This window comes from Protopterus annectens, chromosome 14.part0 (assembly GCF_019279795.1).
Source record: "Protopterus annectens isolate FY-2018-M chromosome 14.part0, PAN1.0, whole genome shotgun sequence".
Classification (NCBI taxonomy): Eukaryota; Metazoa; Chordata; order Ceratodontiformes; family Protopteridae; genus Protopterus; species Protopterus annectens.
In genome coordinates this window covers 228588046-228660134 of record NC_056748.1, presented here as the reverse complement: position 1 = coordinate 228660134, position 72089 = coordinate 228588046, and positions in this window count along the sequence as shown.

Here is a 72089-nt window from a genome sequence, read left to right as displayed (position 1 = left end):
CTGCCCTTGCTTGTGTAATGGTTGGAGGTCCAATCATCCTAGCAGTTTTTGGGTAGTCCCACCAGGGACTACCCTGTGATTGTTTGTAAAGTAGACTTTGCAGATTGACAATGTTACTCCCACTGGTAGTATCCTGTGTGTGTGTGTGTGTGTGTGTGTGTGTGTGTGTGTGTGTGTGTGTGTGTGTGTGTGTGTGTGAGCAGCAGTGCTTTGCTCACTCCTGCCCAGCTTGATATGACATACGCTGACAACACTAAATAATACTGGAGTTGCTGTTGATTCCCTTCACATTCCTTTTGTATGCTTTATTGTTATGACGTTCATTCTTCATATATATATATATATATATATATATATATATATATATATATATATATATATATATATATATATATATCTACATACACATGCACATACATCTACATACTTATATACATTTCCTATGCTGGGCACTGCTTACACCTGTGCAAGTGCACTTAGATTTGCTGACTGGTACTTATATATGTGTACTACCACTTATTTGTGCTTACACCTACTTACTAGTGCTTATTCATTTTAACACTACCACTTTGATTGAATGGCATTAGTTAAACATTTCATGCGGTACTCCAGTTCACATTTACATGTTATTATGTAGATTATATAGCAAAACGACATTCCACATGGAAAATGATATGTGCTATAGTTAGATTCGAACTGTGAATGCCTGTTCATTAGGCAGATGCCCTGACCACTACACTATAGACGTTAACATTGATTCTGCATGTTCTTCTCTATTTGAATGATTTTGATGTGTAAGCTACGCTAAGCAGGGGGCAGCGACACGCAAATACTCTGCGCTTTGCTTACACTTTCGATACTGAAGCGATACAAATGTAAAATAGGGACACAGGGAATCTAATTGTGAAAGTTCTAGGGATGGGGCTCAGCATTCCACTACGTGCTTGTCTGTTTACTACTTTGATTTTATTTCAGTGTTCGTGGACACTCTTGTATGCTTAGCATACATTTCAGTATCCACGGACACTGAATTAATTGCTTACTATTAGAGGTGGGCTCTAATAGTAAGCATAGTAGGTTGTGCAACTGTGGGGGCATGTTTACGCCTTTGTAGAGCACTTAAACACACCCCCTACACTCACACACGTTTCCTGTGCACGTCGAGGATGCGGCAGCGCGCCCTCATAAATATTCATAAGGCGCTGCTGCACCATCTGTAATGGGGATGCTCGGCACAAGGCTAAAACCATCCTTGTGCCGAGCTTCATGAATCCCGGGGAAAGTCTTAAAATATTATGTCATAATTTTGACATTAAAAACTCTTAAAACCACTACTGTGTTTGCTTATGTGAGCACCATCTCACGACTGTTACTTTTCAGTAGTGTTGTCCATAAAATTGCAAAGTAGGAATTTCCTCAGAGCACCTAGATTGTTGTTGCTGCTATTATTTTACCCTAAAGAGTGATTTTTGCACTTGCTTTGCAAAATTACCATTCATAATTATTGAATTTACTTCTGCTGCCTGCATTTATTATATGCATATATTAAACATAAAACTACTGAGAAATCTTAAATGTTGTGACACCAAATTTACTTCAGCAAACACTGCCTCATACTTCTGGCATTTGTTCATTGTTTTGCTTCCAAGTCAACAATGCAGCCAGTTTTTCGCATTACCATATCCATGTTAAAATGCATTATTTTCAACCAGAAACATTTCTTACCCACACCTAAAATGATCTTGTATGAGTCGAGTAGGATTCAAGTATTAATGTAAATGATGAACTTCTGAATCAGGTCACTTCTTTTTTGGCGGAATCTCCATTTCCCAAAGTGCAGCAATTACAGTTCCTCTTATGTGATAAATAGGATTTGAAGTCCTGCATGCGGGGTGGGGTTGGGGGGTTGGCTTTGCCCTGCATAAAAAGTTTTCAGATTTCATTTTGAATGCAGTTTTTCAATTCTGGCATGTACAGAATGACATTTTGAACTGAACAATTCCTAATTACTCACCCAGAGACAAATCTTTTCCCATACTAAGTATGACAGGGTTTTTTTTTTGCCTGCATTTGTCCTGCTATTGTACTGAAGCTTTTCTTTTTTGTATAAAATCATGACCCTGCATTTTGTGTAAAATCATGACAATGCATTCACTTTGGAAGACAAAATACCTCATTAATTTTGCAGTATTCAATATTTTCAGTATTTATGGCACAAAGCATATAATGAAATGACTGCGGCAGTTGATTTACAATGCTGTCAAACCCTTAACGTGTTCTCAGCTTGGCAAGTACAGGGCAAAAAGAACATTGAAAAAATGCAATGACGTAACCAGCTCACAGATTAAATGGTTGATTTTTTTGTCTGCAATGTAACTTGACAAGGCTGACACTATCTGGCCAGGAGTTTGAGATAAAATGTGCATAGTCTAGACCACTAATGGGGGGTGGGGGCAGGATGACTACCATTTGATAAAGTAGTAACTTTAGTTCTGATTTTATGCAGTGGCTTGAATAACTTGTGTAGCCTGCTTTAATGTCATTCTTGTGCACCTTTGACGTCTTCAGAGAACTGTACATTCAATCTTATTGTTTTAGGCAGTTACAGCCCTTCATTGTGGTCCCTGCTGCATCTCTGGGTGCCAGGAAGTACCCCCCCCCCAATCATGGCTGTGACGCGTAGGGAGATTAAATGGCGGCAAAGTTAGAACTATGATGCGAGTCAGATGTAGAAACCCAGGGATAAAAAAAAATAAGAGTCCAGTAAGTTAACAATTTCTTGCCCACCTGTTCTCTCCCTAAGCATTCCTTATTTTTCTCAATGAATATTTGACTTTTTATTATTTCTGGGATTATTTTATACTGCAAGGAAGTGCTTAGTATTGGCATGTAGAATATTTGGTTACTGCTCACCAGACTGTCAAAATTGTTAACTAGATTTCTGAGAGAAGTTCACAAACTGAACTTCAGTTTACATTCTAAACTGTCTTTGGCTAGCTTATATTTTCAGGTAGGAAGCATTTTCAAGCTAATCTCTTAATAATGTAATAAGTCACCAAGACAGAGGTGTACAGTCTTGTCATCCTCCCTAATTTTGAAATTCCCGGGTGAAAATTCACATTAGTTTTGATTCTTCAGCTGTCTTTGCCAAGCTTGGTTAGATTATTGCAGATGGAGTTTGATGATTAGGAAAAAGCCATCGCTGTGCCTGTCAGCGTTACATTCACTGCAGACAGTGGCCAGCATTTTACCAAGCACAAAGTCACAAGTAGCTCTTGGTCCCTTCTGCGTTTTATAAGACCACACTATTTCTTGTTTTAATGCTGTCACTAAGGAATAGAAACTTCATCAGTGCATTCTAGAAAGGTCTGGCAGTTTGGTTTAAAGAAATAAGTGAGAACTACTGACAGGCTTCAGCCTGTAATTAGGTTTTAACCTTTAAAACTCCATTGATCAACTGTGTGGCTCTAAACAATTTGCTTAACCAGATAGCACTCCTGGTTGCCTTGGAAATAAGCTTTTGCCTAGTGGTTTATCTGATTAATAAATAAACACGTTTCTGGATTTCCTGAGACACCAGTGGTCCTGCCTGCCGGTGCCAGTACAAACACCATAGCATAACTGCCTAAATGTTATTATAAAAATATTTTCTGGTAGGTATGTATGTATTTATTTATTTAGTTAGTTAGTTAACTTTATTAATCAGGTAGCTCAACTGGTCCTTGGACTATTTGCAGTCATGGCCAGGACCATATCAGGTTCAGACATAAACATATGTTTGATAACTTTGCAGCACACTTGTAATTAATATATTTTACAGCAATAATTTACATATGTTAATATAAGATTATTAGATTAGTTAGAAGATGTACATATATATATATATATATATATATATATATATATATATATATATATATATACTTTTTAAAAACAAAGTTTAGTGATTTTTGTCCATACAGCAGGAGCGAAAACGTAGGATACGTGACACGTCAAGATACACCTCAAGATATGCTTGAAACTGGCTTGCCTCCAACTGTTAGACAAATTAAAATCCAAAAAGCACTAGCAAAAGCTAAAAGTACTGCATCAGTGAGTCCTAACAATATCCCTAGATGCATCTTAAGTAGCATGAAGCAAGATGTAGTCACCCTCCTAACAACACTGCTCACTCTCCACCTCCATACAGGTTTTGTACCCAGCAAATGGAGAACGGCTACAGTCATTCCCCTGCGCAAGGGAGGACCTTCCACAGACCCAGACAATCACAGAACCATAAGTCTGCCTAGCCGCATATGTAAATCCATGGAAGGACTTATCATGAAACTAATCAATAAGGACAAAGAGAACCTCCAGACATTGGACTTTCCTCAGTATGGATTCATAAATGGCAGGTCATGCTTACTTATCTTGGTGGATAGTTTTTGAAAAGGTCACCAAAGCAATGGAAGATAGTAAAATGATGCACACTACACACTCCATACTTCGATCTGGGTAAAGCTTTTAACACAGTCCCCCATTGTGGGATAGTAGAAAACCTAAGTAAACTGGGAATAAATCACTATGTCACCAAACAGATTGCTAGCTGGCTCACAGGAATGACACAGGAAGTCAAAATAAGAAAAGTTACCTTCACAAATAGATCAGTCACAAGTGGAGTTTTCCCAGGGTTTTGTGCTGAGACCTCTCCTGCTTGGCATCTACTTCTCTGAAGTAAAAGCCAATACCAAAGGGCTCTGGCTAAGTCTGCAGATGAATGCAAGCTAGGAGCAGTTATTGAATCCCCAAATGACTTAGCCATCCTGCAGACAGGTTTGTCCAAAATAAATAAATGGTGCCAAAGTCATGGACTGAAACTAAATGTCAAAAAATGCATTATTGTATCCTTTGGGAAGTCATCTACATTGGGGAACTACCACACTGGCAGTACGTAAATAAGAATTGACCCAGTTCAGGATTTGAAAACCTATGTGGACAGTAACTTAACTTTTGACTAACGTGTCCTTTGTCATAAGGAAATCCTTCTACATTGCATAGCTTATAAAAACAAAAGGATTGTGTTTAGATCTAAGAATGTCATCGTCCCCTTTACTCAGCACTCATTAGGTGAATCATTGAATATAATGTCCCTTTTGGCATGTATCTGTCCAAACACTTGCAACAAATGGAATGCCCATAGAGATACATTACTAAAAGATATAAGGCCTGAGCAGTATGTTCAGCATGGACTGTCTCAAAGCTCTGTCACTGTACTTTGTATCCTATAGGCTGTTAAAAGGTGACCTGTGTCTGACATACAAGGCACCCTCCAACCCAGTATTAATGGATTTATTGCACATCAGCAAGTCAAGGCTAGGGACAGTATCAACAGAATGGTTTAGGATCATAGGAGGGCCCTTACAAGCCTAGCCAAGTTCAGCCTGTGTTCCCAAGGGTGTCTGGTTCAAGCAGACACTAAAATCAGCACCTAATTGTCCCTGTCCAAGAGAGACACAGATGGAACCCCAGAGTGAATTTCCAGTTATCCATCCAGTCATCCAAATTGGGCTTAAATACCTGTTTAGAGGGACAGGTATATCTTGCCAAGGATACAGCTGCTCTGGAATAGACTCCCCATCCACATAAAACAAAGGTCACTCCTCTCCATATTCAAACACCACTTGGATCTGTGGATGTGAAAGACAAAATTTACTCCAGGACTGCCCCATGCACATCCACTTGTTCTCTGCCTAATTATTACTTATTTTTCTCAATGAATGTTTGATGTTTTATTATTTCCAGTCCTCTTTTATATTTGCTTCTTTTTTCTGTACAGCAAAAGAGAAAATGTAGGATATGTTGCACATAATGGACAGAGGCAGCTCCTAAACATTTTATCCCATGTATAGGTCCTCTCAAATTATCCACGGTATGAACCCCAGTTTTTCCTCACTATAGGTAATATATAACTATTGACCATGGGATGGGTAAGGACAATGTAACACCATATGGGAAAAGCTAATTCAAGTACCAGCTGGAAACTGGCTAGGCTTAAATTGGCCCACTAGGGCAGGTAAGCTAATACTTTCCAGTGAACCTAGTTTTAATACTTTGTTCATATACTGCAAGCATTTCTTAGTACAAGCTGCATGACTCTTTGTACATATATTGCAATCTTTGGTAACACATTGAGTGTAAAGAATAAAACTCATTGCAAAACCCATTGGTTACTGATATAGGTCATATCTAAAAATCTGTGCAAATCACCGTAACTTATCTTGGTGGTGCTGCATTGTTATAATTGTAGTTATAACAAAGCTTGTTATCAGAGTATGTATTCAAACATTGTTAAACCATAGGCTACTAATAGTATCAAAAATATCACTGCTTGGTGCCCTAGTGATTCTGGATGCCTTTTCCTGGAATTCAGGGATGTTCTTTGTATTTCACTGTTGCAGTCATCACATTTGGATTATCCCTGCCAGGGTAGCCCTCAGCCGGCCCAAATACCAGAGGCTTAGTATTTCTCCGTCAGTTGCTGTCACTTCAGGACTGACGTCAGGTCATCAGTAGTATAAAGTAAGGCAGCCGATGCCATTACATCAGTCTTTCTTGCCGAGGAGCCCAAACAGAAGCAGTTTGCACGAGTGCCGGTCGGCTGCTACCTGAGTTTCATCTTCCGAATTGAAACTGAAGTCTTCTAAAGCAAACTATCCCGTTGGGGATATTTTTTTCTTTCTCTAACCGATGTCAGAAAAAGTTAACAATTGTCTCACCTGTGGAAAGCAAATACCACACCAAGACTTTCATTCTTACTGTTTCACTTGCTTAGGCCCAGACCACGATGTTCCTCACTGTCGCTTTTGTGCTTTGTTCAACGCCAGAAATACACGCCGACGGGCCCTTATTGTACCTAGATATTTTCGCTCACAGTCATTGAATTCCGATATGGCTTCTGTAAGCCATCTGACAGCAGATCTTCTGAAAAAATGTAAGGATAAAGACAGAAACAGACTGCACAGGTCCAAACCTATGGATGACGCTTCCGTTAAGCTAATTGTCAGTTCTCCTGTCCTCAGTGAGGTGCTTTCGCAGCCCCAGATGCCTGCTTCTGTGGATTCACAGGCCTCTACCAAGACCCTTTCAGAGTCCAGTATGCCTCAAAACTCTTCGACTAAGGATCCTGTGGTTGTCTCTACCATGGATAGGTCTGGAGCCATTGAGCAGGTACCAGGTTCCGAGGAAGTACTTCACACTACCGATTCTTGACACAAACCAATGACTTATTTCGAGTCTACCATTGTTTCAAAAACTACCGAGTTTCTAAGGCCCAGGGTACGAACCATGCCCAAGAAACCGACGACCCAATCTCAGACACCTGCTTCCTCGCCTCAGTATCAAATGCTTAAAATAGCAGAAGACCTTATAATGCTGATCAGGGGAAGCCAAGCTACCCCTTCCAAAAGAAAAATAGATCTGTCCCCAGTAGCTTTATCTGAACAGGGGTCTGATGACTCTGATGCATCTGAATATGAAGACATGCAATCCCTCTCTGCTTATGAGGATTCTGATGCAGAGGAATCCATTCTTTCAGCCTCTCCACCAGAGGACTTTTCCTTTGGGGAAACCCTGCATACTTTAAGGGAGCATTTCCAATGGGAATGTCAGGACTACCCTCAGTCTAAAAAGAGAATCAGAGAATTCTTAGATCTTACACAGCACAGACCCTTGGCCATTCCCCCTGTCCTAGATGTTGTGGATGATGTTTTCATGGAATCTAGTTTGACTCCTGACACCCTCCCTCCTGCTCCCAGAAAACCTGACAGGTATTACAGAGTCCCTGACTCACACAAATTTCTTTTCAAAAATCCTACTGCTGACCCTGAGGTTATTTCTCAAGGGCCTAAAGGAATTAAAGCAACTTCTGCTAAGAATCCTACCCCCTCAGATAGGGATTCCCGGCACTAGACAGATGGGGTAAAAAGTGTACACCTCTGCTACTCTTGCTATCAGAGCACTGAATTGTCAGTTCCATATGCTAAAATTTCAGCAACATACCATGGAGCTCCTCAAACAAAAAATATCATCCTTTCCTGCTTATGCAGAAAATAGAGTTACAAGAGTTAATGCATTCTGCAAGTCAAGTAACTAAGCACACCTTACGCTGTGGTTTTGTAGAAGCTTCTTGCAGGGCAGCAGTCACTGGTTCTGTCCTTAGAAGGTATGCTTGGCTTAAGGAACATCCCTTGCCAGACCATGTCAAATCTAAATTATTGGATGCACCCTTGCATGAAGACAACTTATTTGGCACCAAGGCAGAGGAGGTCTTAAAAAGATGGAAGAAAAAGCTAAATCTATGCAGACAGTTAAGGATTTCCTATAGGTCCAGCCACCCAGGTTCAGTAGGCATTGCCCCTCCAATCACTGGTCCTTTCCTACTCCCTCCAGGTCAGTTCAGCCCAGACCCCAGGGAAGCAGACCCCCCAGACAACAGCTACAGGGATCAAAGCAATGGAGCTCTTACACTTCAAACCCAGGGAGTGCAAAGCCACCCCCTCATGGTAATAACTCACAATGACTCTCCACCTCCACCCCCTCCCTCTGCCCACCTGCACTTGCCCCTAGGAGGAAAACTCTCCTTCCATGCAAGCACCTGGTCCACCATTACCAATGACCGCTGGGTCCTTAACATAGTGTCCCAGGGATACAAATATTTTTCCACACTTTTCCAACCCCAAAAGGGTTCCCAGATCTTCCTCCAAACCAGTGGGCAGAGGTGAAAAAAGCAAGTCCTTTCCCTGCTGTCTGTGAGGGTAATAGAGCACGTTCCTGCAGAACAGATAGGCCAAGGTTTCTACTCCAGACTTTTCCTGGTACCCAGAAAAGAGGGCACCTGGCGCCCCATCCTCGATCTATCCATTCTAAACACTTTCCCGGTGATATCAAAATTCAAAATGCCCACCCTCCAGCAGCTACTAGCTATGCTCTTCAAGAATGCTTGGCTAGCCACCCTAGACCTAAAAGAGGCCTACCTCCACATCCCAATCAGGGAATTGTTTAGGAAATATCTAAGTTTCAGGGCAGGATCTCTGCACTTTCAGTTCTCTGTGCTTCCCTTTGGCTTATCTGCTGCTCCTAGAGTTTTCACAAAATGTCTGGCTCCTGACATTGCCTTTTGCAGACAAAGAAATATACAAATTTACCCATACTTAGACAACTGCCTAATTCAGGCAGACAATCAGGAAAAGCTGCTCAAGCACCTGGCCTTTGTAAAGTCCCTACCGACCTACCTAGGGTACACTATCAATGAAAAGAAATCCAAATTAGTACCTACCCAAAGGATTATATTCCTGGGAGCAAGCCTGGACACAGCATCCCAGATGGCATTCCTTACACCAGAAAAGCAAACTTACCTGACAGCCTACTTCTCTCAACTAGCCACCAGACCCCAGTTATCCACAAGGAAAATCCTGCAAGCTTTGGGGTTCATGGCATCTTGCATTCTACTCATTCCATATGCCAGACTGCATATGAGGAAACTTCAATGGTACCTAAAAAGCCTTTGGTGTCACACTCTCAAGACCTGGAAACTCTTATCCCAATGATACCTTGCCTAAGGAACAATTTTCTTTGGTGGACAGCAGCATGCTCCCACAACAAGGAACTATCTTTCTCACCACCCCCACAGCCCAGACCCTCACCACAGCTCCATCAGACTATGCCTGGGGTGCACACCTGGACAGCAGGTGCATACAGGGCCAATGGAGCCCACAGCAAATACATCTGCACATCAACCAAAAAGAGATGTTAGCTGTCCAGCACGCATTGACAGCTTTCAGGCCCCTTCCCTCCCCAGGGGCTCTCCTGATCAAAACAGACAACACCACTGTGATGCGGTATATCAACAAGCAGGGAGGGACTCACTCCTACCCTGTATGCAGGCTTGCCATGACCCTTTGGCACACAGCCTCAGCCATGCAACTACACCTGTTAGCCCAATTCCGGCTCTCTAAACTCTCTGGCAGACAACTTAAGCAGAAATCTTCTGGACCCATACGAGTGGCAGCTAGACCAAAGAACCTTCACCCTAATAACTCAGAAATGGGGCACCCCGAAGGTTGACCTCTTTGCTTCCCACTCCAACCATCAGCTCAGCAAGTTCTGCACCAGGGATCCTCACTGCAGGGCCTGGAAAGTGGATGCCCTATCCTTCCCCTGGGTCAACCTTTTGGTCTATGTATTTCCCCCACTAACTCTCATTACCAGAGTACTGCTCAATATAAGGGAGGAAAAAACAAGGACAATTCTGATTGCTCCAGACTGGCCTCGCCAGCACTGGTACCCACTGCTGCGCAGCCTGTTCCCACTGCCACCATGTCATCTCCCTCAGACCCCAACCCTCCTGACCCAGAGTGAAGGAGAATTCATGCATCCCAAATTGTAGACCCTCAATTTAGCAGCCTGGCTTATTCCCTGACCACTGATCAAGCTGTCAATCTCAGTAAACAGGGTCTAGATGTTACACGTGAGGCTAGATGCCCTAGCACTAGAAAGTCTTATGCTGACAAATGGAAAAGGTTCTGCACATGGATTCAGGCTAATGGAGCCGATACGGTACAGCCCTCCCTACCTCTCATCCTGGATTACCTATCTGACCTACTACACAGTGGTCTCTCCTTTTCCTCTATTAAAATTCATGCCTTTGCCATCTCTGCTCATTTCAACACTGAGCACCCACTTTTCTCACACCCTCTCATCAAACAGTTCCTAAGAGGAGCTAGCAACTTGAGGCCACCCAGAAGAGTACCTACCCCAGCTTGGGACCTAAACTTTGTGTTGGAAAAGCTCACCATGCCCCCCTTTTTACCAGCATCTTCAGCAGAGTTAAAGTTTCTCTCCTGGAAGACAGCCTTGCTTCTGGCCATCACTTCAGCCAGAAGAGTATCCGAGCTACAAGCACTCATGGCTGTAGAGCCCTTCATCATCTTCCATGCTGACAGGGTGTCCCTCAGGACTAACCCATCCTTCATGCCCAAAGTGGTGTCCAGTGTGGCTCTCAACCAATCCATTCATTTGCCCACCTTTTTTCCTAACCCACAAAACAAGGTGGAAAGGATCCTGCACTCTCTAGATGAGCACAAACAGCTCAGATTCTATCTAGACAGAACTAAATCATTCAGGAAGACTGATCAATTGCTAATCAGCTTTGCTGCAGGGGCAGAGTGCAAAGCCATATCCAAACAAACCATTTCCAAATGGATAGCACACTGCATCCATTTCTGTTACAAGCAACACGGGAAACCTCCCCCTAAGGGAGTCAAGACTCACTCTACCAGAGCAGCCTCCACCTCTGCAGCTTTCCTCAGAGGAGTCCCCACCAGGGACATCCTGGAGACTGCCACATGGATATCTGTTCACACCTTCACCAAGAATTACCACCTGCCTATCTTCTCCAAATCCAGGGCAGGCTTTGCCACTGCAGTCTTGCAGGGCATGCTAGCCAGCCCCTAGGCTTCTTGACTGCCTCCACCCTTTTTCTCAGCTTTGGGAATCAACCCAAATGTGATGACTGCAACAGTTAACACGAAGAACATAGTACCGCTGTGTACACTTAACATAAATGTAGATGTTCAAGTGTATTCATTGTTGCAGTCCTGGTTTCCCTCCCTCCATCCCCCTTTTTCTCTCTCTCTCTCTCTCTCTCTTTCTCCTTACAAGGAACTTTTTGGTATTTACTTTCTACTGGTGGGGTTCTTCCACCATATCCTGGCTCCCATTTTGGGGATCCTGACAGTTAGGTCAAGAAAAACTGATGTAATGGTGTTGGCTGTCTTACTTTATACTACTGATGACCTGACATCAGTCCTGAAGTGACAGCAACCGACGCAGAAATACTAAGCCTCTGGTATTCGGGCTGGCCGAGGGATACCCTGGCAGGGATAACCCAAATGTGATGACTGCAACAGTGAATACACTCGAACATCTACATTTATGTAAGTGTACACAACTGTACTTTTTAGTCCATCCATTTCTGTTAATAGCTCTGGCTCAATCTGTAATGTTAAAGGTTTCTTATGGTTGTGCATCATTTATTTGTTCAGAATTGGCCATCTAAATGTCCTATCAGTTTTCCTTTGAAGAAAAACTGAAGAGCCAAATTTGCTAGTAGATTTTGTAGAGTGATAAATTATTATTACTTTTCCTCCTGCCTATCACATATTTGGTAACAGTGACCCACAGTGGAGTTGAATTGCACATTATTATTACATTTCTCTCTGTGTATTCCACATCTGGTAACAAGGGCCCACAGAGCATTCAGAGTGTACCATCTGAGGAAGCCTTTGAAAAGTCTTAATTTTAGTTATGGTACCCTTGATAGTCTTCTAGAGTTGCCTCCTTATTAAATTCTTAATTAAAGTCTTCTAGTGTTTGGCTCATACAGAGTAAATTTCCATTTATTGCTACTGGTTTATAGCATATAGTTGGAAATCTGAGCCAGCTGCAGTGGGGTATTGGGATAAAGCTCTAATTATTTCCCAAGCAACTTGAGTTCCATTAGCAGCTCAGATGTTTGACAGAGATGACAGGGAGGATGGATGTGCCCATTCTGACTGAGACTGAAGCATTTTGATCTGATCTGTAAGTCCTAGTGGAGGCCAGGACTTGGAGAAAGATTGGCATGCTGGAACGGGCTGAGGAGGTGTGGCTGCCTTAAGGGTCAGGGCAGGCATGTCCTTGCAGACCAGACCTCATGGCTGTCCCAGCCTACTGTGGAGACATCAGCATTCTGGGTAAAGGGGTAGTGCTTAAGCAAAAGCCCTTTGCCAGTATATGTGATGCTGATGGCTGCTAGAGCCACTCTGAAGCTCTTCTCTCTATCAGTGATGGCCTAATATGGCATTCCTTAGTTCCCTTCCCTGCTATCAGGGGAGAACAGGAGCCATGGGAGAGCAGCCAAAACAACTTTTGATCATCTAAGCAGAGAATCAAAAACTGTTCAGGTAAGGGAGTTTTAGCCAACTGAATTGAAAGTCATGTTGTTGTGTATTATCTACTAAAAATATAGGAGCTTGGGACAATTTAGCTCTGTTTTTCTTTTCTTTTTTTGTAGGCCCTGTCATAGTCTTCATCATAAGAAGTAAATTTGCTGATCTAACATTTTGACCACTCCTTGTCCAGACCAAATGTTCAGATTACAGATTACCCCTGGTATGAAGCATACAAGTCTTGGTTTATAGGTTGGTTAAAGTCAGAAAAAAAATTATCAACTTTCTTCTAAAATAAAACATTTGAAAATTAGTAACTATCCTAAGTTAATTAGGAAAAAAAAGAAATAGAAAAGAGGTTATCAAAATAGAAAGGGCAGTGCCCAATTTTATTTGTATTATTTATTTAACATTTGTTTACCGGGAAAGTCTGACTTGAAACAAAGCCAGTGTTAAGCAGAGACCCAGGGAGAAACACTCCAAATGCATGTCTTTGTAATGTGGGAGGAAACCAGAGCACCCGGAGGGTGCCCTCACAAATGCAGGGGGGACATTTAGACTCCGCAAAGAAGGCACTCCAGCCGAGAATTAAACTGGAGAACCTTTTGCTGTGAGGCGACAAAGCTACCTCTGCACCACTGCACAACTACCTTTTTCATACCTAGGATTCAATATTCACTACAACTGACCCACTAATTCAAACTCAGTTTAAGACCATCTTTTTATGCATAAAAACAGCTGCCAAAAGAAAGATCACATAATCTGATGCATAATGGATGATCTGATGCTGTCAATTTTTATTCTGTCCTCAACCTGTGGGTTCAGTTCCGGTCCTCAGAACAGACTCGGCAACTACATTAACTTGTGGGAAACAAAAACTCTCGAGCTTATCCCTTACCCACACTGCATATAACCGAATTAACCCAGATCTCGTTTGCTCCTTTGCGAGTTAGACATGGTGCAATTTCCTTTAAAGCCAGATAAGTAATTTATTTCTTTTTCCTTCTATCATAAGCCTTAATTTCCCTTATTCTCTTATTTAAAAAAACTTACCCTTTCATATGTTAGTACTGTCTGATACTATTATTAGTATCCCCCTTTCTAAACCTATCCTTCCATTTCTTCTACACTTCTGTGTAGCTCTTGAATATCATTGTTAATATCTCTTTCTTTCTGTCTCCTCTACACTTTGTGTAGCTTTAAGATTTCATAGTTGATAAAAAACTGTTTTTCTATTTCTGCTAAACCTGTTGTGGAGAGCACGCACGTGTGTGTGTGTGTGTGTTTGTGTGTGTGTGTGTGTGTGTGTGTGTGTGTGTGTGTGTGTGTGTGTGTGTGTGTGTGTGTGTGTGTGTGTGTGTGTGTGTGTGTGTGTAGTTGCTTCTTCAATGGCAGATAAAGAAAAAGGCACTGTGAGAAATGTGGTCACAAAATTCCCTACTCTGGCTCACATTCTCTATACATTTATTGTTTGGGGGCCCTCCTTCTTCAGGAGGGCTGCTCCATTTGCCACTCCTTCAGTCATTATGCTGTCATAGAGAAAAAAAAACAAATTGATTCTGAAAGGACTTCTTCCCTCCTGTTTTGGGGAGGCCATATCTGGAACTTCTTTACCTAAAGAAAAGCAAAAAGCCAAATCTGATGTTTCTAGTCCTGCCTGTTCTTCCTTCTCTAAGGTCTCAGAGAAGGCTAAGAAGAGAAGTTCTTAGACTCCGATTTCTCCATCGCTTCCAAGCTGGAAGAAGGCAAGAGTTTCAGTTCTGTCTTCTCCTTTGGATCTGAGAACTAAATTGCCCAAGCCTTTGGCTCCAGAGTTGTTGAAACCAAACAGTACTACCAGTCAGTCTTCAGATCCGACCTTGTCTTTGCTTCCAATACATCAAGAAAAAAAGATATGTTTTGTTGCCGAGTTCTTCAGAACCGATGCCTCAAATTAGAGATTCACCTTCCACTACCTTTTTCATACCTAGGACTCGATATTCACCTACAATTGACCCATTTCCAGACAGGCTTCCTTCTCCTTTCTTTGAAAGACCCATATCTCTGTATGTCATGTCCACTTGTTCTTTCAGAAGTCTTACTGAACAAAAGCAAATGTGACATCACTGAAGGTTGTATTGCCCACACAAAATGAGTACAAGTAGAAACAAAGACAACAACCACCACAGAGGATAAGCATTAGCCCGAAAGCGCTTATCCTCTTACCACATTTTGCTTTGTTTTTAATTATTGTTTTATAGATTGATTAAAATTTTGGACTTTATCCTGTGGTGGTTGTTGCATTTGTTTCTACTTGAAGTCTTACTGAAGATGATGTGGGGAGTTTGCTGAGAAAAATTCTCTGGGCGCAAGGTGTGATGGGGGCACCTCAGTTCCTACCCCCATGGGTCAGGGAATTCAGTCTTCAACTATGCCTCCTTTAATTCCTCTAACTTCACTGGAAGCTTCAGAGACCATGGTTCTGAGCTGTCCAGTACAGACTATGTCAGATCCAAAGACATCCTCACTTCCGGATCTGATGATTGCTCTAAGTTCTTCAGTTCAGTCGGCACTGGAGACCTCTCTAAGCCGTATCTGTCCTGTCAGTTCCAAGGGGCTGGAGTTGACTACTGTTTTTCAGAGCCATCTCTGCACCTTGGGGCTTTGGCATGGATCAGCTCAGCTCCGGCTTCTGCCTTGGGAGGGATCTGCTTGGGGTGGGGAGGCACCATGGCTCCAGGGTCCACCCTCTTGGATCTGGGATCCTTTCCTTCTCTGGGAGGATCTGCTTTTGTGACTATGGAGAGAGCCATGTCTCCATCAGTCAGTCAGTTCCTTCCTTCCTGGAACAGCCAATTCTGTCACATTTTCATTCAGATCCTCAACCATTACCTCCACTGAGGCAGCGAGTACCAAAGCCTCAGGTTTCCCAGCAGGGTGCCCCCTCTTCTTCCGATACATCCCCAGAATGTATCTACTTTGAAAGCTCGAAAGGCCAGATTACCAAACATGATTTTCATGAGATGGCAACATCAAAACCTTGATTTCCCGAATGCAAAAGTTTTACCAGGGTAAGTTAACATTTGGCCAAAATTGCACGGAAACACACAGCAGTATGTAAAAACCCACAGCCCCCAGTACCCCCCAACTATATATACCAGCTCTGGGATCACACTGCCATGGGAAAAGGGCATATTTCCCCATGTAGGTCAAATGTTTACTTAACCTGGTAAAACTTTTGCCTTTGGTACCTGCCCATCTTCTTCCTGGGTAACTTCCCCTGCCGATTAGCTCATTGAGTTGATCTCCCGGCTGGCATGGAAAGCCTCTAATTCCATTGAGCCGATCCTCCAGAGACTGGATAAAATTTTAACTGCCCCCGAGGATAAGCCATTCTGGACAAAAGGTTTTCCTGTCGATGCCATGGTCATGGCAGCCAGAAAAAGGAACTAGCAGAGGAAAGTTCCTCTATCCATCCTCCAAACAAGGAGTCTCAGTTGATGGATAGATTTGGGAAGCAAGTGTTTTCATCAGCAACCTTTGCCTTGCAGTCCTTGAACTACCTGGCACATTTCACCAGACTACAGAGGGATTTGATTAAGAACTTTGAGATACCCTCTCAGGAGCCATTTCCGAAGAAGTTCAGGAATCTGTTACCACTCATATGGCCACTCTAAATTCAATTTCTAATTCTTACATGAGGTTAATTTTGCATATAGCCGAAAGTAGACCAGAGCAGCAAGTTCAAGTGTTGCCATAAGGAGACACACTTGGATGCACTTGTGTGATTTTGCAGATCCCTTTAAGTGTTCGTTTGTCAATGTTCCTTTTGATGGCATGTCATTGTTTGGCCCTAAAGTTAAAGACACATTGACCAAGTGTGAGAAAGATGGAAAACCCCTTTCTGCTGTGGGTGTACATTTTTCCACCTTGCAAAGATCCTTCTCAAGGAATCAACACAGCAGTGGAAAAATGTGGTTCAGGAAATCCCAAGGGTTTTCTCAGGATACATGTGGTGATGGTTTCCCCAGGGGCAGAGGGGGGAACTCTAACAGGAGATGCCACCCTCTTGGTAGAGGGTGTGTGCAAAACCAAGGGTACAAAGATTCTTTCTTTGGTAAACCCTTTCCATGCTCCTGAAAGGAGGCCTGATTGTCCTCCTATGGAGACAGTATGGAGGGGTTGCTGGTCCCTGCATCAGAGAGCCTGGCTACAGATAAATCCTGATACATAATATACAGAGGTTATATTATACCATTTTCCCTCCCTCTGTCCACTTACAAAAAAGTCCCAGATGTTCTACCCAGTCAAAGGGAACAAGCGCATTGCAAATACAAAAGCTGCTAGAAAAAAAGAATCATCCAGGAGGTCCCACCAGACCAGAAAGAATCCAGGATTTACTCAAGGTTCTTTTTAGTGCCAAAAAAGACAGGGACTAGAGTCCAATTTTGGATCTCAGCAATCTAAACAAATCAGTTTGGCAAACTAAATTCCGGATGGTCATGGTTCAGTCCATTTCTTCCTTTTTGGAACAGGGCAACTGGATGTGCTTCAGGATACGTACTACCACATAAAGATGCACAGATAATCCAGAGGGTTCTTGAGCTTCCAGCTAGGAGTCAGTCACTACCAATTTACATTACTGCCTTTGGCCTCACCGCAGCCCCCAGGGTGTTCACCAAGTGCATAGCAGTAGCAGCAGCTCACTTGAGAATGCAAAGATTCTGGGTGTTTCCATATTTGGATGACTGGCTCATCACTGCCATGACCAGAAATCAAAAGCTAGAGGCATGAGAAAAATTCTCCAAACATGCTCTTTCCTGGGCATAATCATAAATTACAAAAAATCTCACCTAGAACCAACACAAACGGGTTCTGGCATGTAGCTCACAAGACATTTCCCTGCGAGCTACATCGCTGAAACCAATTGGCTGCAGCAGCAATTTGCCATAGAGCAATATGGCTGAAAAGCATAGCCGCTGCAGCTGTACACTATGCAAAGTAATCCTACAACTGGTGGCGATCCTTACAGACAGCTGCCCGGCCGTATTCTAGCAAGGACGGCTGTACTAGATGTGTACCACGTTCTGTATTTTCATGGAAGGAATTAGTATGGCCGCCCCTGCTAGAATACGGCCAGGCAGCTGTCTGTAAGGATCGCCACCAGTTGTAGGATTACTTTGCATAGTGTACAGCTACAGCGGCTATGCTTTTCAGCCATATTGCTCTACGGCAAATTGCTGCTGCAGCCAATTGGTTTCGGCGATGTAGCTCACAGGGAAATGTCTTGCGAGCTACATGCCGGAACCCAACACAAAGACTGAATTTCATAGGGGCTTTTTTAAACACAACTACTGCAGTTGCCTCCCTTCCCCCACAAAGACTAGAGACAATCCAATTTCAAGTCAAGAGAATAATCAATTGCAGCAAAGTACCAGCAAGATTAGGTCTTCAGGTGCTAGGGTCCATGGCAGCACTGATAACACTTGTTACCTTGACCAGATTTCACCTGAGAATTTTACAGTGGCTGCTTGCAACACAGTGGCCCATTCTTTATCAACCAGTGTCAATGTCAGTTGTAATCACCACTATCTGCAAAAGATGGTGGATTCAGTTGGATCAAATTTTGCAGGATCATCCTTTCATACCCTCTCAGCCCAAGGCCACAGTGACCACAGACACTTCCCAGTTAGGGGTGGAGGGGTATTGTCTAGGGAAGAGGGTTCAAGACACTTGGTCCCCAGTAGAGGCCAATTTGCACATCAACGTACTAGAGATGAGAGCAGTGCTTTTAGCATTGCAGGCATTTCAAGATGATGTTCCCTCAGCGACAATAGCAATTAAAACGGACAACGTTAGTAGTTTGATACATCAACAAACAAAGAGGAACCAGATTCTTCCCACTGGGTTGAGAAGTTCTCCGAGTGTGACAATGGATAATCTCATCCAACCATTTTCTCACAGCAATGCACATTCTGGGGAAGTCCAGTGTGATAGCAGATAAACTGAGCAGGTGCATACCTTTACCTCACGAATGGTCCCTCACTCAGAAAGTGTTGAAAAGGATATTCTGAAGATGGGGTCAGCAATGCTGCGATCTGTTTGCCTCTCCCCTAAACAAGTGCAACAACTTTTTTGACCTGATCCCTCCAGAAGGGGAGTAACCAAGGGATGCTCTTCTTCAGAATTGGCCCCCCAGTCTCCTATATGCCTTTCCACCAAATCCATTAATTCCCAAGTTCCTACAGAAAGCAGTAAGATTGAAGAGCACATTTATCCTAATTGCACAGTATTGGCCTCAACAGATTAAGTTCCCCTTCTTTTGACCACACCTAATTTGACAGCCTTGGATTCTGGATCCAATTTCAGATCTCCTGTCTCAACCAACAGGCATGGTTTATCCAGACATTCCAAATGTCAAGCTGACAGCTTGGTTACTCCAGTTTCATTAGTAGCCACATAACCTATGCTCTCTTCCCGTCTGACACATACTGTTATCTTCACATAAACCTTCTACACAAAAGCTTTACTCTAGTAAGTAGAATAGATTTGCATATTGGGCTCTCCAGAATGACAGTGAACTTTTTTCATCTCCAGTTCACGATATTCTACAGTTTTTAGCTGCACTTTTTAATGAAGGGCCTTTGACTTCCACAATCAGAGTTCAATTAGCAACGATATCCAATTTTCATATTGGCTTTCAGCGCTTCTCGGTTACTTCTCACAAGCTTTGTAAAGCTTTTTTGAGAGGTACTCTTCTTTTAAAGCCTCCTAACAAAGATTCTTCTCCTACTTGGGACCTGAATTTGTTTTTTCAAGCAATCACTCAGTCTCCCTTTGAACTGGCTAATGATTGCAATATTAAGTGCCTGTCTTGGAAGACTATTTTCTTAGTGGCAGCAACCTCTGCAAAAAGGATTTCAGAGATTCAAGGTTTATCTTCTAAATCTCCATACCTAATTTTTTACAAACCTAGAGTGTCACTCAGGACCAACCCCTCCTTCCAAGGTGGTTTCAGAGACCAATATCAACCATGTATTAACCTGTCATATTCTTCCTCAACTTCTCTAACAAAATAAATATTCCTTACATTTGCTGGATGTTCACAGACAATTAAGATTCTGTCTTCATAGAACAAAATATTTCAGCAAGTCAGACTAATTATTTGTTTCCTTCTCACATACCAGACTGGGAAAACCTTTGATCAAAGTAACTTTAGCCAGATGGCTAACAAATTTTATCTGATTTGTCTATACCAAATTGGGCATTTCCATGTCAAAACCCTTGCAAGTGCATTCAACCAGGGCTGTAAAAATGTCAGTTGAATTCCAGTCTAGAGCTTCCATGGATGATATCAGTACAGAAGCAACTTGGGCTACTCTCCATACCTTTATTACTCATTACAAATTGGATCTGGTCTGCAGGAGTAGAGCACCATTCGGCTCAATGGTGATTAGAAGCATCCTTCCTTAAGTCCACCCAGGATATAAAGTAGCTGGGGTCTCTGTCCCACAGGTTGACAATAGAATGAAAATTGACAACATCAGATAAAGAAGTTATGTACTAACCATAATGTTCCATTTGTGTTTTCCATTTTCATTCTTCAACTCTCCAACCTCCAACCCCCTACCCTTGACTTCTGGAAGAATGGGTGATAAATAAATTATTATCCATTTTTGGTATATTTTACAGTTCCAGGTATAGTCTCCATGAAAGCATTTGTCTTTTTTTTGTCGGCAAACTCAATTTGAGGTAATTAGGATAGGTGCATTGTGTGTAAGGGATGAGCTCGAGAGTGTTTGGCTCCCATAAGCTACTGCAGTGGCCAAGTCAGTTCTGAGGATCAGAACTGAACCCACAGGTTGAGGAAGAATAAGAATTGACAACACAGATGGAATGTTATGGTGAGTACATAATTCCTTTTTCTTACACAATTCAGTGTACTGTGATTAATAGTTGAAGTACTTCCCAGCTTATGAGAGTTTTCTCACCTCACTGGTCAGCTCACCCATTTTCCACCAAACTTTCACACCAGCAAACAGATTCATGGAAAAATCTCATTTCTGCAGCAAATAAGCATAATTCTTTCCTCAAATAATGAAGGCATTCCAAAGCATCAAAGTCACTGGGAAACAGCTGACATCCCCAAAAGGTACATGTTAGCAGCTCCAGATGGTGAATGAAAAGTCCTATCTAATGAAGCAGCAACTCAACCTGCACCGAAAAACATAAATAAATAAAACAGTAGAGCATGTTTTGGGCAAACATCATTAAAGAAGGATAACATATTCAGTGCCACTATGAAGGATCCATGAAAATTGGAAAGAATAACTTTCAAAGTTCTCCAAACTACTGCCACATAAATGGATGCAGAGTTTAAGTAGGAAATTATGGCTCTTTTGCACAGTGGTTTGACTATGTGCTAGCAAACCAAAACCCTAAAGTAGTGCTTGGTTTGATTCACGTATCTTTAATTTGCCTACTGTACAACTACAAGTATGTCACTTATCTCATTCAAGCCAATGATGACTTTTCTGTATATTTCCAGTTCATACCCATAGCTCCTTATGGCATCCTGACTTTTTTCTTCTTTAACTAGGCAATTTACCAGCTAGTAATAGGCAGTATTAGAAAGTGCAAGGAGTTATTATCAAAATGACACTAAGACTGATAATCTAAGATGTGCTGCTTTAGAGAAGCAATCACCATGTGTCACTTATTATTCATATTTTCATGTTTTTGTAACTGAGAGCCATACATGTTACTGGGGGGGTATGGTTTGATATGCCATGGTGAGAGACAGGCAAATTCATTGTCAATGTCCATTTATATCACCCTACACCTGAGATTTTTCTAGCTGTTAGTATTTATTTTCATAATTACTCTTTCCTTGTGTACTTAACATTTCAAAGAGCAAGTGACTTGCAAACCATTGCATGACATCAGGTGAAACCTTGACATTGTTGAAGAAAACTACCTTTTGATATTTGCACTGTAAGTTGCACATCTTGAGAGATATTCATTGTTAATTATGCAATTAAACATATGTTTTCATACTTCTGTAACTACCTTATGATGCCCCTGCACTGGCCCAGTAATCAAAGAGCCTCAATCCTCACCACTAACGCCAGTGAGGGACATGCACATTGGGAGGATGATAAGTACACACACAGTAAAGCACAATTTCCCTTAAGAGCACACAGAGATCACAGTCAGTCTGGGGTTGGTTTCTCTCTCTTTCTCCAGATCCCCAGTAAGAATCCCCACTGGCACAGCTATAGGGTTAAGATCTCAGCTGAGTGGTCAAGTCAAAACCTCCAGCACCCTCTCTGTCCAATCAGTGTGTCGTGTCCCTGTCCAAGTAACTGACACATACACACATTTTGAGATTTGATTTATATACAGACACACAGACACTCCTGGGAAAGGCTGGCACAGGTTCACTACCTATGCCTCCTTCTGCCCATAAAATACAGTAGTACCATGTGCCACAAACCACCCTTATCAACTACTATAAGGCCCTTCCCAAAGGGTGACCAATTCTACCATGTAATGTTACTGTTATCCAAATGGTAAGTGTGACCAGAACTTTTAAGGCTATTTAGGAGTGGCCTATACAGTATCACCAAATACATATGCAAGTACACAAAGAGCTTAAATATCTCTAACAAACCAGCCACAATTAAAAGATTTAAATATATTTAATAATAAATAATAAAAGAACAAGACAGCACTTAATAACTCAGCACAATGACAACAGAGTTCATAATTACAGGAAATAATTTAAAACAACATTGCAGGACAGTCTCACATAAATACAGAAAACATCTAGACTAGTCTTGCTATATTCCTGTCTGTCTCTAAGAGAAATACTATGATCTAAGTCTTACTTACAGAGCAAAACAAGTGCTGGTGAGAGGATGTTGTCAGATCCAAAACAAGACACAAAATGCCCAGACTTTCTCTCTGGGATAGTCCGTAAGTTGCTATCAAATATTTCTGCTGGGCCATTTCAGATTACATCATTCTTGCCACTTCTACCTTAGTTTCCAGGCCAACAGGAACTTAAAAATTAACATGCATCTGTGAAAAATATTTATCTTTCAGATGTAAAGCTGCTAGGAATCCACAGAGCAATACAAAAACCTAGTAATTTTTGCTGTCTCAAGACAATAGAATGAAACCCCTAGCACTAGACACCCTATCTCTTAGCTGAAATAAACTAACTTTATGGCACATTGTAAAACTCTTTACTTTTTTTCTTAGAGTTTGCAAGTTAACTCTGTATATTACAGCCTTTACCATCAACACATACATTTACATAGGCATGTAGTTTATACACATTTCTGCTCTTTTCCAGCAGGGTACACAGTGGTTACATTCTTGAAGCTCAGTACAGAACATATAGTTTTCTTACACTTGTAAGGCAAGCATACAAATCATATTACTATTCACACATGACATACAATTATTTACAAAATTCTAGCTGGCTGGGCTGGCAGCCTTCACATACCTCATGAAACATGCACTCACAGAGGAATTTCTTGTTTTCATGTGAAGCTTATGCCTAGTTAACAAAAGTGTCTAGCAAAAACAAAGCATCAAAGGGATCTCATTGTTGAAAGGTATCAGTCAGGAGAAGGGTACAAAAAAATTTCCACAGCATTGGATATACCATGGAACACAGTGAAGACAGTCATCAGAAAGTGGAGAAAATATGGGACAACAGTGATGTTGCAAAGAACTGGATGTCCTTCCAAAATTGATGAAAAGACAAGATGAAAACTGGTCAGGGAGGTTGCCAAGAGACTTATAGCAACACTGAAGGAGCTGCAGGAATTTCTGGCAAGCACTGGTTATGTACTACATGTGACAACAATCTCCCATATTCTCCATATGTCTAGACTATGGGGTAGGGTTGCAAGACAGAAGACATTTCTTACACAGAAAAACATCCAGGCCCAGCTAAAATTTGCAAAACAATACATCAAGTCTCCCAAAAGCATGTGGAAAATTGTGTTATGGTCTGATGAGACCAAGGTTGAACTTTCTGGCCACAATTTCAAAAGGTACGTTTGGCGCAAAAACAACACTTCGCTTCACCAAAAGAACACCATCCCCATGGTGAAACATGGTGGTGGCAGTATCATGCTTTGGGGTTGCTTTTCTTCAGCTGGAACTGGGGCTTTAGTCAAGGTGGAGGGAATTATGAACAGTTCCAAATACCAGTCACTATTGGCCCAAAACCTTCAGCCTTTGGATAGAAGAATGAAGATGAAGAGGAATTTTACCTTTCAACACAATATTGGCCCCAAGCATACATCCTAATCAATAAAAGAATGGCTTCACAAAAACAAATTAAAGTTTTGGAATGGCGCAGCCAGAGCCCAGACCTAAATCCAATAGAAGATCGGCGGGCTGACCTGAAGAGGGGTGTGTATAATAGATGCCCTCGCAATCTGACAGATTTTGAGCAGTTTTGCAAACAAGAGTGGGCAAATATTGTCAAGTCAAGGTGTGCCATGCTAATAGACTCCTACCCAAGAAGACTGAATGCTGTAATTAAATCAAAAGGTGCTTCAACAATTTATTAGTTTAAAGATGTGCACACACAACAAAGTATTAGTTTAAGGGTGTGCACACTTATGCAATCAATGTACTGTATGTTTTTTTTATTTTTTATATTTTTTCCCTAATGGATTTGTTTGTTTTTCAATTGAATTGTACAGGTTATAGGTCAAATTACAGGTGGGAAAAGTTTTTAAATGATTTATTGTGGTCTCATTTTTTTATTTCACAAAAACCTGGCATTTTAACAGGGGTGTGTACACTTTTTATTTCCACTGTAGATATATACATATATATATATATATATATATATATATATATATATATATATATATATATATATATATATATATATATATATATATATATGTGTGTGTGTGTGTGTGTGTGTGTGTGTGTTGGGGGGTTGATATCAGTTACTGTTTCTCATTTTTGAATGAAAATTGAACCGTCAGTTTAGTAGTAGTCGTGATATTTTGATCATTTTGAGAAAGATGCCGGCTAAATGTAGCTACCTTCAGGCATTTTTAAATGTATTTTTGTAAGAGTACTCAATACTTTCATATCTACCCAATAATTTATTTATTGAAATGCAACACACTTAACATTTTTATTATAAGACTTCTCTGTATCATAAGATATACAGATACAATCCTCTTTTTATTTCATTCATTTAGACTACCTCAAGTTTTTTTTTTGTTTTGAGTACGTCAGTATGATGTTTATTGATTTCCATTTATTCTGCATATTTCAACCTGTTCAACAATGAGGCACCTACCCTTCCTTCCCCAGATTTTCCTTTTTCACGGCTTCATATTTTTTGTTTGTTGCAGGCAGGACATTTTCTGTTCTCTGTCCCTAGTTGTGCTGCCTAACTTGTTTTGTTCCTTTTGCTTACCCTACTCCCCCCACAGTAGGGGCTCAGATGACAGGTGTCCCAAGAAAGCTGGTTTGAGCAGTCTTATAATGGTTATAAGTCCCAGAAACCTTGGTAAAATTTGTGTAGGATACATACAAGGACCCAGTCACACAAGTATGAACAATATTCCCTGGGAATGGGTGTATGTCAGGGTTCAGCTTTGAGCCCACTAATATTCATACTGGTAATGGACTACATTAGCAGGCAGGTTGGGGGGTAGTCGCTTTTGTGTTAGGAAACAAATAAACAAGTCTTTGTGGGTTCTGTTCAAGGAGCTTTATTTTATACAAACACATCACTATAGTGGCTTACTGACTATAACTTAAGTAACTTATATACAAACTGACAACTGCGATCATGCATGCTTACTCTCTGGCTGCTTCTACAAAATGGCACTAGGGATTGCACGTGTCTGTAATTTATACATTCACGCACAGCCTTGCATGCCTCTTAAAGATATAGCACACACACACTACACTCTGATCTACATCCTCCCTGTGATAAATAGATCATGCAATTTGTCATGAGATTATTTGGCTCGCAGAAATCACAGGTAATCTATAGACATGCATTATACAATACTAAGTACACACACACACACACACACACACACATATATATATATATATATATATATATATATATATATATATTTATACATATATAGAGAGAGAGAGAGTCAAGTCCACGTTGCTGCATATTTCACACTAGGCTTAGAAACTCGTCCATATTGTGTGACATAAAACTGGGTATTAGATTTAGCACCTGGGACAGTTTCTGCAAAATGGTTGACCTGAACAGAATCAGACATTTGAACACATTCTGGTTTAGAAACAGTGTCTGACTTATTCTTTGATTTAGAGTTTGCATCACAGATACAAGGTTGTGACTGCAATGATGATGATTCTGGTACAGGAAGAAGTTGTCTGCGATTCCTCCTATACTCTACAGTCTTGGAGTCTACCAAATAGAATCTCGGCTTGGCAAAAATGCCTGCAATCTGTCCTATTCGATCAAAAGCTTTTGTTGTCTGGATTCGAACTGCCTCTCCTTCCCTAAACAGACAAAATAGTCTGCTTGATCTGTCGTAACTAGATTTCTGGATATTACGCTTCTTAAACAATTGAGCCTTGATGATTCTGTTGTTCTCAGCTTTAGGCTGCAACAAACTTGATGAAATAGGTAGCGTAGTTCTAGTTTGTCTGGAAAGTAGTCTTTCAGCAGGTGAGCTAAGAATATCATTACGGGGTATGTTTCCGAGATTAAGCAAATTCAAGAACACATCGGTATTGTCACGCTTTGACTTTTCAAGTAATTGCTTTGTACTCTGCCCTGCACATTCAGCTAGACCATTGTATTGAAGATATTCAGGACTACTAGTGACATGTACAAAATCCTATTCTTTTGCAAATTTCTGAAACGAATGGGTATTGAATTGAGTACTATTGTCAGAAAAAAGTTTGTGTGGATTACCATGAACTGAAAATGACATTTCAATTTAGTAATAACAGTAGCTGAGGTTGTTTTGTAGCTGATCATTCTCAAACTAATTCAAATAAGTGTCTACCAAAACCAAGTAGTGTTGATTGTTCCACTCAAAGATAACAGTTGCTACAGTAGACCAAGGTATGTCAGGAATTTGACTTAGCTGACGCGGTTCTCTTTGCAAATGCAGTCTTGTACTATTGCATACTGAAAGAATTCTACTAATGTCTTTCGATAATGAAGGCCAAAACACTAATTCTCTTGCTCTACTGTTAGTGGATGATGAACCTGGGTGACCACGATGCAAAATATGAATATATTCTTGTTGTAAGGAAGTAGGAACAACAATTTTAGGACCTTTGAAAATAATGCCATCTTCCATCAACAATTCATCTCTGTAAGGAAAATAGGTTTGCACTTGAGGCGGTACACTAGATTACTTTGGTGGCCATCTGACATTAATGTAGTGATTAAGCTTTTGTGAAATTGGATCAGTCTCTGTTTGATCTCTTAACTCATCAAGTCTAATGGTGGAACAATTATGCATTGACACGCATCAAGCTGTTCTGTTGTACTTCTAGGTGATCTAGATAAAGTATCAGCCAGATAGAGCAATTTGCCTTTAGTGTAGACCATTTTGAAATTGTACTTTTGCAATTTGAGCATCATTCTTTGTAATCTTGCTGGAGCAGAATGCATGGGCTTCTTTAGAATAGTAACTAGAGATTGATGATCAGTTTCAATCAGAATAGCTCAACCATAAATATAATAGTGAAACTTGGAACATACAAATACTATCGCCAAAAGCTCTTTCTCAATTTGACCATACTGCATCTCAGTTTGAGTTAGTGTTCTTGATGCACAGGCTACTGGTCTGCCCTCTTGAAGAATAACTGCACCTAGGCCAAATTTTGAAGCATCACAGGAAAGAACAACTGGTTAATTTACATCATAGTATCTTAACGTAGGTGGGGTGGCACTTTTCTGCTTAAGGTCATCAAATGCCTTCTGATGATGTTCCAACCATGACCATGCAACATTTTTGCATGTTAGCTCTCTTAAAGGTGCTATCAACTCACTGAAATCTGGTATACATTTGCCTAAATAGTTGACTATGCCCAGAAAACACTGTAAACCTTGTATATTGTCTGGTGCTGACATCTCTAGAATAGCTGCTTGCTTGGTTGGGTGAGATCTCAAGCCTGTACTTGTAAGCAAATGACCTACATACATAACTTCTGGAAGTCTGAATTTGCACTTCAAAGGATTGAGCTTTAAGTTTACTTCACATGCTCTGTCTAGAACTTTCTTGAGGTTTCTGTCATTCTGTACTTCACTATTGCCTCCAGCTAATAGATCATCTACTATTATGGCACAAGTATAACCTGCAAAAATTTGTTCCATTACACGCTGAAAAACTTCACTTGCAGAATTTATTCCAAATGGCATCCTTATGAATCTGTATCTGCCAAACGGAGTACCAAAAGTAGTTAGAAATGAAGATTTGTTATCAACCATCACTTGCCAAAATGAACTCTTTGCATCCAAAACAGAAAATACAGTGACATTCGGTATTAGAGCTGCAACTTCTTCAACTGTGCGCATTGGATGATACAGTCTTTTTAATGCTTTGTTCAAATCTCTTGGATCAGTGCATATTCTAATTTCATCTGAGCCATTTTTATGAGCGGCTACCATGGACGACACCCATTCAGTTGGTTCTGTGACTGGACAAATCACACCTTGCTACACCGTTTTATCCATCTGAGCCTTAACTTTATCTTCCATAGCTGTCAGAACTCGTCTTGCTGGCCTGACTACTGGAGTGATCTCGGGATCCAACATCATGGAATACATAACTGGAAGTTTGCCAAATTCATCGTCGAAAACAACAGCATACTCTGAGAAAATGGCTTTGGAAAAATTGGAACTTGGAACTGCACTCACATGACGAACTTCTTTGCAAAAGAAAGCAGATTCATTATTAAACTATCTTTGAGATCCAATAAAGATTGCACTGGTCGTTGGACTACTTAGAAAAACAAGTTGTAACAGTTCCCGGACAGATAACGTGAAAGTGTTACTGAACCTTCAGTTTGAATTTCTTCACCTCCATAAGCAACAAGTCTCGCCCTGCTGGTTACATTGAGTTGTTTGTTAGTTCTCACTCTTGCAAATGTGTCTGCTGATATAACATTACACTTTGATCCAGTGTCTACTTTGAGCTCTGTGGATTTTCCATTAATCCAGACCGTACAAAACACTTTGCTCCTTGTTAATAAGTTTACTGTATCAACTTTTTCTCCAAGCACAGATACACCATCTACATAGAAAGCTGACTGTTTCGGTTCTACTTGATCGATTTGCTTTTTTATGCAACCTTTCTTCACAACTGTGTGAGGCTTACTTGATTTGCAAAACTTTTGGAAATTATTCCATTTTTTACACTTGTGGCATTGCTGACCAAATGCTAAGCACTTCTCTCTTTTGGACTCATGATTTGCACCACAATTACGACAGTTAACAATAAAGATAGATTTGAGTTTTGCTGATTCATGTTTGCAGTGCACTGAGCTGGCGGAGCCTGCACTTTTTCTGGAACTTGCTAGAAAACCTTGTGGCTTCTTTGGAAACCCTGTAGCTGCCACATGCTTAGGCCTGTTCTTGTTTGTCATGTGTTGCATACTATCTAAGTTTGCACTGGAGCTCACTGAAACCATGCTCTTGTCACTTGCAGGAATACTTGTATGTCTTTCTGTCACCTCATGATTCTGACAAATATCTATTGCCTTGCTCAATGTTAAATCACTGTCACAAAGTAAAATCTTTCTCACAGCAGCACTATTAATACCACATACAAGCCTGTCTTTTATCAGATCATCTTTTAAATCACCAAACTGACATGTTTTGGCTCCGTTTCTCAAGTCAGTTATATAAGCTGCAAATGTTTTCCCTGATTTCTAATTTCTTGTGTAAAATAAATGCCTCTCTAATGTAACATTCATGTGGGGGTTGCACATTTCTCAAAACTTGCACTTCAAGCATTCAGGATCCTACCTTGTTTCAGTTTGCACAACAATATGGTGGTCTGCACCTTCTCCTTCATACACTGCTGGTGCATACACAAATGAACAGTCTCTTTCTATGGCCTCAGACCCTGCTAGGTTTAGCAAAATGAATGCCCTGGTATGTGCCTCTCTATCTGCATAAGCTGCTTTGTATGAAAATATCATACTCTTGCTCAGATATTCTCCAGTTCTCTGAAATATTCTGATCCAACACAAGTGGTTGAGGTTTTCAAAATATGTCTGCCATAGTAATACATACCAGTGAAGGATCTTGCAACTATGCATGAATACACACACATGCACATGTGCATAAGTAACTTGCATAAACAGTACTCGCTCAATGTCTTTGTGCTCTGGACTTATACTTTCTTTCATTGAGCTTATCAGAATTATGCAAATGAATGAACTCGTAGCACTTTTGAATAACTGGGCTTTGTGAAATATACTTCTCGGACTTCTCAATTCTTTACTAAACTTTACGAAATAACTTTTTGGATTTCTTGATGCTTTACTTCTTCTTTCGGCTTTTCCCAGTTAGGGGTTGCCACAGCAGATCGTCTGTCCGCTCATGATTGGCAGTGGAGTTTTATGGTGTTGAGTTGCCAGCCCGGCGTCCAACCTTCCACAGAAGGCACACAGACACACACACACACACACGGCCAATTTACAGTGTCCAATCCACCTACTGCATGCCTTTGGGATGTGGGTGGAAAGTGGAGCACCTAGAGGAAACCCACGCAACCACAGGGAGGACATGCAGACTCTGCACAGAAGGCATCCCAGCTGAGAATTGAACCGGAGAACCTCTTGCTGTGTGGCAGCAACGCTAACCACTGCACCACCGTGGCCTCCATTTCTTGATGCTTTACTAAACTTTGCAAAATAACTTTTCAGACTTTTTGATACTTTATGGAACTTTGTGAAATAGCTTTTCGGGCTGTTCGGTGCTTTATGAGCTTCACAAGCACTATAATACTCTTTTAATGTCATCTTTTTGAAAGAAAACACCTCTTATCAATGCAAGAAACATATCAAGCAACTGTACAATGCAAATAAATTGAACATCTGTTGCCCAAAACTCAATAACTTTCAAAGTAATTGCACTTTGTGAATAACTCTATACAGCACACTGAAATGTCCCAAAATAGCAGTACCTTGCTAGGCAACTCTTGGAAGCACTCTGTAATGGCAAGACTTTGCTAATAGACACACCCAGCACAAGAACTTTTATGAGAAATAACTATGCTTTGACTGGATTGCACAAAATAGTTGCACTTTGCATACAATAAACTCTTTGAAATACATGCACAGTAGTAAGCACACACTGTAGGCACTTTTACACACTCTGAGATACTTCGAATAATTTAAATTACACCCTTAATACAATATAAAGTCATAGTTATGCCAAGACACAGCACTTTGCCCAAACACATACAATCGCCTTGCTTTATTTTTCCTTAATGTGCCCTTTTTCTTTTTTATTATATTCATTTTGCTCATTTAAGCCCTTTTCACACCCAATGTATTTTTTTCTTCTGCTCGTTTTACTCTAAACATGCCCAACTCTGCTTAAATATACTCATTTTGCTTTAAACATGCGTGTTTTTTGCTTTACTGTCAATTGTTTCATCAAATACTTTTATCTTAAACATTTTCTTTAGTTAACAAAAAATTTTTTTTATTTTCCACTTGCCTGATAATGCCGTTTGTGAGCTTGTAAAGCCCCTTTTTGCCTTCTTTCGCATCTAGTAAACAATTCATATTATTTCTCATTACCTTTGATTCTTTCTGGTTATGTTTGTACTGTTTTCTCTTGGTTTTACCTTAGTTGTCTTCTTTACATCTCATGGCTCTGGATATTCTTCTCTCTTCCATCCCGGTTCTGACACCATGTTGCTTTCTTGTTAGGACATGAATAAACAAGTCTTCGTGGGTTCTGGTCAAGCAGCTTTATTTTATACAAACACATCACTATAGAGGCTTACTGACTATAACTTAAGTAACTTATGTACAAACTAACTGTGATCATGCATGCTTACTCTTTGGCTTCTTCTACAAAATGGCACCAGGGATTGCACATGTCTGTAATTTATATGTGCACATACAGGGGGTAAATCAAGAAAGTTGTTGTATACGTATGATATGGCATTACAGACAAACTACGAGCTGGAGTTCAGCAAAGGATGGTGGAATGGAATGTAAAACTGAAGGCACATAGGATGAAAGTGAGTACAGGTAAGGCATGGCAGCACATGGGGAAAATCAGAAGCTGAGAACTGAGATAAAAGGGAAAATACCTGAACAGGTTAATAGCTTCAGGTATTTGTGAGGGGCACTGGAGGAGAAGGTGAGTCTGAATGATGAGGTAAAAGCTAGAATCTGAGTTGCTGCAACTAACTGGTACAGAGTATGACAAAGAAGCTGAAAAGTAAGATATACAAGACAGTGGTCCAAACAGTGCTTCTGTAAGGTACAGAAACTTGGGCATTGAAGGCAGAACAGCTGAGAAAGCTAGAGGTGATAGAGATGAAGTGCCTGAGATGGGTGGTAGGATGCAGACTGTGGGGCAAAATAAAAAATGACAACATCAGAGCAGAAACTTGTGAAGCTCCAGTTGCAGACATTGTCAAAATGAACAGATTAAGATGTTTCCGGCACATGTGCTGGAAAACAGAAGATGATTTGGTGAAGAAGACAAGAGGAAATGTGAATGTCCATCTTAAAGATGAATTGCATGGGATAAGATGTGCAACAGACAGACATGGCTGTTAAAGAAGGTATGAAAGTGTCACTGAATTGGGAAAGACATCAACATTTGATGCAACACCCTGACCCCATGCAGAAAAAAAATTGTAAAAAGGGGGTTGATGATGATGAGATGGGGGTTGGCCTTTGTGACTATCACAGTGTACGTGACTGGTCAGTTTTCTGGCTTCCTATTGGAAGTACAAGAGAACATTCCAAAACTTGATAGTACACCTTTAAAAGCATCCATCATTGTGAGATGCTGCATCCCCACTCTTCTATGACTTACTAACTCAGAGATCAATTTGAGATTACTGTCTCTCAGAGACAGGGAAAGGGAAATACTCCAAAATATTGTGGTTTTGTAGTTAGTTTGTATTCCCGTAACTGCAGATAAATTTTCACTGTCTGTGAGGATCTTATTTGATATGTTTGTAGTTTCAGTGGACAGCTGAGCTTTCTGTGTCTGGCATTAACTCTCGTTTAGCTGCATGGCATGCAGTTCATCAGTTTTAGGATGTTTGCATGAGCTGCTATACATGTATACCTAACATAGAAAACTGCTGGTGCCGTAGTTTCTGAAACTGCATATGCCCAGGACTTTTTTCTAGCCTCTGCTAGGCAGTGACCCTTTGCTTGGCTTAACCAACACTCTCCTAAGCCCCCCCTTGGGTTCCATCCATAGGCCATCAGTCTATCATTCTTACATTTCTGCTTGGACTGTCTCTTCTTTATTTCTTCATTTCATCCAGTTGCATTGTATTATAGTACCTAGTTTTCTGAACACAACAAAATTGCAAGTTTCTTACTAGCAAAAACTGCCCCAACATGGAAAAACTAATGGTTGCTTTTAGGGGGCAAGGCTACATTTCCACCCCATTTTGATGGTAATGTCTGCACACCCCCATAGCATTATGTATCACCTCTGAGGTTGTACTATGCTTCTCAGAAAAGGAGAAACAAGTGTAGGGAGAATTATAGCTACTATAACCCCAAAGGCCACAGCTAGTCACTTGCACTACCACCCTGCATCCCAAACACAGCTCAACAGCCTCAATCTTTAACCATTATCCTCATTCCAACCAATGGCTGAAGAATTGTTAGAGAATTTTTTATATATGTCAACACTCATTCACATAGTCTGAGCCAGTGGCTGGCCGTGGAAGTGAGAAGAGAGTTTTTCCATGCATGAACTCACTGTGTAAACTCTACCAGATCCACATACACAGGGATCACTGTTAGTGATCAAGAGGAGACTAGTGCATCCCACGTACACACAGATCACTCTTGGTGATCAATAAGAGACTAAAATTTCACACATGCACATGAACCAGTCCTGGTGATTAGCAGGACACTAATGCTTAACACATACAAAGAGATCACTCTTAGTGATCTCATGTAACAAAAACAAGACATCAAACAAGTTGTCAGGTCATACACTTCACCTGCCGCACAAGTTTAGGGAACAACACATAAACCCACATATGAGGATCCGTCAGATCATGCATGCACTCGGGTCACTCAACAGCAAGTATTGTTATGACTCTTGTCATATCCATTTTGGGGTGGATGACCTGAGATGTACCTCCCTGGAATATACGAAGAGAGACACAATTGAACTCCCAGATTATGTACCCGAGGCAGATATGACCCTACCCCTAAGCAGCATTCTAACTTCACCCAGGATAATGCCACAGCATAAACAAAAAATGCTTGACTTCAACAATTGGCTTAGCTTCTGGTGTCATTTCAGGGGGATCCATTATTTGTCAGCCTGGGAAGACATGGTCAACAGGCCACTCTGCTTTCCCAGAGATGATCTGCACCTGTCTCCATTAGGCTTTTGTATACCAGCTAAGGTGCTTGTTTCCCCCATAGTGTCTTTTTTAGGCAATGTCAAAATGACAACATTTCTGACATAGCAAAATCCACTCCAGACAAACTCAGGGTTCTGCTGTGTAATGCTAGGAGTCTAAACACAAAACTGCACTCCCTGGAAGCACTTCTCACCTTGGAAGATACTGATGTCTGTGCAGTCAGTGAAACATGGTTCAAAACACAGAGAGCACCCCAGCTGTGCCTTCCACACATTCAGACCTCAGAATGAGCATGAAACAACCAAAGATGGATGTGTATCAATTTTCATTAAAACCAAGTACACCTCCAGATTGGTCAACCAGTATGATTCTCTCAAACTGCTCCATGCCCAATTATCTATAGGCAAAACACCCTACCGCATCACTGATAGCTGTAGGTTCCCCTCCATGAACCAAGAGAAGCACATTGCCTACCTGGACTTACTGGAGTCAACTCGCCATACAGCTCAACACCTTAGTCATGGGAGAGTTCAATGATCCCTCCATCGACTGGATAACATGCACAAGTTCAAACATGCTTGCCCAGAGGTTCCAGGACTTTGTCAATGCAAATACTCTGGAACAGATATTCTGTATCCCCACAAGGAGGTCTAACGTCCTTGACATAGTACTCACCAACATTGGTGTTCATTGCACTGCTCCCTGTGTGATTCCTTCCCTGGTAGTGTTGGACCATAAGTCAGTCTCATCTGAAGTAACTATTGGTCCCCACACCACCAAAGGAGCAAAAAGACTAAGGAACCTCTCCAAAGCAAACTACAGCCTACTATCACAGGCAATAATGACTGCTATGCAGAGATGTACACAAATGCCATGTATAATTATTTTGGCAAATTTACAGATTCTGCTGTATCTGACAGGATTAAAACCAAGCCCTCCCAAAAACAAGTCACCTTGGTGGACATGTAGTATAAAAAGATTGTACAACAAAAGGAAGAAACGGATGTCCAAGAACAAGAGGCAACTTCCTCTGCAGAGTAAGAATTCCCTGCACAGATTGAACAAGCAAATTAGAAGTCTTGTAAAGTCCTCTAATGCTATTTATGAAGCTAAAGTAGCATCCCTAGCCAAGGACAATCATAAGGCATTTTTAACTATGTCCAAAATCTAAATGGGAGTGCCCAGCTATGTGCCGAATTGGTAGTATATATAGTAGTAGATGGTACCACTCACGCTATACCTGAGGAAATTGCCAACCTGCTAGCTGACAGATTTGGTGCAAACTTCATCCCCCTATCCCCACCAGCCATACCCAAAACATACTTGACAGCAGTTTTCTACCTAGTATCTCTAGAGATCAAGTCATATCTGCACTGTCCAAGGCCAAAAACATGGCCTCAATGGGACCAGATAACATCTCAAGCTGCTTACTAAGCAATCTAAAACAGGACCTAGCTGACCCACTTGCTGTTCTCTTTAACCATAGCCTGAGAACTGGCTTTGTATCAGCAGGATGGAAAACAGCAACAGTAATCCCCATGCATAAAGGGTGGCCATCAACTCACCCTGGGAACTATAGACCTATAAGTCTAACCAGCCTCATGTAGAAGGCCATGGAAAGGATCATCATGAACCTTATTAACAAGGACATAGATGACCTTCAAATTCTAGACCCAAGCCAATTTGAGTTTAAGTGTAGGTAATGCTTACTGAACCTCGTAGATTTCTTTGAGAAAGTCACCAAAGCCCTGGATGAAGGTATGACAGTGTATACTGTCTATCTGGACCTAGCCAAAGCCTTTGGCACAATCCCCCAGTCAAGTATCATTGAAAAACTCTCCCAGCTAGGTGTTAACCCGTACATCACTAGATTGATAGCTAATTGGTTCACCAAGAGAACACATACTGTTAAGGTTGATGACTCCATCTCTACCAGTAGACCCATCACCAGTGGCATACCGCAAGGATCTGTACTGTGCCCTTTACTATTTGGAATCGATTTCTTGGAAGTCCAGGCTAAATTAGACAGCCTTTGGCTTACTAATTTCCCTGACAGTTGTAAACTAGGCACAATCATTCAGTCCCCCAGCAATGTTAACCTACTAAAGGAGGGGGGCTAACATAATCAAATGACTGCTGCCAAAGTCATGGCCTAAAACCAAATGTAAAAAAGTGCACTATTATCCTGTTAGGCAAAGTGGAATTCCCCATTAATTACAATATTGACAGCACCTCTGTAAGTTCAAATCCAGTGGTGCGAGATCTGGGAACACAGGCTGTCAGCAATCTGAACATTGATCACAAGGTTTCCACGGTGTTAGGGAAAGCCTTCTACATTGCACATCTCATATGTAAAGGCATCACATCCAGGTCTAATGATGTTATAACCCCACTTTACTTGACCTGAATCAGACCATTAACAGAGTACAATGCCCCCTTCTGCATGTATCTCACCAGACATTTGCAGCAACTAGAGAGACCACAGAGGTTTCTCACTAAGAAAATACAGGGTCTCCAAACCATGACCTACATGGGTAGACTGAAAGTCCTGTAAATTCTACTCTGTATCATATAAGTTACTGAGAGGTGACTTGTGCCTAGCCTACAGGGCAATCTCTGACCCCGACCTGAGTGAAATGCTGCACATCCACAAATCAAATGGCACTATAGTCAGTCTCTGTAGGGATCTCAGCCTTGCCAATGACATTAACAGAACATGCTGGAGAGACAGGTATTTCTCCCAGAGATTGCTGCTGCTCTGGAATAAACTTCCAATTCACGTGAAACAGAGCTCCTCAATGAAAACAAAATAAAGCTCACGGATGTCACTCGGAAAAGATTTAATTCACCACAAACAAAAATAAAATAAATGAATACACGTGTAATAGTAGTACTTAGCGCTTTCACCCTACATAACATAAGGGCATCTTCAGAGTACAAATACTAATTGGAACATACTGCATTTAAATAAAAAAACAGTAACCAAAGTCGTCTTTGATAGGTTGTACAATTAACTAACCATCAGGAATTTAAAAACATATATACCTAATTTAAGTATATATCACAGTGTTTATATATAAAACAATTTATCAACTAATGTAAACATATATATCTGATTCTCGTAACATGTATTCCCTCACTACACCTAAGGTATTCACTCAACCTGTAAAAATTGTAATAGTAATAAAAATAATATTAAAATTCAATAAAACATATTTATACATATTAGTATATGTTTTAACATTCTACTTTTACAGTACTATATGAATGGTGAAACCTCTTTGTCTGTTTCCTTCTCTGGTTGTATATATGTATATGTATAAATATGTTTTATTGAATTTTAATATTATTTTTATTACTATTACAATTTTTACAGGTTGAGTGAATACCTTAGGTGTAGTGAGGGAATACATGTTACGAGAATCAGATATATATGTTTACATTAGTTGATAAATTGTTTTATATATAAACACTGTGATATATACTTAAATTAGGTATATATGTTTTTAAATTCCTGATGGTTAGTTAATTGTACAACCTATCAAAGACGACTTTGGTTACTGTTTTTTTATTTAAATGCAGTATGTTCCAATTAGTATTTGTACTCTGAAGATGCCCTTATGTTATGTAGGGTGAAAGCGCTAAGTACTACTATTACACGTGTATTAATTTATTTTATTTTTGTTTGTGGTGAATTAAATCTTTTCCGAGTGACATCCGTGAGCTTTATTTGTTTTAATAGTTTGCTCAGTCACGTTGGTTTAAGAGCTCCTCAATGACCCTATTCAAAAGCAACCTGGACAAATAAATGGGTGACCACAAATTCACCCTGGAGTGGCAACCATGTCTCTCATGGACAGGGATAGTCAGTGTTGATCTGTAAAGTACATCCATCTAACCAAGGACAATTGGGAAAACCTGGGATTAACATGGCTAGGCTTATAAAGGCTTTAGGACACTAGCCTAGTAACTTTCTATGAATCTATGAACAGGAGACTAGTGCTTCAGATGTACACATGGGTCACTCTTGGTGATCTACAGGAGACTAATATTTAGCACGTATACATGGATCACACATTAGTGACCAACAGGGGACTAATGCTTCACATATACACATAGATCACTCTTAATGATCAACAGCAGACTGATGCTTCAGATGTCCATATCGATCACTTTTGGTGATCAACAGGAGACTATCACTTCACACCTACACATGGATCACTCTTAGTGATCAACATGAGACTAATGTTTCATATGTGTACATGGACCTCTTTTGGTGAACAACAGGAGACTAGTGCTTCACACATGCAGACAGACCACTCTTGGCAATCAACAGGAGACTAATGCTTCACAAGCACACATGTACCACTCTTGGTGATCAACAGGATACTAATGTGTCACACCTACACATGAATCAGTCTTGGTGATCAACAAGAGACTAATGCTTCACACTTGCACATGGACCTCTTTTGGTGAATAACAGGAGACTAGTGCTTCACACTTGCACATGGAACATGCCTGGTGATTGGTAGGAGATTAACACTTCACACTTTCACAGGGACAATGTCACTGTTGTTCCTTCTTGCTGAACTTTTGTACTGAGATTTCAAGATACACATTCTTCAGTTAATGTATGTTCACATCACTCCATGCTCTGCAGTTTAAATTCAGCCTTCAGTTAATCTTTTGCTTCTTGTCACTGCTCTGGTTTTCCCTATTTCCGTTTGCAGCAGTGGAATATTCTAGGTCCCCAAGCAGACTGGTTAGATGCCAGGCATACTGATCTTCATTGGTGACCAGGGGACTGTAGGAGATATTTTGCTTTTTAAGTAGATCCCCAGGGTGGCACTGAACTCCATGGTACTCATGCTGTCATGAAAGTTTGATGGTGAGATGTGGGGTCCATTCCTCCGCAGCATAGAGTTAGTAGCACAAGTCATGTATTTATTTATTTAACACTGACAAAAACCTATACAGCAACTTTATGATCATGTGTAAACTGATAAGTACACTTTTTGCAACTTAATTTTCACTATGCTGTATTTATACATTTGTTTATTATTTATATTGGTGATGTATTCCCACCCACCCTCCCTATTGGTGTCTTGTTCTTATACTTCGTGACTTTGCAGTTGCCCGCCCCTACTGCAGAGGCTCTCAATAATAATCTGCTCAAGCAACAGAGACCTCCAAAGCAGAAACGCAACAACCTCCACCCCCACAACACAACTCAAATGACACATAGCCCAACAGACCCAGTGTGCCACTCAGCCACAGCCCATAAGGGAAAACAACGTACCCAAGACACTAGTCATAGGTGACTCTATAGTTAGGCACAACGGTGTCCCACTCACCAGGCTAAACAAGGAGAAGGTTACTGTCAGCTGCCTGTCGGGTGCCAGGATCTGCCACATAACCCATGCACTCAGGTCACTCCACAACAAGTATAAATATGACTCTGTCATTGTCCATGTTGGTGTGAACGACCTGAGACTTACCTCCCTAGACTACATGAAAAGAGACATGGAAGAGCTCTCCGATCTTGCAGCCCAGGCAGGTATGACCCTAGCCCTGAGTAGCATTCTGCCATCACCCAGAATGATACCACAGTACAAGGACAAAATGATTGACTTCAACAATTGGCTAAGCTTCTGATGTCATTCTAAGGGGATCCAGTATCTGTCTGCCTGGGACGACATGGTCGACAGACCAGGATGCTTTGCCAGAGATGGCCTGCACCTGTCGCCCCTGGGATTCCGAATACTGGCTAAGGCTCTTGCCGCCCCAATAGTGCCTTTTTAGGCAAGGTTCAAATGACAAATTCACCACCGTAATATGAACAGGCAAGCAAAAACTGAGAGTAATGCTACTCAATGCTAGAAGTGTAAATCTCAAAATGCACTCGCTCGAGGCACTCCTTAAAATGGAGAAGATCGATATCTGTGCAGTGACTGAGACCTGATTCAAGGCTCCAGAGAGCACTCCTGCACTACCAGGCTATAACTCATACCACATTTTTCAGCCATGTAACCTGGACCAGAACACCAAAGGCGGAGGTGTGTCCATATTCATTAAGGATATCCACACCTCCAGGCTAGTTGCGCAACATAATGCATCCGAGGTTATCCAAGTGCAACTAACTCTGGGCAAAACTGCAATCCAAATTGTAGCTTGCTACAGATCCCCCACCAAGCCCAAGGATTCCCACTCATCTTTTCTTGATATAATGCAAAATATTAGGGTTCAACCAAACACCCTAATAATGGACGATTTCAACTACCCTACCATTAACTGGGAAAACTACTCATGTACCAACTCCTTCGCTCAATGCTTTCTGGAATTCATAAATTCCATTGCTCTGGATCAACTTATCCACACCCCCACAAGGGGCAATAATATCATAGACCTAGTCATTACCAACATGAGTGAATGGTGTTCCACACCTGAAGTCAACTCCTTGTTGGTCCAATCCGACCATAAGCTAATCACCCTAGATATCCACAACCCGCCCCCAACCCCCATTAAGGAAACCATGGTAAAAAATTTCTCCAAAGCCAACTTCATGCTTCTTAAGACAGAAGTGGTGAACTTCATGACACCCATGCAGATGGACAATACAGTTACGACTGCTGAATCCTACATAAATGCACTCTGTAAGCACTTACACGAGTGCATGGATCATGCTATCCCAAACAGAACCAAGACGCTATCTTACAAAAAAAGGAAGCCAATCTGGTGGTCCCCTGCCATAAACAAACTGTACAACAGAAGGAAGAAACTGTTGCAAAAGAGAGTAAAATCCCATGAGTGGAGGAGCTCCCTGGTCAGCCTCAGTAAGAAGCTGAGATCCCTTATAAGATCCTCCAAAGCTAGCTAGGAAAACAAAATCACCACTGATTCCAAGGGCAACCACAAAGCATTCTATAGCTATGTCAAGAATCTCAATGGCAACACCCAGATCTTCTCTGAGTTATAGCACAGCGGCACGAACATTACAGAACCAACTGATATTGCCGACATCCTAGCAGACAGGTCTAGTGCTAACTTTACCCCCCCCACCCCCTAAAGGGCCCATATCTATACAGGAAATATGCAGAGTTCCTGTAATCACAACTACATAGGTAAAAGCTGCACTCTCTAAAACCAAAAACACAGCATCCATGGGACCGGACAACATCCCAGGCTGCGTTTTACACGATCTTCAGAACAAACTGGCTCCCCACCTAAGTACCATGTTCAATCATAGCCTCACATCAGGCTTTATGCCCACTGAATGGCGCACAGCAACAGTTATCCCACTCCACAAAGGGGGAGTCACCACTGATTCCGGGAACTATCACCCTATTAGCCTGATGAGCATGGTCTGCAAGGCCATGGAACATATCATCATGGAACTCATAAACAAAGACATTGGTAACCTCCAAACTCTGGACCCGACCCAGTTCAGGTTTGTGAAAGGCAGATCATGCCTCCTGAACCTGATCGATTTCTTTGAGGTAGTCACCAAAGCTGTAGACAAGGGTAAGGTGGTTCACACAGCCTATCTTGACCTCGCCAAGGCTTTCGACACCATCCCCCATTCTGGAATTATAGCTAAACTCACTAAACTAGGTATAAATCCCTACGTCACAAGATGGGTTGCCAACTGGCTCACTGACAGGACCCACACTGTAAAAGTTGCAGACTCCAAATCTGACTTAAAACCAGTGACAAGTGGAGTACCACAGGGTTCAGTCCTGGAACCTCTCCTGTTTGGTATCTACTTCTCTGAAGTACAGGCTAACACAGAAGGCCTCTGGCTAATGAAGTTTGCAGATGACTGCAAACTAGGAGCCATAGTCAAGTCCCCAAATGATGTAGACATCCTACAGAAAGGCCTCACTGAGACAGATACCTGGTGTCGGAGCCATGGCCTCAAGCTCAATGCCAAAAAGTGCATTGTCATCCCCTTTGGTAAAAACTGTGTACCCATGAACTACCACATAGGCAGCAGTCTACTTAGCACCAAATGTGTGATAAGAGACCTTGGGACCCAGGTGGACAGTAGTCTCTCCTTTGATAATTACATCACCACAGTAGTCAGGAAGTCCTTCTATGTGGCACACCTCATCACAAAAGGGTTCTCATTCAGGAAAAAAGAGCTCATTGCTCCCCTCTACTTGACACTCATTAGACCCATTATAGAGTACAATGCCCCTTTTGGAATGTACCTCACAAGACATCTGCAGCAGCTGGAAAGGCCACAGAAGTACCTCACAAAGAGGATTACTGGCCTCAAACAGATGCCCTACACTGACCATCTCAAAAAAAATCCAGCTTTACTCTGTAGCATGTCACCTACTCCGATGTGATCTCTGCCTAACATATAAAGCTATGTCAAACCCAGAGCTGTTGGACATGCTACACCTAAAGAAATCCCAATCCCTCCGAGCTACATGCTCTAGTGACCTAATCCTTGCCACCACAATAAACAGGACATGCTGGAGGGGATAGATTCCTGTCCCAGAGACTTCCCATACTCTGGAACAAGCTACCCATCTATGTCAAGCAAAGTTCCTCATTAGCACTCTTCAAGAAAAATCTTGATGAGTGGATGGGAAATAGGAAATACACCCCAGGGGATCACTTCTGTGGCTCTGCTTGACAGTGGCACAGGAAAATAACTTTCTTGGGTGGCGTAAGTCAGGGAACCTTGTTGGCTAGGCTTACTTAGGCCTTTGGGCCGATAGCCTAGTACCTACCTATGAACCTATGCAGTACATTGTCTCACCTTATGAAATTCCATTTCTTTTCATTTCTTTTGTTACCCAACATTTCCACTTGTCAAAATAGCATGTTTATTTAAAAATGTCTCGGTGACAGAAATGCTTATCTTCTGTGATAACTACTCTATTAAGTGTGATCACAAAAAGATGCATTTGTAGTAAAACTGATGTTTCACCCAAAGGTTACTGAAAATTTTTTTTACACCCCCTCCCCTTATTCTGCTCCATGCTAATTAAGTGTATTCACTTTGTTTACTTTGTCTCAGTAAAAGGAAAAATCCCTGAAATGCTCCAGTCTTCATTTTTAAATACGACACAGAAATCATACACAAGTGATAATATATCATTCAAAAATGTGTTACATTTAAGCTTGTCTCCCTAAAATACTTATTTTAAATCTTTGTTCAATGTAAAATTAATTTTTGTATTGTCTACATGCAAGATGTACACACAGTTTGCAGCAGTGGAGCTTGTTAGTTCCCATAATGGGCCAGTGAATTGACAGGTGTGCTAAGATCTTCATCACTGGCATGGGAGTGCCTGGAAGTGTTGTCACTTTACTCATTTTATTGACAAGATTGTTGGGTTACTCGCAGCCAACACTTTGTGGTCTTGTCTTGACAGGGTACATGATAGAGTCATATGATGTTGCTGTATCTACGCCATTGCCACCACTAACATAGGTTATATGATGTTGCTGTATCTACGCCATCACCACCACTAACATAGAGCAAATGTAATCTCCTAAATAGTGGCCAGTGATCGACACACATGTTAGACTTAGAAACATAGCAAAACAACAGCAGTCAAGCAGTGATCTTAGCATGTCTCTTACAAATGTGCATATGCTCAAGTGAATGCCAATAAGGGTGAGAACATTGCTGATGACATCAGTATATATAGGTAGTACACTGCAAAGATTGAGTACTGCATCACTTGGTCCACTAGCAAGGAGATGGTGCTTTAATGGAGAATCAGGTAGTAGACAATTAATTGTACATTGCCCTTCCTGCCCATATAAAAGCCTGTAGAAGAGTTTCATATTTGTTTGGAAAACGGGAATCTCAAACAAAAAGGTATGTGTCTGTAACAAGCTCATGTCTTAAATGTTTGTAGCCTAAAGAATATGATTACAGTATTGATATTTACACGTATCACCATCTTAATGTAAGCCAAATGTTAATCAGCAAAACACTGACACACTGATGCATTGATGCTGGTTTTGTAAAATGTTTACAAAATAACTTTAGCACAAGAATTGAAAATGTAGTTAATTATATCATGAAAGTTTAACTATAGTACATAGTACAGATGGAAAAAAAACTTTTTTTTTACTTGTAAAAACACATTTGTTATAAAACAAAAACAGCTAATAATAGCGTGCTGTTTATTCATGGAGTAAGTTTAGTATCAAAAAAATACATGGGGAATGCCCTGATCAGTAAATGAAAAAGCTCATGAAGTTCATTTAGATCTCATGAAGTTCATTTAGATGAAAAGGCAGCTTAACCTTCAAAGTGCCATGTGTAGCTGTAAGCTGATAAATGCCTTTCTGCACTGTTGTCCTACTTTAGGGACAGAAAAACATTGTTAGATTTCACAGAAGTCCAGCAGTGACAGTTATATTATTTAGATTCATAGGTAAGTACTAGGCTAGCTGCCCTTGAGGACCACTTAAAACCCAGCCAGTTTCAGTTTTTATGCTGGAAATAACCCATCCCATGTGATTATAGATTGGCCCAACCCATCCCATGGACAATAATTATATATTACCCCTAATGAGAATAACTGGGATCGTACCATAGATAATTTGATGCAATCCATGCATGGGATATAGGTTCATAGGTGTGTACTAGGACTTTTTAAGCTTAGTTATGCATCCCAAATCTCTGACAAGTTCTGGTACCCATGATAAGTGTAAGCAGGGATGTGGGAGATGAAACATTTACAAGCAGGCGCCTGGGAGATGACCAGTTGCCTGTGTCCATTAGAGACATCAGTGATAAATTTCTTGATGTTCATCATGCATACAGCTGCAGTCATTACAGATGGGTTATCCTGCCATCAGGCGGGTCCTCGGTCGGCCGAATTCCAAAGTCTAGGTCCGGCGTCGGTTGTCGTCGCTTCTTCCCTGACGTCAGTGCGGCAGGGGTATAAAAGAGGCAACCGATGCCATTTTCTTCAGTCTTTCTTGCCGCGCGGTGCCCGAAGCAGAAGCAGTTCGCAAGTGCCGGTTGGCCAGCTCCTGAGATTTACGAAAGTATTTCAGCCGAAGTCTTCTTTAAAGCTAAGTACCTCGTTGGGGAAACTTTTCTTGCCTCAGACCGATGTCAGACAACGTTAATAATTGCATTTCTTGTGGGAAGCAAATACCGCATAAGGATTTCCACTCTTTCTGTATACCTTGCTTAGGCCCAGACCACGATGTCTCGGCCTGCCGTTTTTGTGCTAGATTCAACAAGCGCACTATTAAGCGCCAGGCGGAGTTCGCCCTTCATTATTTTGGCAAAAAATTTAATTATATCATGTTGTCGGATACACCGACACCAGTTTTGAGAAAAAGACGCTAAGATAAGGACCGACATCCGAGGTCCGCACCGAGTACTGAGACCACGCTTAGGCCGACTACTGGTTCTCCGGTTCTCAGCGAGGTGCCTACGCAGCCCCTGAGTACCGATGAAACTACATTACCGGTGACTTCAGTACCCGAGGTTGCAGGCTCCTCGGTCTCCATTCCTACTGCAGATACCGACGCCACTCTTGGCGGGGAAACTCAAAATTTCGTCAGGCCTGCCATTTCTGAAGGTGTCTTCAGGCCTTCCACCTTCTCTATTAAATCCTTCACTAAATCTAAAGCAGCCATGAAAACTAAAAAACAGGGTCCTCAGACCTCCTCTCAAGGCCCCATGCCTAAAAAGCAGATGCTTAAAATGGCTGAGGATTTGATTACTCTCATCAGGGGTTCTCAACCCCCCTCTGACAAAAGACCCAGACTAGAGGAAGACTACCCTTCCTCAGACCAGGCTTCTATTACCTCAGAACACTCTGAGGACCAGGATTACGCCTATTCCCCTTTCGAAGACTCTGATGCTAAGGAGTCTATTCCCTCGGTCTCCCCCCCTGAGGACTACTCTTTTGGGGAAACCCTGCATACATTGAGGGAACACTTTCACTGGGAAGGCCAAGATTACTCAGATTCCAAGAAAAGGCTCAGGGGATTTCTACTGCTCCCCCAGCATAGGCCCCTGGCTATCCCTCCTGTTTTAGATATTTTGGATGATGTGTACACAGAAGCCAGCCTTAATCCTGATTCTTTACCTCCAGCCCCTGTTAAACCAGACAGGTATTACTGGGTTCCTGATTCTCACCAGTTCCTTTATAAAAGCCATACTGCTGACCCAGAAACAATTTCACAGGGTCCCAAGGGAATTAAGGCCTCTACTGCTAAAAACCCTTTACCTTCAGAGAGAGATTCCAGAGCATTAGAAAGGTGGGGGGAAAAGATGTATACCTCTGCCACTTTAACCATGAGGGCATTAAACTGTCAATTCCATATGTTAAAGTACCAACAGTTTTTGTTATCTCAGTTGAAAAGCAAAATGACACAAACAGAACAACCAGATTTGAAAGAGTTGCAGGATTTGTTGCATGATGCAGAGCAAGTGAGTAAACATACCTTGCAGTGTGGTTTTGATGCTTTAGAGACCTCATGTAGAGCTGCTGTTACGGGGTCTGTTATACGTAGACATGCTTGGCTCAAAGAGCAAACCTTACCAGATCATGTCAAAGCAAAATTATTAGATGCACCACTTCAAAAAGATGTATTGCTTGGTGTTAAAGCTGAGGAGGTACTAAAGAAAATGGAGGAAAAAGCGAAATCAATGCAAACAGTGAAAGATTTCCTGCAGGTACAACATCCATGCTTCAGCAGAAACTAGCCTTCAAAAAAATGGTCCTTTCCAACCACGGACAGACCTCAAAGGGGCAGATACAGACGCCCAAGGGGTAGAGGGCAACCTCAAGGATCTTGCAGAGCAAGACAGTGGCAAGCACCAACCCCAAGAGGTGGAGAAGATAGAACACAGTCATTTAGAAAACAGACACAATGACTTCCCCCTATACCTGCCAAGCAAAGCTTTAATGGCAGCACCTTTGGGCGGAAAACTGGCATTATTTTCAAAAAATTGGCATATTGTTACAAAAGACAAATGGATTCTGGACATTATAGACAGAGGCTACAGGTTCCACTTTCACACCCTTCCAAAATGAGAGGCATGCCAAACCTGCCACAAAATCAAAGGGCAGAGGCACAAAGACAAATTTCCGCTCTCATGGATATGAAAGTGATTCAAGAGGTACCTGCAAAAGAACAAGGTCAAGGTTTTTATTCCAGACTATTCCTGGTACCAAGGAAAGACAAAGATTGGAGACCTAACTTAGACCTATCCATCCTAAACACATATCTACAGGTGCCAAAATTCAAGATACTCACATTACAGCAGCTTCTTCCCATGCTGGGCAAGGAGTCTTGGCTGGTAACATTGGACCTCAAGGAGGCATACCTGCATGTCCCTAGCAGACAAGACTGCAGAAGATACCTCAAATTTCTTGCAGGTTCAACCCATTACCAATTCTCTGCATTGCCCTTTGGCTTATCTACTGCGCCCAGAGTGTTTACGAAATGCCTGGCATCAGTAATTGCCTTCTGCAGACTACAAGAAATACAAATCTACCCATATCTGGACGACTGCCTGATCCAAGCGGACAGCAAGGACACTCTATTGCAGCATCTGGCGTTTGTAATAAAACTGTTAAACTTCCTGGGATACACAGTGAACAAAACAAAATCAAAACTAATACCTTCTCAACAGATAATTTTCCTGGGTGCCAGCTTGAATACAATCACCCAGATGGCCTACCTCACGCCAGACAAACAAGGGCAACTGTCTCAATACTTCAGCAAAATGGCAACTTTCACCAGGCTAACTGCAAGGAAAGTCCTGCAGGCTCTGGGATTCATGGCATCTTGCATCCTACTAATCCCATGTGCAAAGCTGCATATGAGGAAACTTCAATGGTACCTAAAAAACTTATGGTCTCAACACAGCCACAGCTTGGAAACAATTATACCACTCATTCCATGCCTTCAAAAGGAATTTTTGTGGTGGGCTCAAGCATGCCAAAGAAACACAGGTCTCCCTTTCTGTGTACCTCAAGCAACTCAAATCATCACAACAGATGCCTCAGACTACGCCTGGGGAGCACACATGGCAGATCAGTGCATTCAGGGAAAATGGTCCCAAAAAGAGAAGCATCTACACATCAACCAAAAGGAGATGCTAGCCGTGCAAAATGCTCTTATGACCTTCAAAGACCTACTGCATCCAGGCCAGTTATTGATAAGGACAGACAACACCACAGTCATGTGGTACAGAAACAAACAGGGGGGAACTCATTCATACCCCCTGTGCAGGCAAGCCATGACCCTATGGAACACAGCACTGGAATTGCAAATTCAACTACAGGCACAATTCCTGCCAGGGAAGGAAAACACACTGGCAGACAACCTAAGCAGAAATATGACAGATCCACACGAATGGAAGTTGCATCCTCAAGTTTTCACAAAGATAACTCAGGCATGGGGACAGCCAGACATAGATCTATTTGCCACCCACAGAAATTACCAGTTGAAAAAATTTTGTTCAAGGACCTATCATCCACAGGCCTGGAAAGTGGACGCACACTCTTTCAATTGGACAACATTGACAGTCTATGCCTTCCTCTACTGACCAAAGTTCTATTAAAAGCCAGAGCAGAGAGGCCACAAATGATTCTCGTTGCTCCAGACTGGCCAAGACAACACTGGTATCTGCTCCTAAAGAGCCTGACACACTCCCCACCATGGATCCTACCTCTAGTCCCTCTTCTGTTGTCCCAGCACAACTACAAAACCCTTCACAGCCAGCTCAAAACCCTAAATCTAGCTGCATGGAGAATTCCTTAATTTCCCAACAGACTCTCCTCTCCAAGGATGTGCAGGATGTCATCTTGGAGGCCAGAAGACCTTCTACTTGAAAAGCCTACTCCGCCAAATGGAAACGATTTTGTTCCTGGAATCAAGAAAAGGGCCAGAATCCTTGGGTAATAAATATACCTCAAATTTTACAGTACCTAGCTGAGATGTTGAACAGTGGACTTTCCTTCTCCTCCATCAAGATCCACGCTGCAGCCATTTCTGTACAATACAACACAGACCCTCCTTTATTCTCACATCTTCTCTTAAGGCAGTTCCTCAGAGGGGCAAAAAATATAAAACCCCCAAGGAAACCACCAGTTCCAGCTTGGGACCTCGACTTCGTATTGGAAAAGCTGACCCTTCCCCCCTTTGAGCCAGCTTCTTCAACAGAGCTACAATACTTGTCATGGAAAACAGCCTTCCTGCTGGCTATCACCTCAGCACGCAGGGTTTAGGAGCTACAGGCCCTCATGGCTGTGCAACCATTCATCATTTTCCGTCAGGACAGAGTTTCCTTATGAAACAACCCTACCTTTATGCCAAAGGTAGTATCCAGTGTAGCTTTGAATCAGACTATCCACTTACCTACCTTTTATCCAAATCCACAGAACAAAGGGGAAAGACTACTACATTCCTTGGACATTCACAGACAACTTCGTTATTATTTGGACAGAACAAAGCCATTCAGGAAATCTGAGCAACTCTTTGTGTCCTATGCTACAGGTGCTCAAGGAAAGGCTATTTCGAAACAGACAATTTCAAAAAAGATAGCCCACTGCATACACTTTTATTACTCATTTCATGGAAAAACTGTGCCTGCATACATCAGATCCCACTCCACCAGGGCCACAGCTACCTCTGCAGCTTTCCTCAGGGGGGTCCCTACCAAGGACATTTTGGAAGCAGCTACTTGGAGTTCAGTGCACACTTTCTCCAAGCACTACCACCTTCCACTATACTCTAAATCTAGAGCGGGCTTTGCCACAGCAGTCTTGCAGGGCATCCTTGCTCCTCCTAGTTCCACTTAGTGCCTACCACCCTTACTTAGCTTTGGGATTCTTCCCATCTGTAATGACTGCAGCTGTATGCACGATGAACATAGTACAGTTTTGTACCTACCATAAATGTAGATGTTCGAGTGCTCATACAGCTGCAGTCCAGGTTATCCCCCCTCTGTCCCCTCTTAGGACAGGCCTTATGACAAACACCTTTATCATACAACCTATTTGGGGTATTCTTTTATGGTGTATTTGCTTGCAACTACTGTTTTTTGATTTATCTATATTGCATGTTTGCATAACATTATGTTTTGCCTTCCTTCTGGGGGCACCTGACATCTGGGGCAAGAAAAACTGAAGAAAATGGTGTCGGCTGCCTCTTTTATACCCCTGCCACACTGACGTCAGGGAAGAAGCGACGACAACCGATGCCAGACCTAGACTTTGGAATTCGGCCGACCGAGGACCCGCCTGACGGCAGGATAACCCATCTGTAATGACTGTAGCTGTATGAGCACTCGAACATCTACATTTATGGTAGGTACAAAACTGTACTTTTCCCATCCAATTGTCCAAGTTACACTTGAATAAGGTTAGGGAGGAACTATCACAGGCAAGGTTTATGTCTTTAGAATGGCTAATTCTGGTGCTGTTTGTTTTGTGGATCTGCAAGAGGTCCAGCAGGGTGGGATCTGACAATCCCAGGTATAGATCTCCCCACAACAGCCTGTATGAAACAGAATAGCGGGATAGGGCTTTGGAGTGGTCTGGATAGGATATGTTACTAGCATCCTGTATTCTTTTAGTGCAGAACCTGTGTGAATGTTCCCAGTTGTTGGATATGCCTGTTTAAATACTTAACAAAGGGGACATTTTACTCATTGATAGATCTGATGAATGCGGACGTAGCTGTACCTTTGTTTATAAGTTGCACAATATAGAATGATTTCCTCACTACTGTAGACATGTGATGGTCAAATGCTAGATTACTGTCTGTGTTTCCCCCAAAATCCCTGACTACTGAGTCGACTCTTAGGGGTATGTTGTCAATATAATAGTTACAAGGCGTAGATAACTTAGGCATTTCTTGGCATTTAGTTTTAGTTAGTTGCTGTGGCACAACTTATTTGTCTGTGTCAGCCCTTCCTGGAGAATATTAGTATCAGTGGGGAATTCTATGACTGCTCATAATTTGCAGTTGTCTGCAAATTTGGTTAGCCAGAGGCCCTTGACTTTGGCCTTAACTTCAGAAAAGCAATTGCCAAAAAGAAGCAATACCAGGGGACAGTCCTGGGGTAAATTTTGTGTTTCTCATCCATAGATCTAAGTTGCACTTGAATACAGAGAGGGATGAACTTTGTTTTATGTGGATGTAGAGTCTGTTCCATAGCAGTGGTATCCTCCGTGAGATATACCTGTCCCTCCAAACCCCTCTGTTAAAGTTGTAAAAGAGATTTTGATCCCCAGACCAAGTATTTCTGATGCCAGTTGATTTGCTGATGTGTAGTAAATCATCAGTATGTATGTATGTATGTATGTATGTATGTATGTATGTTTGTATTTATTTATTTTGTGTTTGCTCGCTTGATGAGTTAAAAATTAAACAGTTACTAAAAGTGTGTGAACATTTTCTATGTGATCCTAAACAAATGTATGCATATGCAAACTTTGGAGGTGTACAGGAATAAAAGCCCAGGTGAGCCAGGTTTCATTAGCAGCTCAGGTGCCTGATGGCCAGGGAGGATGGGAATGAGCTTGCTACTGCTGGCTTGCCCATTATTGGGGGGGGGGGCAGCTCTGGCTTACCACTAGGGTGACATGTAGCAGGTGCACTAGGTGTTGCACCCATGAAGCATGAGAATGCATTGCCTCATGCATTTGCATGTAGTCAACACAACATGCAAAGGCATGCTTCTTGAGGCTGGTGGCATAGAGTGGCGCTCAGAGAGCTGCTGCAAGGGAAGAGGTATTCCACTCTGCAGGACCATCATGTTGGCCCACGCCCTACCACCTGACACTTGCCACTAATAAATACGCTGATTAGACTACCTGGGCAAGAATGAATGAGCTGGAGGGAACTTGCCTGGGAATGCCAAACTCTCAAACCATGGAAAAAATGGGGTGAAAGTGTGCAGATAGGAGAGCCACTGGGCCAGTCTTAAGGAGGCAAAAAAAAAAAAGAAAGAGAACAACATAAATACATTGCAGTGTAAAGAAAAGTCATACCTACCATATGAAAGAGACAAATTACAGATCATAAAGTTTATGTTGTAAAGAATAACAGCATTATAAAGCTGTATACATATACAAGGTGTTACAAACATAATATTGTAAACAACTGCACATATATAATATGCAAGTTATGGAGAGTGGGGGAAAAGAACAAATTATTATTATTAGAATTACATTCATGTAAAGAATGAGATACCAAAATCTTAATCAGAAAAAAGCAAAACTTAAGTTATTGAGGGTTGCGTCAAACAGGAGCAGAAGTTATCTTTGCAAATTAAAACACAGAACAGATGAATGTTTTTTGTTTTATTTTCCCCTGGATTTACGAAGCCCTTTATAGTGTGCAGGATTAGTCTAAGAGCTATTTTCGGCAATATGGCCGACGTGCGATCCAGGAACGAGCTCCAGGGACGTGCATGTGAGCTCTTAGGCTAATCCTGCACGGACCGAGCTCCTGTATGCAAATTATCCTCATTTGCAGGTGAAAACCATGCAAATTAGGGTAATTTGTGATCCAGGAAGCTGGCAGCTGGCAGTGCAGGACGAGTGCAGTCTGCAGAAATGTACTCGGTTAGTAACCGAGTACATTTCTGCAAACTACAAAACGGAGTTATGACAGCTCAAAATAAAGGCTGCATATCATTGAGGAAGCATGCCAGTGGCCAAGTATAAGGCCATTGGCATTGCAAACTGTTTCAAAACTAAAAAAATCAACTTTTAATTTTTTTTTTGCCGATCTTGGCTGTTGAAGCATAGGGCAGTGGCGCGCAAACGGGATCGGAGGGAATATAAAAAATAAACTTATAATGAGCATTCTAACTAAAAGCAGTATTCTGCCATGCAAATCAATGGCAGGCATAAGACAACATGGCCAGTGAGTAATGCTGAGGAGGGAGGCTCAGTGTGGGACATGTAACTATGCATTAGGTGGCAATCCTATGCAAATGAGGGGAAGGACAGTGAATTACATATTTCCCCAGGGTGTGGGGCAGGTCCCAAGAGTGTAAGAGTATAAATAGCTGGGTGCAAGACTAGGATATAGGTGACATCATGGGGGTGTGTGTCAGGCATACTGTAAGTAAATTGGAGCCCTGTGGCTTGGGAGTGCTCCTAGCTTAGCACAGCAAAGCTAAAGGTGTGTCCAAACTGCCTAGCACTCCTTACAAAGTGTAAGCGGGTGTGCGTGCTGCGCACCGGGTTTCACAGGAAGAAAAAGGAAGTTAAACCAGGAAATAGCAGCTCTGTGCACATTTGAGCACTCTGTTTGTGTGGTGCACACAGGCTTAAACAGAGAGGCAATGGGAAGGGAAAACAACAGTAGGAAGGTAATCAAGGAGAACTAGCTTAGCTGACATGTGAAATGTATCAGAAATAGCCAATCAGACAGCAGCCCAGCCCAGCACACCACTATAAACTATGCAAACACCTTTCCCCCTTGTTATTCCCAATAACTCTGTACCACCGGTGTATACAAATGGGGAAATTTTAGAAAATGAAAGCAAGAGAAATAATGTTAGGGGCTACATTTGCTATCATAAACCAGCATGTGCAAGCGGCTGAGGGTGGTGAGGATGTGAATGCTGCTGAGCAACCCACAGTGAGGAGACGGAGAAGAGTGTACAGACCCAGGGTAACCTACCAAGGGCTACATGAGCTGCAGATAGTGGAGTGCTATAGGGTGGACAAGGACCTCCTACAGCAGATTGTTGAGCTGTGCCGGCCACGCCTCACACACAGAACTAACAGAGGGGAACCCATCCCAGTGGATACCAAGGTATGTGTAGGCCTACGAATACTAGCTACAGGTACCTTCCAAAGGCCAACTGGGGATATGATGGGGATATCACAGGCATCAACATCCAGGTTACTTCACCAGTTCCTGGATGCCATGTCAGCATGTGTTGGTGAGCACATATATCTCCCCATCACCCGTGAGGCATTGGCCAGCAATATGTGTCTCTTCCATCAAATAGCAGAATACCCTGAGGTAGTAGGTGCAATAGACTGCACCCACATACACATCAAAGCACCACCCTGTGAGCAGAGTAGGGTCTACATCAACCGCAAGGGCTTCCCCTCCATCACCTGCCAGGTCGTGTGCAATGCCCAGATCATAATAATGAATGTGTGTGCTGGCTGCCCTGGAAGCTACCACGATTACCACATCTGGCATCTGACGCAGCTGTACACAGATTTGCAAAGGGGGACATCTCAAACGGTCACCTAGTGGGGGATGCTGGATACTCACTGGAGCCGTGGCTGATGACACCCATCAGAAATGCACAGACACCCGAACAAGAACTCCATAATGAGGCAAATGCACAAACATGAATCGTAACAGAGCATGTGTTTGGGATGCTCAAGTCATGGTTCCGGTGTCTGGACACATCTGGTGGAACCTTGCAGTACTCACCAACTACATGTACCCAAATTGTCCTTGTATGTGCCATGCTACACAGTATGATCCTGCGGAAACAGCTGCAGCAGGAACAGCATGGGGCAGGGCCACACAGCCCCCCCTACCATTGCCAAGGCCTGCACAGGCACAGAGTAACTCGGAAGAGGAACAACCTGAGTCTGCCCCAGTAGGCAGAAGGAGGCATGCCCAGTATGCCCTAGCCTTGGCAAAGCGGCAACGCATAGCACATGCACTGACACAGTAGGAACCCAGGGAATGTCACCTTTCTCCGACTCGCACATACAGTAAAAGGGATGCCAAACATGACACTACTTGTGCTCAACCATGTATAGGTAGTGTACTCTGTTCATCTGACATAGGCAGCCCCGCAGCACCACCCTCAATACTGGGACACCCACAAGGTAAGTGACTCATACATGCTAGTTGGGGGGGGGGTCACATACCCAACAACTGTTACAGCCTGCAGGATAGGTGTAGACAAACACAAACAAATGCTGCACTATGGCCTCTGAATGATGCCTATGTGTAACCCCCCCAGGCCTACACAGACAGATTACAGCAGGCCAGGCAGTTGGATGTAAGATGTGAAGGCTAGGAAGTCAGAAACTAATATGTAGGCAGTGAAAGCTAGGATCTGTAGTACACTGGTATGCCTCTAGCCAGCAAGATAGGTAAGACTACAGACTGAAATGGAGTACCCAACATAGCAGTACAGTCCTAGCAAATGTGTAGAAGTGTCAGGTGTGCCCTCCATCCTATGTACACTTATAGTAACAGTCAGGTGTGCCCCCCACTCCTGTGTAGAAATGTTGAAACAGTCAGGTATCCCCCCCTCCCCGCTATGCAGAAATGTAGCAACAGTACATGCCAAATGACTGATGGATACCCTGCAGACACAGCATGCTACCTGTCGGTGTACAGCACAAAGGTCAGCACCGCAGTACAAACAACCTGGACATGATCCACACATGCAATACAGATGGCCATACTGGGCATGCTCACACACTTAAACACATGAAGGCCATGTCTGCAAACACCTCTGGACCAGACATATCTGGCAGTCACAGTTCCTAGTGCAGACACATGTCAGTATGCACCACTCCTGCCTTGCACACACAGTGGATAGGAATACAGACATATATGTAAGGACAACACACTATAATAAGTCAAAAGTAGACAGACATAGATGTGTGGAAGATGGCCACCATGACAAGGACCCATCCGGGACTGTCCCTTCCAGCACACAACCAAAGGCCTACAAACACATGAGGTGTAGATGTCACTCACTGCAGATACTAGCCATCAGCATCTGTCAGCATGACAAACTATGTGGTGCTCGTGCCGGCTGTGCAACATGACTGTACAAGGAAGTAGTTATCTAGCAGCTGTATACACATACCTGTGACATATGACCCCGTGTGTGCCCGCATGTAGCATGTCAACCCCTACACGAATGGGTTATGGACCATGCACACACCGCCCACCCCATAGTAGTATTATGACAAGCCTGCTGAGGTCATCCAATGTGAAATACACCTTTGTGAGAGCCGTAGCTCAGGAATCTCCATGGCACATCCCATAACTGCGTACTGCTGTAGTGATAAACCAGTTAGGTAGTAGTTCAAACCCCAGACTTGGTAATTGTGTGAGTGTGTGTTTGTCTGTCTCTGACTGTGTAGAGAGCAATGCTTTTTAGGATACTCAAGCTCCGTACAATTCATATACTGAACTTTGGCAAGGCCGCTGATGTCACTCACCTAGGAATACACCTCAGAGAAAATCATAGCCCAGTAATCTCTGCAGCGTGTCCTGTAACTGCGTACTGCTATAGTGTGATAAAGTAGTTAGGTAGGTGTTCTACCCCAAGATCTGGCAACTATGTTTGTGTGTGTGTCTGACTGAGTGGAGAGCAATGCTTTTTAGGCTACTCACATTCCGTACAATTGGTGCAGCGGTTAGCAGTGTCACCTCACAGCGACAGGTTCTCTGGTTTGATTCTCGGCTGGGGTGCCTTTTGTGCGGAGTCTGCATGTCCTCCTTGTGGTTGCGTGGGTTTCCTCTGGGTGCTCCGGTTTCCTCCCATATCCCAAAGACATGCTGTAGGTGGATTGGGTACTCTAAATTGGCCCTAGGTCTAAGTGTGTGCATATGTATGCCTTCCATGGAAGGTTGGGCGCCGGGCTAGCAACTCAACACTGTAAAAACTCCACTGCCAATCATGAGCGGACAGGAGATCTGCTGTGGCGACCCCTAACCGGGAAAAAGCCGAAAGAAGAAGAAAAAGAAGAAGACACTGCGTACAATTCATATACTCAACTTTGGCAGGGCTGCTGATGTCACTCACCTAGAAATACACCTCTGGGAAAGTCATAGCCCAGTAATCTCTGTAGTCCATCCTGTAACTGCATACTGCTGTAGTGTGATAATGTAATTAGGTAGGTAGGTGTTCTAACCCCAGATCTGGCAACTGTATGAATCTGTGTCTGACTGTGTAGAGAGCAATGCTTTTTAGGCTACTCACACTCCATACAATTCATATACTCCACTTTGGCAGGGCTGCTGATGTTACTCACCTAGAAATACACCTCTGGGAAAATCATAGCCCATTAATCTCCGTAGCGTGTCCTGTAACTGCATACTGCTGTAATGTGATAATGTAGTTAGGTAGGTGTTCTAACCCCAGACTTGGCAATTGTGTGTTTGTGTGTCTGACTGAGTAGAGAGCAATTCTTTTTAGGCTACTCACACTCTGTACAATTCATATACTCAACTTTGGCAGGGCTGCTGATGTCACTCACCTAGAAATACACCTCTGGGAAAGTCATAGCCCAGTAAACTCAATAGCACGTTCTGTAACTGCATACTGCTGTAGTGTGATAATGTAGTTAGGTAGGTGTTTTAACCCCAGACCTGGCAACTGTGTGTTTGTGTGTGTCTGACTGAGTAGAGAGCAATGCTTTTTAGGCTACTCACACTCTGTATAATTCATATGCTCAGCTTTGGCAAGCCTGCTGATGTCACTCACCTAGAAATACACCTCTGGGAAAGTCACACCCAGTCATCTCTGTAGTGTGTCCTGTAACTGCGTACTGCTGTAGTGTGATAAAGTAGTTAGGTAGGTGTTCTAACCTCAGACCTGACAACTGTGTGTATGTGTGTGTGGGTGTGTGTGTTAGTGTGTGAATCTGTGTGTGTGTGTCTGACTGAGTCAAGAGCAATGTTTTTTAGGTTACTCACACTCCATACAATTTATATACTCAACCGTGGCAAGGCTGCTGATGTCACTCACCTAGACATACACCTCTGGGAAGAGTGTAGCCCAGTAATCTCCGTAGCCCATCCTGTAACCGCGTACTGCTGTAGTGTGATTTAGAACTGTGGTAGGGTTCCATCCCCACCCATGGCAGTTCTGGATGTTTTCTGTGTGTATGGAGCAATGCATTATAGGCTACTCACTCGCAGTATATTTCAAATGCCGTACTGTGGCAATCCTGCTGATTCATCCATTGTGAAATACAACTTTGGGGAGACAGTTCATCAGTAATCCCTGTGGTGCATCCTATAACAGCCTCATGCTGTAGTGTGATCTAGACCTCAGTCAGGGGTTCAATACCCACACATGTCAGTTGTGGAGGTTTTGTGTGTGTCTCACTGTCTGTGTAGGAAGCAATGTGTTTTAGGCTAGTCACTTGCAGTACAGTTGAAATGCCCTACTTTGGTAACCCTGCTGTCATACATTGTGAAATACACCTTTGGGGAAGATGTACTCCAGTAATGTCAGTGGCGCATACTATAACTGCATAGTGCTATAGTGTAATAAACTAGTTAGGTAGGGGTTTTACTCCTAGACATGACAGGTGTGTGTGTGTGTGTGTGTGTGTGTGTGTGTGTGTGTGTGTGTGTGTGTGTGTGTGTGTGTGAGAGAGTGTGTGTGTAACTCGTATCCTGTGTAGAGGTGGTTGTGAGTGTGTGACACCTGTGGCCAATGTGGAGGGGGTTTTGCTCAGTTCTTTTATGGTGGCCCTACTATATATCACCATGTCAACCATACAGGGATAACAGATGTAAATTAGCTGAGAGGCTGGGGTGAAAGCCATACCCAGACATGTGACATCAAGGTCAGCCAATCACAGTTAACAACCCCACTATTACCCAGAGCACACACACATGCCTAGGCAACAGCCAATATGTGGGTAGTATACTGCATATTGGCCACTGATAGTAACTCTGCAGTGATAGCAGTGGGCTACAGAGGGCATGTCATCCTGCCCATCTGTCCAATATGCACGTACATGCAGACAGTGCACCTTCACCATGTTCCCAAATGGGCACCTGCACCACCCGTGGTGCCTTCACATGTGACTTCCAATGGACATACCATGCCTGATAACATGCCCTGTATGGACAGATGACACTGACATCAGGGAATGCTGTTAGCATGCTGTCAATGTAGGTGCAGGGTAAACCTGCTGCCCATTACCAGTTCCTGCCACAGGTGGGCAAGACTGGTACATCTGATGATAATCTGTGTTCACAACATGGGCCAGACACCCCAGGTACAGTTCCACATGTCACTGTACATCCATGTGGGTGGTGTGCACATCCCAGACACCATCCATGTCATGGAGTAAGGAACATATACATGGCAAGTGATGCACAGCATTGGCCACACACAATAGTCATGCAGGTGACTGGATGGGGGGTGCAGTACCCACCTGTGTGGGCAAATGCAGAAACTACAGGTCTGAGGCACAATGCAGACCATTGGTATGTGGCCTGATGCCAAGGTATACCCATCCCCTACCCTTGTACAGCCTGCTGGCACAGTTGACCACCACACACCCATGCTGACATGCACCCATGCATGTCAGGTCTGGCACCCTGTGTGTCCGTGTGTGTGTTGTATAGTGCATCTGACCACATCCACACTCACTACAACCCCCCCAGGGCATACTGAAGCATGCTGTTTGATGGCTGACACCTCATTATACTCTATGCCTATACGACCTCCATATGACCCCTGTGGTGCATATGATACCTGCACATTGATGTGTTGTGGCAATCACACTAGTGATGAGTTTGCACTCCTGGCCCTGCCAAGTGTGTCAATGTGTGTGCGTCCCTGTGTGAGTGTGCCTGTGTTGACGCTGGCAGCTGTTCGTGCAGACAGGCATGTGTATATCACCTACTGTATATCTATTGTATCCCTGTTGCAGATGTCACTCATCATCACAAATATGCTCTGAGTGCTCCACAGCAGGTAACCCATGTGGCGCATCCAATAACTGCATCGAACTGATAGCACTACATAGTTGTCAGGATTTGATACCCTGTGCTGGTAGGTGTGTGACACAAACATGCTTCTGTTTTACTCTACCACCCCTCCCTGACATGTATTTGCCTCTGTCTGCCTCCCCCACTCCCTCTCCAGTGGATTTGGAGACCCACACCTGCTATGCTTAGGCAGCAGCATGTGTAATTTAAGTGATGCTCATGATCAGCTGATAGCCTCTGCGTGAATTGCAGACCTCCCCTAGCTGATTGCATGTGGAACGGCTGTGGTAAAAGTCCCATAGCCAATTGCATGGAAACACACTCCAATACCTAGGAACAACATGGTGGTGTTGGCCATTTACAGTCACTGTGAGCAGGAACTCAATCTGTTGTTTGGCAAACAGCATCTCAGATGGATTAGGGATTTACCTCTAACAACATACACTGTGGAAAGCGGGCAACAAACAGGAGGGGGGTGTGCCTGACCTGACTACAGACTGTAAGTGCTGCTATACTGCATGTGGAGTAATGTTGGTTTAACAGTGTTTGTCTGGATATGCCTGTCGTACATGTCGCAAAACCTGCCATGTCGGTTCCATGTATATAAGGGATCCCCATCCGCAGGTCATCTGCAGACTGGGCAGTGTTGTGCCTTTGGTTTCATGTGTCAGCTACGGTGCACCTATCTGTGGAATGCAGAAGGTAGTGTGAGGATAGCAGTCAGTAGATGGTGACAGCTGGAAGAGTTACCAATGTCACATCCCTCATAGGACATATGGTGCAACAAACCGTGTTACGACAGTATATGTATGAGGGTATTACAGCGACATGTCAATATTGGCTCTGTGTTTGTGCCTCCAGCCACAACTCTGTCAACCTGTGTACATATGTCATGCAGTAGGGGGGGCATATGTTCTGTACTCCATAGTCATTGACAGCATATCTGATAACAAGCCAGTGTGATATCAGACTGCTACACATGTTATGTATAGTAGGGGTTATAACTGAGGACATAGCCTGGGCATTATGTGGTTGTGTGTACAGTACTGAGGTATGTGTAAGTCTGGTAGTTGTCGTCAGTGTGTGTATAGTGAATATGTACCTTGGCCTGTGTAGAGACTGTTGTAGATGTCATTGTTCCTGGTCCTGTTCTATCTGATATTACATGCTGCTCCACTGTATGTCACCCTAACAGCTTACATGTTTGTAGGGGTGAACACACACATGTCCCATACCACAGACAGGCATCGGACCACACTGTCTAGCGGCTCAGTATATGTAGGAGTGTTGTGTGAGTGGCTCATATGAGGATGGTGTAGGTCAGATAGTCCATATACTGTAATAGTAAGCTAGCTTACCATATGTGGCTGTGGCTGTGTTCACATTAGTTGTGGTTATGCACTTTCACACAGGTGTCTGTTACCCTGTGATGTGACATGCCTGTAGAGCCTGCTATCTATGCAGGTACATGTGTATCCCTACATGGGAGATCTAGCCCAGTGTTGAGTCAGTCTGCCTGTAGCTTGCACTGTGCTTTGTTACATGCCTAGCACATTACTGTACTTATCCAGTGGGATGACATGCCCAGATACTTGCCAGATGTACTTCTGCCGGGCCACCATGACAGTCATGTATGTCAGACAAAGCAGTGGGATGCTGTTCAGATGTATGTCACTAACTAGTGGGTAGTATGTGGTCATGGCACATCTGTACAAGCGGTTATTATGTGTCAGGACAGACAGGGGTATATGAATGCATAACATATGGGGGCAAATGTATACCAGTATTTACATGTTATACCCATCTACATGGCTGTTAACATCCACATTGACAGGCCTGGTCCACATGTCTTGCATGAAGGGGTTCTGTGTATACCCCTGGTCTAACCAGCATGTGTCAGACTGTCCACATATATTCGGCATATCGCAGCTGTAGTCCACAGGGGTGTAACTGTGCTAGCAGTGGTACTGTACTATGATGACCTTGGGATGTCTGTCAGTAGCCAATGGCGCACATGTTTACAGCAGATGTGGCCTCCCACACACAACATTTCTGCGAAGACAATCCCTATTACAGTAGCAATAGTCTACAAATATACCTGCAATACATACATGACATCCCCTTGCACTGAGAGGTTGGGACTATTAGGGCTGAGGTAGGCTTCACTCCATATGCAGGACATATGGCAAATATGTATGTATATATCATTATACATATATCCATATAGATATGTACACATTTACATATCTTGCTTACTGTATGACAACAGTTGTACATATATGTGCCTGTGTTCCAGACTCTGTCCTCCACCTACATACCTGGCTTTGCACATGTAACATGCTGTCAGGGCTTGTTATATAGTGGGCTGTGTGTATGTAATGCTGTCATTCCTGCCATCTCACCACTGCTGTTGTGTCCCCCACACATACTGGGGTTTGGGGCCATATATGTGTGGGCTCCACCTACACAATACGTGTGCACCCTAATGCACTGCAGAGGGCAGTGTACATAACCGTGGTATATGGCCCAGTAGTAGTGAGTGTAGGGGGGTGCACCATGACTAACCTAGGCTGTTACAACATGTGTGGGTATCTAGGGTAAGCTGCCTTAAGGTATCTGGATGTACATTACCATACAGTCCACCGTGGATAAATGCAGGCCTACTGCCTCCTGCCATACGGAATGTTCAGTTTGTCAGTGTGATTGTGATGGTGTCAGTTATGCCTTGTTATGTAACTAATACATCCCATTGTGTCAACTGGGGTCTGTACCCCCTAGGGATTGTGTACAGAGTGTAGATAGAGGCTGCTGGCCTCTACATCTGCATTATGTACTATTGATTGTCTGGTATGCTGTGGGCCAGTCTGTCATTACTATTGTACCACTAGAAGACCTCGGCCTGGACAGCAACATGTGTCAACCTTTCCAGACTACTGTCTCAGTATAACCATTTCACAGTTGCATTATACTGTTCATATAGATGTCAGTGTCTAAACAGCTATATGACATGGCATATACAACTGTCATAGTACACAAATGTAGCTTTCACATTCATTTATGGGCACCTGTGTGTGGTGTTATACCCTTTGATATCTCTGTGAGTATGGGTTGCAGGCTATGAATGTCATTTGTATGGGTGGCTCATAGAGTCTCCAGGTGGTAAGGTGGTGACTGTAGGAATACTTGCTGCTCAATTTGTGTGCACGTACAACATATGTATCTTACTGTACATATTTCTGTGTGTGTATGTGTACTTACATATCTATCTATCTATCTATCTATCTATCTATCTATCTATCTATCTATCTATCTATCTATCTATATATATCTGCCCTGGGGCATTTATAAGCCTAGCCGGATTGTGTTTGGCTTACGCCACCCCTTGATTTGAGTATGCTGTGCCCTTTTTAAAGTTTAGTTTACTGTGCCTCTGTCTAATAGTGACACGGAAGTAATCCCCGGGACAAACCTATGATCCCCCATCCACTCATCAAGATTCTTCTTGAAGAGAGTCAGTGAGGTGCTCTGCCTAACATGAATTGGAATTCTATTCCAGAGCGAAGGGAGCCTCTGGGTTATGAATCTGTCCCTCCAGCATGTTTTATTTATTTCTGTGCTGAGGTTCAAGTCCCTCGAGCGTGTGGCTCTAAAGGATTTAGATTTAATGAGGTGGAGCATGTCCATTAATTCTGGGTTGGACATAGCTTTATATGTCAGGCATAGATCGCCTCGAAGTAGGTGGTATGCAACTGAGTAGAGCTGGAGTTTTTTTAACCGAGCAGCATATGGCATCTGTTTGAGTCCCTTGATCCTCCTGGTGAGGTACTTTTGGGGTCTTTCTAATTGCTGCAGGTGTCAGGTAAGGGGGCATTGTATTCTATGATGGGCCTGATGAGGGATGAATAAAGGGGCACGATTACCTCTCTTGATCTAGATGTGAATCCTTTCATGATGAGGTGGGCTATGTAGAAGGTCTTTCTAACCACTTTGGCAATGTGGTTGTCAAAGGAGAGATTGCTATCAACTTGGGTCCCCAGATCCCTAATTACTTTCTCTGTACTTAATGGGTTACCACCTATGTGATAATTTGTGGGCACATTGTTTTTGCGAAAGGGTATGACTATACACTTTTTGGCATTTAGCTTTAGACCCTGGCTCTGGCACCAGTTATCCGTCTCTGCGAGACCTTTTTGAAGGATGTTTGTGTCAGCTGGAGAGTCGATTATGGCGCCCAGTTTGCAGTCATCTGCAAACTTGGTGAGCCATAATCCTCCCACATTGGCCTGTACCTCAGAAAAGTAAATACCAAACAAGAGAGGTCCCAGGACAGAACCTTGTGGGATGCCACTTGTGACCGGTTTCAAGTCTGACATGGCTCCAGCAACTCTGACTCTGTGGGTTCTGTCTTTGAGCCAGTTTGTGACCCATTTTGTGACATAGGGGTTTATATTTAGGCTGGATAGCTTATCTATGATGCCCGAGTGGGGTGTTGTGTCAAATGCCTTTGCGAGGTCCAGATAGACTGTGTGGACTACCTTCCCTTCATCTATGACCTTGGTGACTGTTTCGAAGAAGTTGACCAGGTTCAAAAGGCAGGATCTGCCCTTGACGAAGCCAAATTGGGTAGGATCTAGTGTCTGTAGGTCCCCAATGTCTTTGTTTATGAGTTCCATGATGATCCTCTCCATAGCCTTGCAGACTAGGCTAGTCAGGCTTATGGGGCGATAGTTTCCAGGGTCCGCAGAGGCGCCACCTCTGTGGAGTGGGACCACTGTTGCTGTACGCCATTCTTTGGGCACATATCCTGTAGTGAGGCTGAGATTGTACAGCAGTTTTACTTGAGGGATTAGTTCTTCTTGGAGTTCATGTAGGACGCAACCCGGGACGCCATCTGGTCCCATGGAAGCAGCGTTTTTTGCTTTGGAGAGGGCGGCCTCCACCTGAGCATCAGAGATGTTTGGGAGGCTGCACTCTACCAGGATAGATACTTGCTCTTTTGGGGGGAGGGGGTGGAGAAGTTTGCACTGAACCTGTCTGCCAGGATATTGGCGATGTCTGTGGGTTCAGTGTATTTTTTGTCGCTTAGAATCAACTCAGAACAAGTCTGGGAGTTGCATCCCAGGTTCCTAACATAACTGAAAAAAGCCTTATGATTGTCTTTAGTGTCCTGTGCAATTTTTCTCTCGAAGCTGGCCTTGGATGATTTTATGAGGGATCGTAATTTTTTGCTAGTACTGATCAGAGATGCCTTCCCTTTTAGGGATTTTGCTCTATCATGTAGTAGCTTCCTCCTTCTGTTGTACAGTTTATTTATGGCTGGGGTCCATCAGACTGGATGCCTGCCTTTGGATGATTGGGTCTTGATTTTGTTTGGGATAGCATGATCCATGCATTCCTGGAGATGTCTGTAGAATGCGTTTATATAGGATTCTGCAGTTTGGGCCGTAGTTTCCACTGGCCCTGGGGCCTTGAAGGATTCCACTTCAGTTTTGAGAAGAGTGAAGTTCGCTTTTGAGAAGTTTTTCACTGTGGTTTTCTGGGCTGGGGGTGGGGTCGGGATGTGGATATCCAGTGAAATTAATTTATGGTCTGATCTTACCAATGAGGGATATACTTCTGGTATGGAGCATAGAGTCCCCATGTTGGTAATGATCAGGTCTAGTATTTTTTCCCCTCTTGTGGGAGTGGTGACTAGTTGTTCCATAGCATTTGAGTTTATAAATTCCAGGAAACTTTGGGCTAAGGTGCTGGGGCTTGAGTAATGCTCCCAGTCTATGTTTGGGTAGTTGAAGTCGCCCAGTATAATGGTGTTCGGAGAGATCTTCATGTTCTCCAATGTTTTCAGGAAAGCTGAGTGGGATTTCTGACTTTGAGAGGGTGGTCTGTAGGATGCTATAAACTGAAAAGCAGTCTTGCCCACTGTCAGTTGCACATGGATGGTTTCCGATACTTCGTGCAATGCCACTAACCTGGAGGTGTGGATATCCTTGATAAATATGGAAACTCCCCCTCCTTTTGTGGTTCGGTCCGAGCTTTGGGGCCGAAAAGCATGATATGAGGTATAACCTGGTAGTGCTGGGGTGCTCTCTGGAGCCTTGAACCAGGTTTCTGTCACTGCACAGATATCGATGTTCTCCATACTGAGGAGAGCTTCAAGTGCATGCATCTTGAGGTTAAGACTTCTGTCGTTTAGCAGCATTACCCTTAGTTTCTTGTTCCTTGTGCTGTCTATGGAGGTGGGTTTGACTTTTGAGCCTTGCCTAAAAAAGGCACTATGGGGGTGGCAAGAGCCTTTGCCAATATCCAAAAGCCCAGGGGTGACAGGTGCAAGCTGTCCCTAGCGAAGCAATTGGGCTTGTCGAGCATGTCATCCCAGGCTGACAGACACTGGATCCCCTTTGAATGACACCAAAATTTTAGCCAATTGTTAAAATTGATCATTTTGTCTTTATACTGTGGCATCGTTCTAGGTGAGGGTAAGATGCTGCTCAAGGTCAGGGTCATACCGGTCTGGGCTACATGATCAGAGAGCTCCTCTATGTCTCTTTTCATGTAGTCGAGGAGTCGTCTCAGGTCATTCACGCCAGCATGTACAATTACTGAGTCATATTTGTATTTGCTTTGGAGTGACCTGAGTGCTTGCATTATGTGGCGGATCCTAGCGCCCGACAGGCAGCTCACTGTGACCTTCTCTTTATTCAGCCTGGTGAGCGGGACTTCAGTGTGTCTGACAATAGAGTCACCTATTACAAGAGTATCAGGTGTGTTATTCAGCCTTAAGGGCTGTGACTGCTTGGCACACTGACTTTGTATGCTATGTGTTGTATGTGTTTTGTTTTGGGGTAGCGTTTGCTTGGATGTCAGCTTTGGAGGTCTCTGTTGCTTAGGCAGATTTTTATTTAGAGCCTCCGAGTATGTTTTTGTGTTTTTATGTGTTTGGTTCGCTGTTGTGGTGGGACTATGTGATACTGGAATTGTGTTGTGTGAGGTTACCTTCTCTTCCTGACTGGTTACACCAGTTTTGAGATGAGAGAGCTCAGCCTCCAGTTTGGCTATATGGTTGCATCTCTCACATATATTTGAACCTGTTTGGAGGAGGAGAGGGTTGTCCATGTACATGAGACAGTTGTAACATTGCCTCAAAATTCCCAGATTCACCAACTGGACTGGAGAGGAAACCATTGACTGACCTTTGGACATGCTAGAGTAATATAGGGAACTGAATTAAAATGGACCAATAGGGGACAAGGTAATCGTAGAGTATAAGAGTAAGTAGTGCTTATGGTTTATTAGTGCTAACTTGTAAAATTACTTATTTGGACCAGTGAGGGGCCTTAGAATGAGAATATGATGTTTAATTTGAGAGATAGAGCAGTTCTAAGGGAAAAAGTGAAGAGCAGACTTTGTGGAGCCAGGAATAGTTTAAACCCAATTAGGCGGCGCTGCCCGCTGTTGCGCTATGCGCAAAAATGTGCAAAACCACGCAAAAGAGGGTTTTAAGAGAGGGAGATCAAGGAGTTAGGAATTGACCCAAAATGGCCAATAAAACTACAGTTTCAAGGCAGTAACCACTCCCACAGGGGCAGGCAGGCTGCTCAATGTTTATCACTGTCACTGATGAACACAGAGACTTCCCTTTAGCCCAAGCAAACAATGGCCTCCAAGAAACTTACAAACAGTTCAGAAGAGCAAATCTGTAACTGAACTTTTTTAAATCTCAGAAAAGTGGGAAAAAAGCAAGATTTTTTTTTTTTTTTTTTAAGGAAAGCAGAGGTTCACAAGTTTCAACAAGTTAGAACAGTGCAGTAAATGACCCCACACTTGAGTGTTAGGCCAGAGACAGATAAAATGCAGGTTTTAAGAAAAAAACAATTTTAAAAATAAGTGCAGGCAGGAAATTCAGTAATCAGCTCTAGGTTGTGTTCTTAATATAGTTACCAACACAGAAATCAAGTTTAACAAGCCAGAAAATGCTCAAAAGTAGGCGGCAATGCAGAAAAACTTAACAAATAATCTGAAGCAAAATACTTAAAATCTCAAAAGTGGCTCCTTTCTTCTCTCAGCGTTTTCTCCTCTTGGTGGGTGCTTCACCAACAGGCAACAAGTCCAAAAAGATGCCAAAACCACAAGGCAATTGGGTTTTAAGAGAGGGAGATCAAGGAGTTAGGAATTGACCCAAAATGGCCAATAAAACTACAGTTGAATGACTGGGATGGATGATATGTTTGTGGAAATATCAGGGTTATATATATCTGCCATGGTTTAGTGGTAAATCACTTTGTGTATAGTGTGCAGGGTCCTGGGTACGAGCCTTGCAGAGGCAGTTTATTTTGTTGCTGGCCAGAACACTCTGGCTTACCCCCACACTAACCTCTTTAAAAGGAAAGGAAAAAAAGTTTGATAGGAAAGTGGTGAAAAAGTGGCACAAAGAGGGTAAGACAATAGGGGAAATAGCTAGCCATGTGCAGGAAGGGTGTAGGAAAGGTCCATAGCTGCCCATTTCTGCTACAGCAACAGCTGTGCATATACACTGAAACTGGAGGTAGATGTGGACCCTCAAATCCTTGGGAGAGTGGTGAAGACAACATAAATGCATTGTGATGCCAATTAGACTGGATTACAAGTGTCCAGTGGACATGTGTGCGAAATGGACAGCCATGTATGGGGCGCGATTGTTTCGTGGAAACATATTGCCCTTCTATTATATTTTCAGGTGGGAGTGGGATGTTGGGGAGGGGTTGTAGGTATATTTGGGGAGGGAGGTTGGGTAGGTTAAAAGACATGGCACACAAGACGCATACAGGGGCTGTATATGACACATGTGGGGGGTGAACACCTTGATGGGGAGGGGTGTTGGGATATCGGAAGCCCACAAGCCCCCTAGTGGTAACAGTGGGACTGAGGTCCCCACCAGTGGGCAGTCACCATGGTGTCACCACAGTGGCATACTCCTGTGAAATATGACTGCAGACCATCCTCCTGCTGACACATGTACACCTGAAACACAAATGGATAACATTATGGAGATAACAATCAGTGTTACTGACAGCTGAAATACATCATAGCTGCATGGCTACACTACCTGACATGTATGCATTACACATTACCCCTGACAACATCTTACACTGCAGTACATTACAGCACTCTGTAACAGTCACCATGTGCATCAGAACCATATTAGCCTGTCCCTGCATCGATGTTATGCATGACAGGGATGTGGCACAGGTATCATCATATGCACAGGATGTGTTGCTGGTTTACCAGAGGCTGAGGGTAGTCCATACATGTATTACCATGAGTGTGGATGAGGGCTTTGGTTCAATGATTGGGGTATGGTGATGTGGTGTTTGTCGGTATGGGGTTGCCCTAGATATGGTTGCATAGTGTGTGGGTATGCATGCACACAGTCCTGCCATGTGGATGCCCTATACAGGTGTTGTTGGACAGCTGCAGACCATATCTGACAGGGTGTGCAGTTCAGTGCCTCTGGCCATGGACACGTTGACTGTGCCTGCCAGGGGCTGCATGGGCACATGCAGGTACAGACCTTGAGGTCCTACTCTCCCCTGATGATGACAGGTGTCCGCTGGAACCATGTCCCACCTGGGACTGGCCAGGGCCACATGCACGAGGCCTGCTGTGGTGTGGTGTGGTGTGGACAGCATCCCCAGTGGTGTGCTGAGGTTGGTATTGCCACTACAGGAGCAACTTGGTGTCCTGGCATGTCCACTTTGACCACCAGTTGCTGGTGTTTCTGGCCTACACCCACACGGATGTCGCACCAGTCTCACCATACGTTCAAGCACGGACATTCCATGGTCAAGGGGCCCACCATCGAACCCACCATCTATCCATGACCTCAGTATGTTCACGGAGTGCAGCAGCAATATCATGGAGGGTTTCACTTACAGATGAGAAAGCAGCCCTCTGCAGCTTCAGGCCCTGCCTGGTATGCATGTCTATATGTGCCTGTGCCTCCATTATGGCCTGAAACATGCTCCTGGTGGTACCATTTGTGGAGCTTCTGTCAGGGGCATGATGACCAGTGTCCCTCCCATGAGCACCATAGTACATCTGCTGATGTGATGGCCTGCCGGACATCCGGCTATGCCGACTGTGACCCGACACAGTTGGCATGGACACCACACTTTCCTGGTCACTGGCACCAACCGCCAACTGTCCCTCTGCTATGGCCACGTGTGATGGGGTTTGCAGGGGCACTGTAACTGTGTATGAGCTTGGGGTGGCTAGGAGGGTGATGACACATGTAGGCACAGTGTCGGCCTCTGACAGTCCCACCTGTGCCTCAACAGTACCATCATCATCATCAGTGTCTGTACAGACACCTACCTCAGTTTGCATGCAGGAGGGACCCTGACCCACCTTGCCACCTGTGGGGGAAACAAACACACACTTTAAGACCTGTACAGCATTGCATAACAGTATGCACATTTACACACACGCACACTCACAGTCACACACACACAGTCACAGTCACAGTTACACACACACAGTCACAAAGTCACATACACAGTCTCTCACACACACGCACACACATACACACGTACACCCACAAACACTGACAGTCCACCTTACTGCCTCCCTTGCCCTGGGTTTGCAGATAGTCCCACATTCAGTTACAGATGTTCCCCATCCTGCATGGCACTTGCTAACATACACTCATTAATACTACCCATTAACATATCATACCTCGCCTACATGTGTGATCACAACACATGATCTGTTACTCCATCACCTCCCTGACTTTGGTGGAGTAGGTTGTATATGGCCTCACTGCTGTCATCCAGTAATACCCTGTGTATATCCAGTCATGGTGTACATGGCCCCTATATGGTTGGGTCTGCTACATTCACTACATATGTCACACACCAGAACCTCATACTACAGTCTTGATCAGTCCATGCCACATCTGCTGAACAATCAACCCATCATGCGGACAACAGTAATACATGGATACACTCACTGATGTGGTCTGGTAGTTCCCCATTGCATTAGTAGTGCTGCATACGTGGGTAGCTGGTTATCTATCTGCTGCTGGCATTATGATATGTATACCTGGTATGTACTTTCCCTCCCAATGCATGTTCTGTGCTACAGACCTTGTTATGCTATCAGCTTCCTGTGTTCGCATATCGGACAGGCTGTCCTGGTGTCTCATGTGTCACTACATCTACAGCACAATCCCAAGAAGACGTACTGCCATGTGATCAATCCCACTATTGCCTGTGCATACATGGACACCCTCACAAACAGACACACATGTACACACACATCAGACATGTATCAGCCACACTACACCAGATTGCACTTACACATACATTCAACACTCCCCCCACACACACACCTACACGTGGGGTTGCACACCTTTTGTACACACAGTCCTCCCATTATCCTTCTGTCAGCATGCATTACATCTGGTGCTCAACAGCATGCAGTGCAACTATAGTGACCTCATGACAGCAGCAGTATACATGTGTGTGATGCATGGGCTGTGTTGGTAGGTGATGGCCCTTCCCCTTGTTAACACTGCACCTATGTATGAAGTGTTACTGTTGACCTGTTCTGCACCCTGCCTTGTACTGTGCACCATACCACACAGGTGTACAAACCATTGCTGCTTATGTAGTACTGTGTCTGTTATGTCAGCTCCAATGCTCACAGCTCCTATGTGTTACAGCACCTCATACCTGGGATGATATGTGAACGGATATAAATTGTGAATGCCTGATGTCTGCTTTACAGATCACAACATCAGCAGTGCATGTATGACCAGTACAGGACTATTAAACTGACACCCACCAGACCTTACCATGGCTGT